This window comes from Ziziphus jujuba, chromosome 9, assembly GCF_031755915.1.
Source record: "Ziziphus jujuba cultivar Dongzao chromosome 9, ASM3175591v1".
In the NCBI taxonomy this organism is placed as follows: domain Eukaryota; kingdom Viridiplantae; phylum Streptophyta; class Magnoliopsida; order Rosales; family Rhamnaceae; genus Ziziphus; species Ziziphus jujuba.
The window spans coordinates 27,703,161-27,775,249 of record NC_083387.1 but is presented as its reverse complement, the minus strand read 5'-3'; the positions used below and the strand labels follow the sequence as shown (position 1 = coordinate 27,775,249).

Below are 72,089 nucleotides of genomic sequence, written 5' to 3'. Positions count from 1 at the left end.
ACCATACACGTACTGGTGTTCTTTATACATGGATATGATTAGCGCGCATGTGGATGTGATGAGTGCGCAGGTAGGTGTGAGTAGCGCACAGGTGATTATGGGGTTGTCCTATGGTTGCCATCGGATGAGGGTAAGCTGCCCCTCCATGGCTGGGACACCTGTTAGCAGCAGTACAATAGGACGCCATGACATCGTATGCCGGTTTCTCTCTTTAACCTCCTGTCTGGCGGTACCTTGGGACGCTAGGTACAGTTGGCGCCACTGGTATATAGTGCGTGCATCAAGTGGTTTTCAGAACATGATTTTCAAAATAAATATTTTGAAATTATATTTAAATTAGAATGTATTTAATGTTATTTTTATTATTTATTTCAATTGGAGATTTTAATACAAATTTTATGGGATTTTATTATGTTTTTAATTACCTATTTATATTAATGTTTTAAACATGCATTTTATCTTGATTTTACTATTTATATTGATTTGATGATTTTAAAGAGATCTTACTATGTTCTTCCCATTTATTTTGAATAGAGGTTTTAATTTGATTTAATTTTTCCTTTGCTTAATTGTTCAATAAATTGATTTATTTTAATTACTTAATTATTCTATGAATTGGTTTAATGCGAGCTTTATTAATATTTCAGTATTAATTGTTATGACATGCATTAATTATTTAATAATTGCTATAAGTCAATTTATTTTAATTTATTGCATTATAAATTTGGATTATTAAAATTTTTATTAAATTAATTATTCCTTGATTTTTGGGGCATAAAAGATTGGGTTTGCGAAAAGGTTTTAAAAGGGGAACCTTTCCAATGGAGTGAATGGTGAGGGTTTTGAGAGAAAATATTATTTTCAATTAATTATTATTTATTTACTTATTTATTCTTAATTAATCAAATGCGCTATAATTATCGTTACTATTATAATGGTACAATAGATAGGGTAACTCACTGAGATGATTAGCATCTCATATTTCTAAATTCCGTTCCCCTAGGTACAAGGATTGGGAGACGTTGATCGTCCGGGGCAAGCCCGACGTCTCAGTTCATTGCCGAAAATCCAAGAAGCATTTCCTTCTTTTTTCCTCTCCATCTTGTATTGGTTTATCTGACATTGTATTAATTTCATATTTATTTATATAATGCTCTGTATACTGTATTGGATACATTTTATTAAATACTGCATTAATTCCCTGTTATTATTTTGGAGTGCTGCAAATTTGTGGAATTAAATTGTAGTAATGTGGGAGGAATAAGGTGGTGTATATAGAAGTGTGTTTTCAGTGTAGCAAAAATTTTGGTAAGTCCAACCCTTAGGGGAGGTTCTGCCAAATTTTCCCTTGAAGGATCCGGTAAGGTTTCCTTGGGATCAGGGTTTGTCTAGGGTTCCAGTGAGGAATTTTGGATAGGTTCTGACACATTGATATGAGTTCATAGACTAGCGGCATGCCTAATTTGGACATTTCGTTGAAAAGTTATGCACCTGCAAAGTTTTTCTAACACTATAATTTTTATATTATTTTATGCTTGTGTAAAATGTGTGCACAGTACGTGCCACGTGTCAAAATCTCAGCCACTCTTGTGAGTGCACAGTGGCACCCATGATATGGTTTCTTATTGGCCAGATCGCATGTGAAGGAGGAGGGGAGAGATAGAAAGAGAGGAGGAGAGAGTGGGAGAGACCACCACCACTAGCCACGGTTGATTTTCCATTGTCTGGCCACCATTTCTGTACACATGCCACCCCACCACTTACGCCTCCTCATTTTCGGCCAGCCCACCAACTCCCACTACCAATCGACCGCCGACGAGCCTGGATCGAGGCTTTTTCCGGTGGCAGCGCCGATCGCTTCAAACCTAGATTTCTCCCTATCCCGACATTTGTTTGCCTCACTGCTGGTCCCATCCGTTCACCCGTCCTCCGATCTAAATTTTTTCCAAAAATCACGGCTAGTGGCCGCCGGATGCACTATAACACCCCGTCCTGAAATACATCAGAAATTTTCACGTTGATCAAGGGTTGACCAAGTAGGTCAAAATGTTGACTTTTCTATTCAAAGGGAATTTTGCATTGACCAAGGTACCATTGCATAGTATGCATCAACCTGAGTCCGTAGACTAGTAGCACGTTGAAAACGGAGTTGCGGTTTGAAAGTTATGAGTGAAACAAAATACTATCTAGATTGGTCAACGAGCTCAGAGTTGACTTTTTATTTACATGGATTTCGATGTTGGCCCATAGATTATATGAAAGTGCTCGTCAATACAAGTCTGTGGACTGGTAGCACGCTTAAATCGAACCTACGGTTGGAAAGTTATGGGTCTGTAAAGTTGTGATTGTGTTTTCCAAGACTAGTTTTACTGGGTAGCAAAATACTTGAAGGAGTCCTTAAAGTTGCACCATGTGTCACCATTTGAAAGTTGCCATGTATCATAGTTAAAGAGAACCACGTGGCACGATGAAAAACTGCCACATGTCGTATTAATTAAATATTATATTATATTATTTTGTTATTATTTATATTATTATATTATTATTTTACTTATTTATTTATTTTTCTATTCTTTTCTTTTTCTTTTCTTCTCCCCATGTGGGGAAAACACACCCACGGGCCTTCTTCCTTCTTCTTCCTTTCCTTCCCTTCTTCCTCCTTTCTTCTCTCCCTCGGGTCCATTAACTTTCATCATGTCTAGCCACCCATTGCTCAGACGCGCTGGCCATTGGCACAGCTCAGTCGCTAACGAGCTTGGTTGCCAAATTTTGTGGCCGGTGGGCTGGCGATGCATCCAGATCGGGCGGTGGAAGAGGAGGCAGATGTCTCTCTCTGGGGCCGAATCCGCCGTGTTCCAACGCACCTAAGCTGCACCGACCACACCACCTGATAGCCCATCATGTGAGCTTCATCGAAGTGTGCTCTGATCCCCGGGGAAGCCGTTGATGCGTCGGGAAATAGCCATGGAAGCTGGCAGCAGCACACCATCTGGTCACTGGATTCCTGTCGTTTTGGACTGTGTTCTCAGCCCCTTCCCCTTAATTTGGATCCTCTGAAGCTAATGGTGACCTTCGTTTGCTCCAATTCGAGCTCCTTCATGGCATACAAAGGGGGGGCAAGTTGGCAGCGGCTTCCAACGAAATTTCTGGCCACCGCCGATAGTTTCAAGCCAATCGAAGGTTAGAACTGTATTCTCCGTATCTTTAGCTTCGCATTGATATCTTGTTTGTAAATTATGAATGTGTATTTGAGAGGTTGTTATTTTTTATTAAATTATAAATTAAATGTGAAAAATGGATATTTAAATTAAATTGTATATTATATATATATATATATGTGTGTGTTTTTCTGTATGGGAATATTGGTAAATACATGCATTATATATATATATATACATGTGCGGTAATGTATATAAATACATGGTGATATGTGAATATGTGTTGTGATGTGTGAATGGGTGTATATATATATATACGTATATATATGTATAAATATGTATTGTCGAAGCCTTTGTTTATGCATATCAAAATGTATGTATATATATGTATCTGGACATTGTGCTTGTTAAATTGTTTGTTAAAAGTTTTACCGTGTATATATATTTAAATGTGTGAAAATATATATATATATATATATATATGAATATATACATAGATATCTATGAATGACTTATAATAAACTGTATTGCTATATCTTTAATGTATTTCTGTATCTTTACTTATATGTGAAATTGTATGTGGCATTGATTATAATTTTGGTATAAATTGAATTGAAGGTTTGAGAAAAGATAATTATATTAAATTATTGTGATCAATAATATCCGTATATTTAATTATTTATTATTTATTATTATTGTTTATGTATTTGGTAAAAGCATATGAATTCGATTATATTTTATCTAAATTTAATATTTTATAATATTACAAAATTTATAGGTTTTTTTTTAAGATGCACCCATACACGTACCGGTGTTCTATACTGTATATGTGATTATGATAAGCTTGCAAGTTGTAATGTCTCCCGTGAGTTGCTATGGACTTGAGGGCAGGTAAGTTTGATATAGTGGCCACAGGCCGCCCCCTTCCATGACCGGAATGACGGTTATAAGCAACAACGCTGTCGGGACGCCGAAGCGACCGTATGCAAGTTTCTCTCTTTAACCTCTCGTCAGTCGGTGCTCGGGATGCTGGGTACCTTCGGACACCACTAGTATATAGTATGGTGCATCAAATATCTTTTAGATGTACGTATATATATTTCTATGCTATATTATTTGACATTATATTGTATATACCGTACCATACGGAGGTGGCAAACCAATGTGGTCCATGTATAGCTAGCCTTATAGCTATGTTGCCTACGAGTCCAGGGGATCGGACAGCCAATATGGGCAACCACCATGGTCTGTATTGGTAGCAGAGTGTCAGTGACAGCTGGAATCGTCGATCACGTAGCATGTTAGGGGGTATCGTATGTACTTCCGTTACGAGCGTACATATTTCATTATATGCTATGGATTTTAAGATATTATTTTATGTATTTATGTTATGTTATCTATTTGTGATTTAATTTCTTACTAATATTCTTAATTGATGTTATTATTTTCTTATTACTATTAATTGTATTTAACTATTTATTTAATCATTATTGTAACTGTTATCGAGATTGTTGTTATTATTTATTATGATTATTTATAATTGTCGATCCCTTTATTTATTATTATTATTATTATTATCATATGGTACCTTCGGACAAGTATCACAGCCTACGGGCAAGAAAAATAGCCATCGGGCAAGTATAATAGTCCTCAGGCAAGTGGCAGCTTTTGGACAGGTGAGATAGCCCTTGAGCAGGTGTAGTTATGTGATAATCCTTGGATAGGCGATCGCCTTCAGATGAGTATGATAGCCTTCGGGCATATATGGTAATATGGTAGCCCTCAGGCAAGTTACAGTAATACTATCATCATTAAAATGATTGTTATTGTTTATTATTGTTAATGTGATGTTCTTTTCCCCTTTCTTTCTATATTACGCATTGGTATGTTGGTAAAACGATATTTAAAGTGCATTTAGAAATGTATCATTAAGTGGGTGGTGTAGGCGGACGTGAATATTTAAAAGGTATATTTTGGTTATTTAGTAAATTATTTCTATTGTATATATGTGTGTGTGTGTTTCATATGATTTGTTATCGAAGTGTTGTCATTTGTGAAATTTAATTGTAGTAATGTGGGAGGGATAAGGTGGTACAATATAGGAGTGTGTTTTTGTGCAAATAAATTTTTGGGCATGCTTTAACCTTAGGGGAGATGCTGTCAGATTTTCCTCAGGACGGTCCGGTAGGGTTTTCCTTGGGATCAGGGCTTATCTAGGATTCTAGGGAAGGATCCTAGATGGGTCTTGACATGCATCGTCGGTAGTGACGGTTTTCAGTGACCATAGCGTCTCGTTAGGAAATCTTCTTCCAGTCACACCACCTATCTTCTTCCACTAATTCCAACCCCTTGAACTCAAATCCGGTGTCCTTTTTCCCCAATTCTTAATAGATTGTGAGAATCGAGGGCCTAAAACCTGAGAGGTTTTCGGTGAGATTCCAGCCACCACAAATCCGATCTCCGGAAAGTAAGATCAGGTCCGTAATCCTCGCTTCATAAGCTTTGATTTGGTATATCATTCATAAATTTTGGTTTTCGTTTGTGTCCACTCTCCCGGGTATCTATTGTGAGCTACCCGATTAAAATATTATATTTAATCGATTTTGTGTAATGTTGATATTTTAGGTGCATGTGTGGGTAGCAGAGTTGATCCTATAGAGGATCTCGATTGATACACGTGCTTGAGATGAGTGACCCACCTTTAAAACTATTTTTGGGTGATTAGTTACATTTATTTTGTGTTAATTTAATATTTAGAAAATATGTTCATGCGGTGGAATTTATATATAGTTTTAGTTAATTTGCATTCTTAATTTTGGTGATTTATATATATATATACACACACACATATTGATGCTAAATTAAGGTTTGGATTATTAAAGAAATTCTTGATTTATATTATTGTTATTTAATTGAATTTATTATGCTTAATCAAGGTGTTTCATTAAATTAATTGTACTTGAATTTTAATATTATTTTTGACATAGTGGTTTTAATGATTTCAAAAAAAATATTTGTTCAAGTTGGTGCTTCTAAAATATATGTATTTATGTGCTTAAATTATTAATTGATTGATTTTATAGTATTGGAAAATTTTATAATTGTATTGATGGATTTATGATGAGGATTTAAGAGAATGTGGGTTTGAAAAATGGTATAATTCCCACGGTGAATTTTGGAAAACTTGGTATTTTAATAATAAATTTAGTAATTGATTTTAGACGCACTTATACAGTACTGGTGTTCAGTACTGTATATGTGGATGAGCACGCAAGTTGTAATGTCTTCCGTGAGTTGCCATCGCACCAAGGGCAGGCAAGTTTGATATTAGCCATAGTCGCCCCCCTCCATGGCCGGGATGACGGTTTAAGCAGTGGCGCTGTCAGGATGCCGAAATGACCATATGTAAGTTTCTCTCTTTAATCTCCCACCAAATGGTGCTCGGGACACTGGGTATCGTAGGACATCACTGGTATTGTAACACCCCATCCGGAAGTACATCGAAAATTTCTCAAGTTGATCAAAGTTGACCGGGTTTGACCATCATTGACCGAGAAGGGTCAAACTTTGACTTTTTGACTCTGCAAGAATTGTAGGTTGACCGAGGCACCATTGCGAAGTATGCATCAACCCGAGTTCTTAGACTAGTAGCACAACAAAAACGAAGTTACGGTTTGAAAGTTATGGGCAAAACAAGTTGAGCTCCGAATTGTCCAAGGGTGTCCGAGTTGACTTTTTATTTTTGTAAAATTAAGTTCTGACTTATGGATGATTGTGAAGTACCTGTCGATACGAGTTCATATACTAGCGGCAAACCTAATTTGGACATTTCGTTGAAAAGTTATGGACCTACAAATTTTTTCGAATACTGTAATATTTTAATATTATTTTTGAATATGTGAACAGTATGTGCACCACGTGTCAAAATCTGGCCAACTCGTGAGTGCACAGTGACACCCACAAGAGGCATTTTGATTGGGCAAATGGTTGTGTGGAGTGTGTGAGGAGTGAGGTGGAGGAGAGATAAAGAGGAGGGAGAAAGAGATGAAAGAGAGTCACCAACTGGCCATCGCCGTTTCTTCCATTCTGCCCACCATTTCCTTACACGCGCCACCCCACCACCTCTGCCTTCTCATTTCTGGCTAGCCGACCAAATTCCACGGCCAGCCTACAGGCGACGCGCTTAGATCGAGGTTTTTTCCGACGGCGGGTCCGATTGCTTCAAACCCAGATTTCTTCCTATCCCAGAATCCATTTGCCTCACTACCTGTCCCATCCATTCACTGTCTCCTGGTCTACCTTTCCTCCAAAAATCAGGGCCAATGGCCATCGAACGCACCGCTGGCATTGATGGTTTCCGATGACCACAGTGGCTGGTCGGAAAACTTAATTCCGGTGAGTTTTCAATCACACCGCCCACCTTTTCCCACAAATCCAAACCCCCTAAACCCAAATCCGAGGTTTGCTTCCTCCAATTCACTGCGGTTTGTGAGATCCAAGGACCTAAAGATCGAAACATTCCCAGCGAGATTCCGACCACCTCAGGTTTGATCTCTGGAAGGTAAGGATCAATCCTTAATCCTCGTGTTTTAAGCTTCATTTTGATATATTATTTGCAAATTTTGGTTAAGGTTTGTGTTAAATCCTCCGGGTAACCGTGTATAATTTATCTGATTAAAATATTAATTTAATGGGTTTTTGTATTGTCAATGTTCTAGGAATACATGTGAATTGTAGAATCAATCCTATGGAGGATCTTGGTTGAATTGCATGCTCGAGGTGAGTGACCCACTTTCAAAATTATTTTGGGTTGATAAATTGTGTAATATTTTGTGTTGATTATATATTTGAAAATTATATTTCATGTATTAAATATTTAGTAAATTTATATTTGGAATTTTGATGCCAAAATTGAAAGAATTATAATTATTTGTGCATTAAGAAATATTTTGATTTCAAGAATTTTATGGATATGGGATTTTTTTAATAATTGTTAAATTTTATTGTTGGAATATTGTGTATTTAGAAATGCTTTCATGTGAATTTTAATATATATGTTGTTGCCAAAAATGTATTTGGGATTTTAAAGGAATTATGGTTTAAGGTTTTTAATTAATTATTGCTGAGTGATGTTGATTTTGTGATGCATAATAAATGCATTTACATGATTTTAAGAATATATGAATTTCATGTGGTTTTAATATTATTTTTGGCATGATTTGATTTTAAAGATTTCAAGAAAAATATTGGTTTAAGTTATGGTGCTTTCAAAATATATATTTATGCACTTAAAATATTATCTGGTTGATTTTATGATATGGGAAAAATTATATATTATCGATGGATTTATGCTGGTGATATTAATGAAAAATGTGGGAATGTGAATTTGAAAAGTGGTATAATTCCCATAGTGAATTTTGGAAAACTTGGTATTTTAATAATAAATTTAGTTATTTGTTTTAGATGTACTCATACAGTATTGGTGTTCTATACTGTATATGTGGATGAGTGCGCAGGTTGTAATGCCTCCCGTGAGTTGCCATCGGACCAAGAGTAGGCAAGTTTGATATTGGTCATAGCCTCCCTCCTCCATGGCCGGGATGACGATTTAAGCAGCAGGGCTGTCAGGACACCGAAGCGACCGTATGCAAGTTTCTTTCTTTAATCTCCCGCCAGACGGTGCGCGGGACGCTGGATATCGTATCACTGGTATATAGTATGGTACGTTAAGTTATTTTCTCGATATGAATTTCAAACCAAAATACTTTAAAATTGTATTTAAAATTAAACGTATTTAATTTTGTTTTATTGTTTATTTCAAACTAATATTTTCTAAAATGTATTTATTCATGTTTTTATCAATTATTTTAAATTGGTGTTTTAGAATTTTGTTTTACCATGTTGATATTATTTATTTAAATTTTGAGATTTTAACATGAATTTTATTGTATTCTTTTATCTATTTTAAATTGAGGTTTAAAATCTATTAAAATGTTTCTTTGATTATTTTATTGATTTAAATAATAAATTTAATGATTTAAATAATAAATTTAATAATTTATATGTTGAGTTTATTTTTGTTTTATGCCAAATTTCTTTAATACAAGTTTATTTATAATTTTATTTTATTTCAACTTATAATATCTTATTCTAAATTTAATATTTGGTTTTTAAAGTGTTTCCAATGTAAACTTTTGAGTTCTAAATTAATATTTGTATTTTATGTGCATTCTAAATTATTTCATTCCATTTAATTTAATATTTCCTTGATTATTTTTAATGTAAATTTATTATGATTTTGCTTATTTTATTTATGACATTTTATGTAAAATTTAATAATTGTTATTAAAAATTATTCTTGTTTCTTATTATACATTCTAGATCTTTAATTTAATGTATTTTATTTATAATTTATTTAATTAATTATTCCTTGATTTTTGGGGTACAATTATTGGATTTTGTGAAAATGATTTAAAAAGGGGAACTTTTCCAACTGAGTGAATTCTGAGGGTTTTGAGAGAAAACAATATTTCAAGTACTTATTATTTATTTGATTATTTATTATTAATTAATAAAGTTCATCTTATTGTTATATTATTATTATTATTAGTATAACTATGTCGTAATTAGGGTCACTCACTGTAATGATTAGCATCTTATGTTTCTAAATTCTGTTTCCATAGACCCAGGTTCGTAGACGTTGATCGTTCGGAGATAAGTTCGATGTCTTGTTCGTTGCTGAAAGTTCAAGGAGCCTTACTTACTTTTCTTCGCTATCTTGTATTGTTTCTTTTATCCTTTGTTGTATTAAATTTCATATTTAATTGTATCTTGATAAAGCTCTATATACTGTTTTGGACGTTTATATATTTAATTATGCACTGATTCCCTATTATTCATTTAAAGTGCTGCAAATTTGTGAAATTAAATTGTAGTAAGATGGGAGGAATAAGGTAGTGTATATAGAAGTATGTTTTCAGTGTAGGAAATTTGTGGTAAGTCCAACCCTTAGGGGAGGTTTTACCGAATTTTCCATTGGAGGATCCAGTAGGGTTTCTCTGGAATCAGGGTTGTCTAAGGTTGTGGTGAGGGATCTTGGACGGGTCTTGACAAGTATATAGTGTGGTACGTCAAGTATTGTTTTCATATATAAATTTCAAATCCCAAAGTTTAAAAGTCGTATTTAAATAAAGTATATTTAATTTGTTTTATCACCTATTCCAATTAGTATTTTTCTAAAATGTGTTTATTCATATTTTATGTCAATTATTTTAAATCAATGTTTCTAAAATGCATTTTACCTTGATTTTTACTATTTAAATGGATTTGGTGCTTTAAAATAAATTCTTTTATATTTTTACCATTTACTTCAAATAGATGATTAAATTGATTTAAGTATTTCCTTTATTAATTAAATGATTTATTCTACTTATTTTAGATTGATTGTTTAGATGTATTTTACCACGTTTTTATTATTTGTTTTAATTTGAGATTTTAACATAAATTTTATTTATATTTCATAATCTATTTCAAGTTGAAGTTTAAAATTAATTAAAAGTTTTCTTTGATTATCCCATGGATTTAACCAATAAATTTTATATTTTATATTTTGAGTTTATTTTTGTTTTATGCCAAATTCCTTCAATCCAAGTTTATTTATGATTTTATTTATTTTATCTAATGATATTTTATTCTAAATTTAATATTTGGTTTTTAAAGTGTTTCCAATGTAAACTTTTGAGTTCTAAATTAATATTTGTATTTTATGTGCATTCTAAATTATTTCATTCCATTTAATTTAGTATTTCCCTGATTATTTTTAATGTAAATTTATTATGAGTTTGCTTATTTTATTTATGACATTTTGTGTACAATTTAATAATTTTTATTAAAATTATTCTTGTTTCTTATTATATATTCTAGATCTTTAACTTAATGTATTTTATTTATAATTTATTTAATTAATTATTCCTTGATTTTTGGGATACAATTATTGGGTTTTGTGAAAATGTTTTAAAAGAGGAACTTTTCCAACTAAGTGAACTGTAAGAGTTTGAGAGAAAGCAATATTTCAACTACTTATTATTTATTTGATTATTTATTATTAATTAATAAAGTTCATCTTATCATTATATTATTATTATTATTATTATTATTATGATTGTGTCGTAATTAGGGTTAATCACTGAGGTGATTAGCATCTCATGTTTTTAAATTTTGTTTCCCTAGGCCCAAGTTAGTAGACATTGATCGTCTAAAGGCGAGCTCGACATCTTTGTTCGTTGCCGAAAGTCCAAGAAGCTTTCCCTTCTTTTGCTCCCTACCTTGTATTATTCATTTTATCTTTTGTTGTATTAAATTTCATATTTAATTGTATTTTGGTAAAGCTCTATATACTGTCTTGGACATTTATTTATTAATCATGCACTGATTTTCTGTTATTCATTTAAAGTGCTGCAAATTTATGGAATTAAATTGTACTAAGGTGGGAGGAATAAGGTGGTATATATAGAAACGTGTTTTCAGTGCAGGAAATCTGTGGTAAGTCCAACCCTTATAAGAGGTTCTGTCAGATTTTCTATTGGAGGGAAAGGTTATAGGCTTTATATAGTAAATATTTTTTTACGTAAATTTCAAAAAGGCCCCTTTATATAATACCTTTTTCTTTGTTTTTTTTTTTTTTCTCTTTTAGAATAATCATACATAACCAATGTGGTAGGAAAAAGTCTTTTTTTTTTAAATAAACAATTTTTTTTTATTAACAATGTGTATGTAAATAAAATGATATTACAAATCATTCATAATTAAATACTTAATAGTTATTTATGAAAAATATTATTTATCATTGTAAGTGACAATTTTAGGGAAGATCTATATACAATTTAACAATTTAAATACTTGCTCAAAATAGTTTACTTTTCTAAATTAAAGTTATAAAATACAAATTCAATATATAGTTAAACACTCCCAATTAATAATTTATCATATCATCATTCTTATTAATAATTGTTATTACTGTTAATAAATAATAAAATTCTAATTTTATATTGTCCACATGTTTTATTTAAAGTTAGTGCATAACTATCTGTTATTCAATTTATTGTTGTACATTATAATTAAAAATAATAAAAGATAATATAGTGTAAGATTAAATAATAAAAAGAAAAGACTACGCACGACATACGAAACAAAGGGGAAATGACCTCCTCAAATGTAACACTTGTCCGTACTTTTACCAGCTCAAATAATAATAATAATAATAATAATAAAAATGTGCCCAATGAAATCTAGGAATAATTACTCTACGCGCCTTAAACTCTGCATTGTCTTTACTTTGCCTCCCCACACTTTAAAACTCTCACATTGCATTCTAAATTATCATTTTTCTATCACTTTGTGCTTTATGTAGCCCATTATGGTCTCGTCCTGTGCCTCAGCCATTGGCCTCTTAACCATTACATGCTTGGCGCTTTACATGGCACGGTCTATATCATATTATAATTGTGTCATGTCCATGCTGTCCAATCTATTTTATGTGTCTATTCTCTCTGCGTTCTAAGATCTTATTTAGTATTAGTTTTGTTTTTATTTTCGCTTTTTCCAAAAGAAACTTCTTGAAAAACCCTTTTTTTTTTTTTTTTAAATTTGGTTAAAGGCTTTTCTTAAAATCTGAAGTACTTTCCAAAACTGTCCAAACAAAGAGAAGCAGCTTTTGAGCCTTTAGACTCCGTTTGGTATATATACGACACCATTTGGTATGGAAGACGGGGATTGGACTATAATTTTGGATAAGATTAGACCCTGATAGTATTGTTTTGAGTTTGATGTAGGTAGGATTGGACTAAAATGTTTGTTTGATAAAAACTATAGATTTAATTAGTATCTATTTAATTAGTATGAAAGTTTCTAAAGATTTCAAAACCAATTTTTTTTCAAATGCCATGGCAATTAGCATGGGTTATTAATGCTTTCATCGTCTATAATTCTTGTTTGATGTTTCTAACAATATATACAACAAGTTTCTTATAGGGTTAATGCTGCATCGTCTAGAATTTTTGTTTCTAACTTTATATACAACAAGTCAGTTATCTAATCTTTTGTGTAATGATGTTTTAGAAAAACTAATAACTATCCAAAGTGGTTGGTTGGATATATTTTTAAGCTTTTTTTTTTTTTTTTTTTTTTAAAAAAAAATAGTTTCCTATGTTGCAAATGGGATGACAAGTTTCTCGGCATCAGTTGCTCATAAAAGATGACCATATCTAAACTGATATTGAGGTGGGAATAAGAAGGTTAAGAAACAGAGAAAACAAAGATGGGAAAACAGGGCTACAAATTAAGAAACAGAAACAGACAGAGGTGGAAGCAAGCTGGATTCCTGTGAGTTTGTGGCACATTGAAGTATGCAAGAAAGCTGCTTCAGTTGATGAAAAATCTTTCCATGAAATCTGTTTTGGGAAAGATCAAGGGGATTGAAGCTCAGATATTTTCCATAATGCTGATGGCATATTTCCAATAAGAATGTTTTTGGAAAGTTTAAGAATTCAAAGCCCTTGTAAACTCTCAATACATTCTAGAATCTCTTCCTCTGAACCTGCTGCTTGAGAAATCAATCACTAAACCAAAAAAAAAAAAAAAAAAAAAAAAAAAAAAAAAAAAATCCTTGGATTTTGTAGAAAACCCTATCCATACCATTGGCTGTTAATTTGATTATGAGTGAATAAGGAATTGAGTTAATCAAGCTCGTGGCAATAAATTACAAATTTCAAAATCCAGTCTCATTTAAAATGAAGATAAACGAAGAGATGGGAAAACAGGGCACAATAAAGAAACAGAGATAGAGATAGAGATAGAGATCAAAAAAGGGTATTGCATGATAGAGCACTTGAAGAAGGGAATAGAAACTCATAATACTGTTCCAAGTCCGTTTAAAACAAAGAAATCTGCTAGAACTAAGCTGTGAATATGGTTTAGGTTAAAAAAAACGACAAAAAAAGAAGAAGACAAGATTGAAGATTATAGTATCGGTTATGTATACATAATAAATTTATCTTGATATATAAAATTTTGAACTGATCAAGAAAGGAAAATATAACTAAACATTATTGTTTTTAGTAATTAAAAGCAGCAGCAGAGACCCATTAAATAATCCTACTTTAGACATAAACATTAAATCTGTTATGTTGTAATGAACATGCGGAAGGAAAATCTTAGAAAGAATATAACAAAACAAAAACATAAAAAAAGAATAAAATAAACTAAAAAGGGGAAGAAAGTCACATAGCTGGTAATGCAATAAGGATTATACTGCAAGATTTGTTTAAACTCAAGTTTCAAACTCCCTGCTCATTCTAATAGTCCTTTTTAGCTTCCAAAGCCAGAAAATCATCAAAAACAAGTATTGATTTTTCTCAACAACAATATGACCAATAACAATTTCAATTACAAGTCCACTAGGATATCCTGGCAAAAATGTTAGCCAATCAACCGTGAATCTCTCCCTAAGGAGGAAGGAGGGATCTCTCCTTCTATTGGGAAGGATCAAAAGATTCAAGCTCCCAGATATATTAAACTTTTGAGGGTCATGTATGGTTTCATCGGCTATTTTCTTCGATATTGGTGATATTCATCGCAAGTTTACATGTTATCTGCTTGATATATATATATATATATATCAATGCAAAATACTAAACACTGCATAAAAGATACTTATTATAACCAAATGAAGATTACACAGTTTTGCCACAAACACAACAGTTACACATTAAACTTATTGCAAACTTGCCATAACCACAACTTTTACATATTAAAAGACAATTAATACATAAAAGACACTTAATAAAAGAAAAAGCTTATTGCAGTCTCAAGTGCATCCAACTATGCTCCAATTCATTTCAGTTTCTCCTCGGCAGTCTCACCCCAAAAACTTTGAAAAACAAATCTGGCCTCCTTGAGCTGATTACATGTCCAGCCACCATTCCAATCAGAAGTCCACATCCATATCCTATCACTACAGCTTTCCATCCAAAACCAGAAATGAAATCTGATTTCTCATTGTAGTGATCATTAGAAGATGGTATGGGAGTTTCACATTTTCTGGACAATGGAATACCACACAATCCCATATTACCCTCAAAAGAATCTGGAAATGTTTGAACTTGTCCTCCTTGTGGTATTGGACCCACAAGTTGATTCTGAGAGAAGTTTAAATACCCAAGAAAAGTGAGAGATGTCAATTGCTGAGGGATTTTACCAGAAAGCTCATTGTTAGATAGGTCCAATGATTCAAGCTCAATTAGATTCCCCAAAGATGATGGAATGTGTCCACTAAAATTGTTGCTTGACAAATTGAGCATAACTAGAGATCGAAGACACCATATCGAACTTTGTATTTCTCCATCAAATTTATTGTTGGAGAGATCAATAGATATGAACACCATCAAAGGGATCTTGACCAACTCCATTTCTGCTCCCTTATTTACAATGCTCACCGAATCATTATAAAGCCCTTGTTCTAACTCAAATGGATTTTCTGAAGCGTTATCACTTAAGGTCATGGACGTCCAATTTCTAAGATAATCCGATGGTAAGTTTCCAAAAAAACCATTATGAGAAAGATCAAGAATTTTCAATGTCATAAAGCCAACAAAATCATGAGCACAGCATATTGGACCGTGAAATTTGTTGGAGCATACAATGAGAACTTTCAGCTGTTGCAAATTCTGTAGCCAAAATGGGAATGTATCACTTATTTGATTGTGTCCAAGATTTAGAACTTGTAAATCTTGGCATTTGATTAATGACCGCGGAATATTCCCATATAATTGGTTGTGACTTAAATCCAATGTGCTTAACCGGTTTAAAGTGCTGCAGAATTGAGGAATATTCCCATGGAAGTTATTTCTCCGGAGATTGAGCACAGTAAGATGACCATCCAAATTATCCAAACATTTAGGAACGGTGCCTTTCAAATGATTATTTGACGCATCAAATACTTCAATACTTATATTACAGAACAACAGATCAATTGGTCCAGTCAAGTTATTATTTGAGATGAAGAAATACCTGGTGGACATTGGAGGAACAACAAGTGGTCCCTGTAACATGTTTGAACTAAGATCAAGAAGAACCAATTCTTTCCATGGAAGAACAGATGGAGTTTCTTGCCAACCGCTAATGAAGTTTTGAGAAAGACTCAACGAATTCAGGTTCATGATGGATATGTTCAAGAACCATTTAGGTATTGGACCGCCAATTATATTGTGAGAAAGATCTAATGTCACTAATTCATTTTGTGCTTTTAGGAAATCAGGAAATTCAGCTATGTCACATGAGGACAAAACTAAATACTGAAATTTGGGAAGAGAAGAAATATTCATACTTACATTTGTTGTTAGAGATAGTGCATTATGTGAGAGATCAAGATTCTTAAGCTCGCCTAGCTCTGAGAAGATGCCGAAATCAACTCTACCACTTAAATTGTTTGAACCAAGGAACAGTGATGTCAGGCTTTGCAGTTTGAAGATGGAACTTGGAATACTCCCTTTAATTTATTTCGATTTAAAGACAGATATTCCAATTGGGATGAAATAGAGGTGATACTCTCAAGGTCTATAAGCTGATTGTCATCCAAACATAGGGATTGCAAAGAAGCCGACGAAAGTAAAGATGAAGGGATGACTCCATTCAGCGAGTTGCTTGACAAATCAATAGTCGAAAGCAAGGTCAAGTTACTAAAAGTTTGGAATGGCACTGGACCTGTGAAACTATTGTTTTTGAAGTAGATATCTTCCAGAAGATATGGAAATGACATTGGCAAGCTTCCGTGGAAAAAGTTATTTGCAAGATCCAGATCGCTTAGCTGTGTTAGATTTCCAAGTGAAGAAGGAAATTCACCGATAAATTCATTGCTGCCCAGGAGAAGTTGACTGATATTTGCAAGGTTCCCAAGAGAATAAGGAACAGGCCCAGAAAACATACAATTCATGAGATCCAAAACATTCAAAGAGGTAAGGTTGCCAACTGAATTTGGCAATTTCCCTCCAAATTTTGTACTCGAAACTTCCAACAACAAAAGATTGCTGCCAGAATGAAATTCCGAAAGAGAACCGGTGAGATCATCATTATCCCGCAGTTTAACTGATTGTAGGTTAGGCAATCGGAATATTGTTTTTGGAAAATCACCATGTAAATTGCATCCATAAAGAGAGAGATGTGTTAGGGAAGATAAATTTCCTAACGATTCAGGTACTTTGGAAGAAAAGTTTAACCCACCAAGATCAAGTTCTCTTAAACTCGTAATGTTTTCAGCAAGCCTTCTCAGCAGTTCAGTCTTGCCACAGTCTTGCCACAAACTTGAACCTAAGCAAGGAAAGATAAGGAAGCATGGCCTTTGGCAGCTTGGCTGCGACCTCGATGAAATTTATATTAAAGGATTTGGACCTTGTCAAGTCAGGTTTACATAATCCCACCCATATTTGGGACATGGGAGATTCCAGTGATATTAAGACGAAAAAATTATTACAAATGGCCGAAAAAAAAAAAAAAATCTACATTGACTAGCTTTAAATTAGGAATGGCAAAAGTTCCCTAATATACGGACCCAAAAGAAATTTCCACGACAAGACCCTTGACATCAAGTATGTTTAATCACTAATCAGTATTGCCTAGAGAACAAATAATTTACCAAAGTTTATATAGAAAGGATCTGGATATTGTCTTTTTTTTTTTCCCCTTTATACGAGAATATATATATATATATAGTGTTTTTATTATCAGATCCGACCTAATGGGAATGGATTCAGTCCAAAAAGGTGGAAAAAATTATGGTCATTGGATTTAAGTTGCAAGGTATGGATGGTTCATATTTATGATTTCCTTATGTGAGAAAAATTGCCAAAATTCCCTTCCTGCTCGATAGTAGTTGAAGCACTTTTGACAGGGAGAACAAAATATATATATATATATATATGGAAATTCTATGGTGAGGACGGTCTGCATGAGGACCGCAGTATTAGCGACGGTTTTTTATAGTATTAACGACAGTTTTTTAAAAAATCGTCACCAATACTATGAAAAACCGTCACCAATACTGTGGTCCGCATGAGGACCGTCCGCACCATAGACGAACTATATATATCTATATAACAGCAAGGTTCATTTCTTGCTGTTGGGTTAAAAAGTACAGAGAGAGGGTGGCAAAGCAGTATGCAACTATGGTGGTGATGAAGGGAAAAAACCAAAATGAAAGGTATGATGTAAGCTGACTGAGAAACTCTCTATTTAAAGGATATTCATTAATCGTTGGTTAAATGACTTTCTTCGTATTTATAAAATGTACAAAAAATGTTTCAAAAGTTGGGTTTCATTTGCCAGAGTATACACCAATCAATTACCAGCAACTATTATTACTTTGGCCGTTTACAGGGGAAAATTTTTAATTAAAAGACATTGGGCATGCCAAAGGGAAGGTATAAAATTATGGATTAAACATCTTTTTGGGTTTTGGGAAAACTTCATTAAAGTTGTAGAAATAATATACTGAAGTCGATCAAACTCTGCGGGTCACAAAAGGGGTTTGCGTTTAGAGTTGTATATGAAGGAGAACCATGGCGGTTTAAGAGATAGAAAAAAGCTCACGATTGGAAAAGCCAACCATGATTGCAAGGAGGGAGCAGCTCCTTTGGAGAATTTCTAAAAAGAAAACCTTTGGGTAGTTCTAATTTTTGGAGGACTTAACTTCATGAGCTTATAATTGAACTTTTCATTCCTTGAAAGTGAATTTATTTCTTAAATCTTAGTAAAGGGTACTAAAATGAATATTGAAGTTGAAATTTTTCATGAGGCTTTAATGATGGAATTTTACATTATGGTTTGGACTAGTAAAACAAAAATAAAAATAAAAATAAAAAATAGGTTTTTAGTGACTGTTTTTTGAAAAACTGCAGCAAAAAATGAGAAAAGCCAATGCTTTTCTGTAAAAGCATTGGCTATTTTATAAGCTTTTAGTCATATTTTTTTTTTAAAAGTGTCACTAAAAACGTTTATAATAGCTGACGTTTTTACAGAAAAACATCGGCTTTTTTCCATTTTGACAACAATTTTTCAAAAAATTGTTGGTAAAAACCTATTTGTTATTTTTTTTATATATTTTAAAAATGGGGTTCTGAGGCTGGGGATAGAATTTTAATCATCCATAAATGATGGAAAAAATACATTTACAATATTTGGAGAGGTTAGGAATGTATGGAGGTGAAGAAAGAACGAGAAAGAAAGAGAAGGAATAAAACTGAAAAAAAAAAAAAAAATTCAGCACCAATGTTTTTTTGTAAACTTTTCATTTGGTGGTGCTTTTATCAATTCTATTGCTTCTTCATTTAATTGCATGGTTAGGAAATGTTAGGCACACATGAATAAATTTTATTAGGCTTTAACTCAACAGGTTTGAGCATGGATTAGGAGGGTGGGCATGCCTGGTTTGAAGTGTTGAAGTTGTTGCACAGTTGTTGGCTTGGACACACCAACCTTACTGCCAAAAATGATTCACTTTTTGTTTTTACTCCATCTATTTCTTTTTGAAAAAATGAAACCCAGTTTGTCAATGGAGAATTCCATGGTGTTGTTTTTGCCCAGAGCGCTGTTCTTTTTTTATTTTTTTATTCTTGCTACCAAAAATGCTTCAATTACTGTCGAATAGGAAGGGAATTTTGGCAATTTTTCTCGCATGAGGAAATTTTAAATTTGAGCTTTCCGTGCCTTGCAATTTAAATCCAATTGCCATAAATTGTTTTCCATGTTTTTGGACCGAATCCATTTCCATCAGGTCAGACTTGATAATAGAAACACTCTCTGTATACAATATAGAAATGTTGACCTATATATACATATATATATATATATATATAATAGAAATTTTGATAAGTCCAGATGGAGTAATTGGCAAAACCTAACATTTCTATATTATATATGTTATAACATATATAATATAAAAATGTTGGCAACTATTGAGAATACATTTTCAAATTTCAGTTTGACTAATATTTAGGTGAATTTCCTATTTAATTTAAAATATATTGTAATCCTTGACAAAGAAAAAATTAATTATAATTGAGTTGCATACGCAAGTTAATTAATTTGTTGGAGAAGGTCCCAAGGTTTTTTCTCTTCACTGCTTATCTTTCCTGGTTGGGTAGAAATTTTGTAGGTTAAATTAACTTTGGAACTATTTGATAATGTCTTGGAAATTTCTACTCTGTTGCCCTTAATGCTTAATGATAAACAGTAACGGGATCCATTTTTTTATTTTGATATAAATTTTATAGATTAAATTGACTTGGTAACTATTTAATTAGTCTGTAATGCTAAAGATTTCAAGACCAAATTCTTTCAAATGTCATGTTAGTTCCTATGTTGTGCCCGTAGTCATGAACACTAGTAGAATTCTTTGCTAAGATGACATACATTAATTTGATGTATTTTATTATGTTTTTGTATTTAATTATGGTCCAGTTTACCAACAAAAATTTTGAAGATCAAATCTCGCCTCCTTGAGGGGATCACATCATGTCCACACATCATTACAGTTAGTGGTCCACATCGATGAGCTATCACTACAGCTTTCCAACCAAAGCCAGATATCAATTCTGATTTCTCATTGTAGTATGCATGATCATTAGAAGCTGATAAAGGGAGTTTCACATTTTTCTGGGCATTGTGAAAACCACACAATCCAAGTAAATTACCCTCAAAAGAAAATTTTGGAAACCTGGAAACTTGTTCTTCTAGTAGTGTTGGACCCACAAGTGCGGTAGAATTTTTCTTTTTCTAATTTTAATAATCGATGCTAGTATAATATGGTATCACAAGTAACTTGCTATTAGACAGTCAAAAATTATTTTATATGGTACATATATTTGATTTGATTGTGCATGATTATAGGCTATTTCGTTTACAATGCACATAAAATAGGATAATATGATTTATCCGTTATATGTAATATCTTCTCCTATGTTAGGTAGGAGGACCGGTTGATCAGGGAAAAAAAAAAAAAAAAAAAAAAAAAAGGGGTTGGTTGGTAGGGATCTGGTATATTTAATTTAAGTGAAAGCTCCTTTCAAAAAGGGCTAAAAAAAGAAAAATTAAATTGAAAGTGATAGTTACTAATTACGAGGGACTATGAAAAACGGTAAGTTTAGAAAAGCAATGTGAACGACTTAAAAAAGAGGTCTTTCCAAGTTGAAGGGATGGAATAAATTTGATAGGAAAAGACGTAAAGAAAAGGGCAATGACCTCCTCAATTGTCACAAGTTTGTCTTTTTTGAAAGCACAAAGAAATAGAAGAATAAATAAATAAATTGTGCAAATAAAATTTAGCTAACAGACCTATTCCTCAATATTAAAGTCACTTTAAACAACTCAAACAATATTAAGAATAAGATGGGAAAAATAAACAACAACAATAAAAATCAAAGACCTAATAATTGCATGGCAGAGACGCCATGGACGATAATATTATATATGGAGCTTATAATACATAGCTGTTATTTAAGTTTGTGATTTTTTCTCTTTGATATTGGTGATGTTCATGATGAACTTCGTTTTTGTTTTTTTTTTTTTTTTTCCCCTCTAATATATATATATATATATGTGTGTGTGTGTGTGTGTGTGTGTGTCTCTGTAAAAGACACTAAAAATCATCAGATGAAGATTATATTTATTCATTCAACCAAAAAAAAAAAAAAGGTACATTTATTCCACAATGGATCAAAAAAGCTTATTACACTCTTTTGCTGCAATCACGGCAGTTACATATGCTCCAAATTCGTTATGGTAGCAATGTAGTCTCTCACCCCCAATCACGATCACATGTCGAGACATCATTCCTATTAGTAGTCCACCTCGATATGTTGTAGTGATCATTAGAAAGCTGACAAACATTTCATATTTTCTGGACATCGGAAAACCGCACATCACCAAGTCACCATCAATGAAGAATTTGGAAATTAATGTCGAAATTTTTCTCCCTTTAGCGTATTGGACCCACAATTGCAGTAGGAAAACAAAATTGTTTTTTAACCAGTACATAGGTAATGTGGCATCACAAATTACAAATTACTAATTTGTTAAGTAACTAACAATTATTTTATACAGTTCGCATGCTGTAATTGTGCATGATTATAGATCATTTTATCTTTTATCAAAAAAAGATTGTAGATCATATTGTATTTATAATGGGCATGATAATTAAAAATGATACACCATATTATAGGATCTACATGTTATATGCAATACCTGATTAGTAAATGAGATTTTTTTTTAAAAAAAAACCTTCAAAGTAATTTACAAAATTAAAATTTTGAAATTATTTTGACTTACTTTTTCATCTTGTGTTATTGTTAATTTTTTAACATCCATCATTTTGTTCAATACCATATTATATTTATAATGCGCATGATAATTAAAAATGACACAACGTAATATAGGGTCTAACTGTTATATGCAATACTTCTTATACGGCAGAGGGAAAGTTGATAAAATAAAATAATGAAAAAAATGAAAAAAGTTTGGCCTCATATATTTAATTGATTTAAGTGAAAGTTCCTATAAGAAAAAATAATAAAGTGAAAGTTACTTTAAAAAAACATAGTAATATAAGTGAAAGTTCCTATAAGAAAAAATAATAAAGTGAAATTTCATGGAGGATCCATGAAATGGAAAATTTACCAAAACAAACCAAAGACTTAAAAAAGATGTCTTTCCACACATTCCATGCACGTCAACTGTTACACACTTTGTCTCTTCTTTTACCAGCACCCGCATTTTTGAATGCTCAAAGAAAAGAAAAGAAAAAAAAGGCTTGTGCAAATAAATTTCAGCAAAACAAAATAATAAATAATAATAATAATAATAATAAAATAAAAATCTAACAGCTGTATGTCTCAATATATTAAAGTAATTAACTACTTTTTTTTTTTTTAATTTTGCTTTCCCTAGAATTTTACACAAAGGAGGATTGTGGATAATAAAGAACAATGAAGGAAAAATAAACCACTATAAAAATATAAATAAATAAAGAACAAACAATGAAAAAGAAACCCACATACTAAATTTCTTTCAATATTGATGGTAGAGGATTCGACTAAACAATGTTTAAAATTAGTTGCCATTTTAGTTTAACTTTCACATTCCTTTTAAATAACTCGTTTTTATTTTAAGTAATAAGCGTGCTTTCCATTTGAGAAAAACAACGTGTAAGCAGCAATATATTTGAGAAGGCAGTTCATTTACAATACCCAAAAAATGTAGGGATATTGTTTTCAAGGCACCTCTATTCTTAATTTCTAAATCAAAACAAATGAAGGAAAATAATAGTGTAAAAAGATATAGAATGCCCATGTGATGGTCACATATGTGGCACGTGATTTTTGTATGAAGGAGATGTGGAAAGTATAAAAGAGACCAACAGTGCATTGTTTATAAAAGTTTAGGGTGCAAAATACTAGGTGAAAAATTTGGGATGCAACTCTGATGTGATTTGGAGTGCAGTGGAGCCAATTTTCCTTTAAGATAAAAATTTTCAAGGTGTGAAAACAAAGATGGGAAAACAGGGCAGAAATTAAGAAACAGAGATAGAGTTGGAATGTAAACTCGGTCCTATGTTGTCAACTATTGTTGGCTTTTGATTATGTAATGAGAAACCAAATTTGGAAGACTTGTTGTTCCCAAAAAAAATAAAAATAAAAAGTTGAAAGACTTGAATTATCAATGGACTAGTCTTTGGTGCCTTTACATAAAGCAATTTGTGGAAAGCTTTGGGTCGTTAACAACCAATTAGTCTTGTTGAAGTTGATCATATTCCACACCTTCTAATTTGACAACGTGCTTATCTTGAGTGCATGAAAGTTTCACTTTTTTCTTTGAGAAGAAAATAATGTAGTTGAATTGACCCATAATGGAAAAAACAGAACTTCAGATTTAGAGCTACTAGAAAATTGTTACCATCAGATTTAGATGTGATAGTCCTGACCACCCGCATATGGATATTGTCCGCTTTGGACCCAGCCAGCACGGTTTTGTCAAAACGCGTCCTAATGGTTAGAGGTCCCATCCCTTCAGCGGCTAGTCCCACTGGCTTGTGCCTTCCAGGCCTAATCAGGATGTTGTCCGCTTTGGAAGCTAGGTGGTGAGCTCAATCCTACCCCTCACGGTTTTACTTTCCCTCATTGGGGCCCAGCATCCTCACTGGTATACCGATCAGGGTACTGGCTCTGATACCATCTGTGACAGCTTATACCAACCGCATGTGGATATTGTCCGCTTTGGGCCCAGCCCGGATGCGTTTTGACAAAACTGTGCGGGCTGGGCCCAAAGCGGACAATATCCACATGCAGGTGGTCTGGACTATCACAGATGGTATCAGAGACAGTACCCAGATCGGTGTGCCAATGAGGACGCATGTGGATATTGTCCGCTTTAGGAGCATCCCGCACGATTTTGTTAAGACGCGTTCCCATGAGGGAACGTAAAACCGTGCCGGATAGGTTTGGGCTTACCACCTAGCTCCCAAAGCTAACAATATCCACATATAGGTGGTCTGGGCTATCACAGATGGTAGCAGAGCCAGTATCCAGATTGGTGTGCCAGCGACGATGCTGGGCCCCAAGGAGGGAGAATTGTAAAATTCTACATCGGTTGGAAAGAGAAACGAAGCATGGCTTATAAGTGTGCGGATACCTTTCCCTTGTAGACGCATTTTAAACCCGTGAGGGCTGGGTTGGAAAAGGATTCTCCAGGCCCAAAGCAGACAATATCTACATGTGGATGGTCTGGGTTGGGCTGTCACAGATCATGGTTGGGTCTGGGAGGCTTGGGCCAGTAGGACTGGCAGGGAGGGGTTGTAAGAGGATTCCCCCTCACCACTAAGATGCATTTTAAACCCATGAGGGCTGGGTTGGAAGAGGATTTGATGTGATTCCGCCCGAGCCCGCTCCACCGATAACCCGCTGGGGTGCTGACTCGACACGGATGAAGACTAGGCCAATCACAAGAGCTCAAATTAAGAGATTTAAGGGCAACCTGGGAGTATTTATACAGAGGGTAATCAATCTCAACAGAGCTTGTCCATACTTGAAGATACAAAGTCTATTCGAAGCATCCAAGTGGTGGAAGCCGATACGGACCCGGGTGACGGTTTTGGTACATTTTTTGGAGTCCGGGAAGCATGAAATGGTTCCAATGCTTTATGGGTTCAATACATATGCCTAAGAGGTCATGGAATCAAGTTAAAGCAGCCTCAAATGCAATCAAAAAGGGCTTGTACGGACAGCCTCAACAATTTGGCCGAATTTGCTGTATTGCTTGCTGGCTTTACTGTATTAGCCTTTTCTTATTTTTCCAAGCATGGGCAACGTGTGGGACTTCATATTCAGATTATTTGGCATCCTACAAATCATCTAGAAGCTGATTTGAAGCTCAAAGAGGTCAAAGATTGATCAAAGTCAATGTAGTCAAAAAGCTAGTATTTTAGTTTCCTAATTTTATTCTACTTTTTGTTTTAGGAAACTACCATTATTTTTAGTTTCTATTTATTTATTTTCTGGACAAATAAGATTAGGAAAGTTATTATTTTATTATTTTCTTTGTAAATTAATTAATTCCTAATTCAAAATAAAGGAATTAATTAATCCAAATTAGATTAGGAAAAGGAAAGTTTCGGCCAAGGTAGAATTCTTCATTGAGTGGCCGGTTTTTCCTAGGGTTTTTAGGGTTTATTTTGTTTCTCTCAAAGCCTATTTAAAGGCTTATTTTTCATTAATAAGATAGCTTTGAAAACTTTGATTTGATTAAGAAAATACATGTGAGATTAATTATCTCTTTGTTCTTTGAGAACACCTAAAACACCATTAGAGAATTGGTTGTTTTAGCTTGACTTATCAATAGGTTTTCCATCCCCTATTGTGGCGTCTACATTATACCAAAGTTTCTAACCACAGGTTGGTTAGGGGTTGAGGTCCATTCCATTAGAACTTGACTTAATTAAAGATCCGGGCTAATATAATACGGGTTTAGGAGCAGGTCGTCCTAGGTTCGTATCATTGGTATCAGAGCTAAATTTTGTTCAGGTTTGATCTATCTTTATTTGCTTTATTTGTTTTTGTGTTATTCTGCAATTTTAGCATTAGGTTAAGGTTGCATCCATCCTATACACGTTCAGCATCTTAAAAAAAAAAAAAAAAAAATTCATTCCTAGTTGAATTAGGTTTCCTAGTTTTATCGTATTTTTGTTTCCTAATTTGTTGGTTGTCTCTTATCATTGTTCTTGATAATTTTGGTTTTTTGTTGATTTTACTTTGCTGTTTTAGTCTTAAATATTTGCATTCATATATTAAAAAAAAAAAAAGAAAAAAAAAAAGAAGAAGTTTGCGGCAACATTTAAAAAAAAAAAAAAAAAAACTGCACATTTTGTTTATTTGGAGGTCACGGGTTTGGTGTTTCTTTTGGAGTTGGAATTGCAATTTTGGTAATTATTCTTGCTACTGCAGTTGTTTGTGTTCTGTGAGTGAAAAAAAAAAAAAAAAGGAAGAAAGAAGAGGTAAAGCCGAATAAAAAAATATATATATATATATTTCAGTTTGTTGGAGTTTGATTTGTTTGCTGGAAATTTGTTGGAGCTGCTGGTTTTTTATTATTTATTCAATATTTGAGTTGCTGGGAAATTATATTTGCTGCTGGATATTTGGATTTTGGGTGTTTAAATTTTTTTGGATTAAAGGAATTGATACAAAACTTGAATTACAAGAAAAACAACCAACACTTTTCTATATTTTTGTTCTCTTTGATTCTTGTTCTTATTTGAATTTCTTTTTCTGGAATTTTATTCTTGAACTCATAATCTACTACCATCTGGTGCAGTTTTCAAAAATTCCAACATTTTCCCATTATTTTGTGATTTCTTGTCTAGAAAGCCGAAAAATTAGGATTTGTTGGATTCTTTCGGTATTGCTTATTTTTTTGCTACTGTCTTGTTGATAAGTTTAATTAAAACATACTAGTGATCTAATTTCTGTTTTGTGGGTGTTTAATTAGAACTTTGAGATAATTCATTGAGTGGAAAAAGGCAAGAGTGTGTGAGCTTAAAAGAGGGTAAAAGCCGAAACTAGTGTGCAAACACGAGTGTCGAGACCTTGTTTGAGTGAAACACGTCAGGGAGTGAATATTGTGAGGATTTATTTTATTTTTGCAGTATTTTACTAACATGGCAGATTCTAGAATAAGAAGAGGGGATCCACCCTTGAGGATCAATGAGGAAGAGTCCGTAGCATTCCATGGCGATGACCGAGCTACCGGAAGTGGAGACCAAGTGGACTTGAGAACTATTTTGGAATCAATACAGCGGATGAGTGCTCAATTTGAGCATGTAAACCAAAGAGTGGGAAGATTAGAAGCCTCGCAAGGAAGGCCGAATACAAGAAATAGGCAAGAATTCCATGGAGGACGAGGCCGAGGACGAGGAGGTCGCGAGAGGCCGAGAGAGGAATTTGATGAGGAGCCATTGGACGGTGACTTTGAGGAAGGTATGGACGAAACCTTTGCTGTCCAAGATAGAGCTGGCCGTGGGAGATATAGGAGGGAGGATACAGATGAAGATTTGGGAAATATCAAGGTTAATATCCCACCTTTTATGGGTAAAAGTGATCCTGAAGCTTATTTGGAGTGGGAAGAGAAAATGGAGATGATTTTTGACTGCCACAACTATTCGGAAGGTAAGAAGGTGAAGATGGCAGCAATGGAGTTTGGCCATTATGCACTCCAATGGTGGATAAATGAGCAAAGCACCCGAAGGAGGGTTGGTGAAGACTTAATTACAACATGGCGACAAATGAAAAGAGTCATGAGGAAGCGGTTTGTGCCATCCCATTACCAAAGGTTGCTGCATCAAAGGCTTCAATCTTTGTCTCAAGGAAGTAGGTCCGTGGAGGATTATTACAAAGAGATGGAGATGTTAATGATGAGGTTAAACATGAGGGAGGATAGAGAGGCAACAATGGCAAGATTTCTTGGAGGGTTAAACCGTGACATTGCCAACCAACTTGAATTACAAAAATACTTGGAATTGGAGGAGATGTTGCATGTAGCCATTAAACTTGAGAACCAATTCAAGAGGAGGGGTGTTAGTACACGGTTTGGAGGAGTTTCTAGCAGTGGAAGGACAAGTTCAAGTGGCTGGAAAAACAATTCCACTTATGAAAACAAGTTGAGGCCGAAATTAGGAGAAGAATCAACCAACCGGCCAAGAAGGGAGGTCAAGACCGAATCTGTCCAAGCACTTAGAGGTGAGATAAAATCTGATCCTAAACCTCAAAAATCTAGAGAAATAATTTGTTTTAAGTGCCAAGGAAGAGGACACATATCCAGCCAATGCCCAAATAGAAGAATCATGGTATTAAAGGGTGATGGTGAGCTGGAATCCGCAAGTGAAGAAAGTGGCGCTGAAACCGAGCAAGAGGAGGATTGCAATGAGGATGAAGCCAAACCTGTAGATACATCTAATGTCGAGTTGAGCTTGGTTTCAAGGAGAGTACTTGCTATCTACAAAGATGAAGAGCAGATACAAAGAGAAAACATCTTCCACACTCGCTGCGAAATACAAGGTAAAATTTGTAGCATGATTATAGATAGTGGGAGTTGTACTAATGTGATAAGTAATCTTGTAGTTGATAAATTAGGCTTGAAAACAATTAAACATCCAGAACCTTATAGATTACAATGGCTTAATGATAGTGGTGAGATGAAAGTAAACAAACAAGCCAAAGTAAAATTTAATATAGGTAGATATGAGGATGTAGTTTTATGTGATATTGTACCTATGATTGCTGGACATATACTATTAGGTAGGCCATGGCAATTTGATAAAGATGCTACTCATTTTGGTTGAGAAAATAGTATTGTTTTCAGGTTTAAAGGGAAGAAGATCAAGCTGGAACCATTATCTCCTAAAGAGGTTTACAAGGACCAATTACAAATGCAACAAAGGAGAGAAGCTAAAAAGCTTAAGGAAAAAGCAAGTATGGCACCAACGGCTTCACCATCCTTTCAAGAAGGTAAGAATGAGGTTGCTGGTCAAGGTAAGGTTTCTAAGGCTCATATTGAGTGGAAAGATCAAGGAAAAGCCGAAAGAGAGGGGAAAGAAAGTGGCAAACCCGAGAGCTTGGAGAAGGAAGGGAAATCTGAAGGTTTGCGCCAATCCAAGGGGGAAAAAGAAAAAGAAAGAAAAGAAAGGTCAAGTAGCAACTTTTATTTGAGTTTAGGGGATATTAATAAGGTTATTGAGTGTAAGAAACCTTTGCTGGTCATGATTTATAAAGAAAATTATTTTAATGATCAAACTAACTTTGAAGAACTTGAATTGCCAAGTTCAATGATTTTTCTTTTGAAGGAATTTGGAGATGTCTTCCCAAATGAAATTCCAAGTGGACTACCATCCAATCAAGAGGGAAAAGGTGAGCTTGCTGTCCAAGGTAAGTCTTCTAATACTCAGGTTGTGTGGAAAAATTTTAATAAAACCAAGAGTGAAAAATTTGGTGCAAAAGCCGAGAGTGAGGAAGGTGAGATGGCCGTGAGTGAGAAAGGAAAAGGAAGACAAGAAAGGAAAAATATAAATTTTTATCTTAGTTTTGGTGATGTTAATAAAGTAATTATGACTAAGAAATCATTGCTGACCATGAATTTTAAAGGTACTTATTTAATGATGTCTTTATTGCATAGAACTTTATCTGCATTGTTGAGAGCTTTACTTAGTGGCAATTTGAAAATTTGGGAAATATTGTTTGCTAACTTTAAAAAGTGTAATTTTTACCATAATGAGCATGTATTTCTAGATTTTGTTGTAATAGTGTTTGACCTAGGAGAATTGGTTTGGTTACACTTACGAAAGGAAAGGTTTCCTAAACAAAGAAAGTCAAAGCTCATGCCGCTTATGGATGGACTTTTTCAAGTTTTGGAGCCCAATAACAAGAATGCCTACGAGCTTGATTTACTAGGTGAGTATAATATGAGTGCTGCATTTAGTGTTGCTGATTTAACTCCTTTTACTGCAGGTGATGATCTTGATTTGAGGACAAATCCTTTTCAAGAGGAGGGGAATGATGTGATTCCGCCCGAGCCCGCTCCACCGATAACCCGCTGGGGTGCTGACTCGACACGGATGAAGACTAGGCCAATCACAAGAGCTCAAATTAAGAGATTTAAGGGCAACCTGGGAGTATTTATACAGAGGGTAATCAATCTCAACAGAGCTTGTCCATACTTGAAGATACAAAGTCTATTCGAAGCATCCAAGTGGTGGAAGCCGATACGGACCCGGGTGACGGTTTTGGTACATTTTTTGGAGTCCGGGAAGCATGAAATGGTTCCAATGCTTTATGGGTTCAATAAATATGCCTAAGAGGTCATGGAATCAAGTTAAAGCAGCCTCAAATACAATCAAAAAGGGCTTGTACGGACAGCCTCAACAATTTGGCCGAATTTGCTGTATTGCTTACTGGCTTTACTGTATTTTACTGTATTAGCCTTTTCTGTATTTTACTGTATTTTACTGTATTAGCCCTCAAAAAGGGCTTGTACGGACAGCCTCATGGGCAACGTGTGGGACTTCATATTCAGCTTATTTGGCATCCTACAAATCATCTAGAAGCTGATTTGAAGCTCAAAGAGGTCAAAGATTGATCAAAGTCAATGTAGTCAAAAAGCTAGTATTTTAGTTTCCTAATTTTATTCCACTTTTTGTTTTAGGAAACTACCATTATTTTTAGTTTCTATTTATTTATTTTCTGGACAAATAAGATTAGGAAAGTTATTATTTTATTATTTTCTTTGTAAATTAATTAATTCCTAATTCAAAATAAAGGAATTAATTAATCCAAATTAGATTAGGAAAAGGAAAGTTTCGGCCAAGGTAGAATTCTTCATTGAGTGGCCGGTTTTTCCTAGGGTTTTTAGGGTTTATTTTGTTTCTCTCAAAGCCTATTTAAAGGCTTATTTTTCATTAATAAGATAGCTTTGAAAACTTTGATTTGATTAAGAAAATACATGTGAGATTAATTATCTCTTTGTTCTTTGAGAACACCTAAAACACCATTAGAGAATTGGTTGTTTTAGCTTGACTTATCAATAGGTTTTCCATCCCCTATTGTGGCGTCTACATTATACCAAAGTTTCTAACCACAGGTTGGTTAGGGGTTGAGGTCCATTCCATTAGAACTTGAACTTAATTAAAGATCCGGACTAATATAATACGGGTTTAGGAGCAGGTCGTCCTAGGTTCATATCAGGATTTTCCAGGCCCAAAGCGGACAATATCTACATGCGGGTGGTCTGGGCTGGGCTGTTACATAGAGCTAATAGAGCATTGATGATATTTTAAAACAATCTGGAAGCATATGTACTGTTTCAACCATATAATAAATTTACCAATTTAATATTTGATTTATTCAATAATATTATGGAAATTGAAAATTGTTACCATCAGATTTAGAGATAATAGAGAATTGACGATATTTTAAAACAATCTGGAAGCATATATATTGTTTCAACCATATTATAACTTCACCAATTTAATGTTTGATTTATTCAATAATTATTATGGAAATTGTGTAAAATGATAACTAACCCATGTTCATTGGAGATGAGAAATGATTGAGTATTTTACAAGTATAAAAAAACAATACTGAAAAGATTTATTTTGTATTGGTCCTATAACAACCAATTAGTCTTTCATTCTTTTTCATTAACAATTAATTAATGTTACAGACTCGCCAGAAAGAGAGAAAAAAAAATATCTTGCATCAAGAACTTGAAGGGAATAGAAACTCATAAACCCGCTATGTGAAGTTCTACATCAGTTGAAAAGGAGAACGAAGCATGCCTTATAAGGTGGTGTGGATACCTTTCCCTTGCGATGCGTTTTGACAAAACCTTGAGGGTTGGTGTAACACCCCGTCCCGAACCATGTCGAAATTTTTGCACGTTGACCGAGGTTGACTGTTGACCGTTGACCAAGGGGTCAAAGTTGACTTTTTGTTCCGGTTGGAATTCTAGATTGACTGAGGTACCGTTACGAAGTACACGTTGGCACGAGTTTGTAGACTAGTAGCACGTTCAAAACGGAGCTACGGTTTGAAAGTTATGAGCAAAACAAGTTGAGGTCCAAACTGTCCAAGGGGTGCCAGAGTTGACTTTTTATTCATGAAAGGTTGAGCTTTAACTCATGCATGGTTTAAGTGCTCGTTGATACGAGTCCGTAGACTAGCGGCACGTCCGATTTGGACATGTGGTTTGAAAGTTATGGACCTGTAGAGTTTTTCAAATACCGTATTATTTTAATATTATTTTTAAACGCGTAACGATGTGGCACGTGTGACTTAATGAAGGTGACCATGTGTCACCATATTGAGAAGCCACATGTCAACCATGTGTAAAAATCAAATTGTTTTATTATTATTTTAAATAATAATATTATTATTAATATTATTTAATTAATTTTAAATCATTTCTTTTTATTTTCCTTTTTCTTTTTCTTTTCTTTTTTTTTTCTTTCCCCCCACGTGGGAAAAAAGGGGACCCAGCCCCGTCCTGTTCTTCTTCTTCCTCTTCTTCTTCTTTCTTTCTTTCTTTCTTTCTCTCCCGCCCGTTTCTCTCTCTCTCTCCCTGCTGCACATTTTCCGGCCACCGGAACCACTCACACGCCGGCCAGTGATGAGCGGAGGGAGGAGACGAGCTCAGCCGCCAATTTTCACAGTCACTGGCCGCCGGACGCGCGCCAATCGGGCCGGAGAACCCGCCCCATGGAAAAATTTCTCTCTCCTCTTTTCTTGTGTTTTCTGGCCAGCCCAGTCCAAATTAAGCCTCCTCTCCCTCTATTTTGGGTCCTCTGAGTCCAAATATGGCCTCCAATCTCAAAAATGTGAAGCGGTTTGTGAGATACGAGGAATTGAAAACCGATCGAAGCTTTCCGGCCAAATTCCGGCCACCTCCGGCGGAATTGGGGTCGATGGAGACCGGTAATGCGCTCCTCGTTCCACGAGCTTCGATTCGGTATATTATTCGACAATTTTGGTTAAAGTTTGTGTTTGACCCCTCGGGTAACGGATATTATTTACCCGATTAAAATATTAATTTATTTGGCTGTGTGTGAATTGTGTTCTAGGAGCACCGGTGAGACGTGGAATTAATCCCATGGTGGATCATGGTTTAATTGCGTGCTCTAGGTGAGTGACCCACCTTTAAAAATATTTTTGGGGTAATTAATTATATTTATGTGGTGTTAAATTGATATCTGTAAATTGTGCTCATGTGGCGTATTTTAAATACAATCGGAAAAAATATTATTTTATATATATATTTACCCATTGTTGCTGAATGAAATTTTGGGGTCATTAGAAATTTTCGATTATTATTTTATTGTGATTAAATGGTATTTATTACATATGAGCAAGTATTTTCAGTAATTGATTGTGTCTGGATTTTATATTATTTTTGGGCAATTAATTATGTTTATTTGGTATTTAAATTATGCTCATGTGGTACAATTTGGTTATGGTTTTATTGTGGTTTAATTTATTTATTATGCATGAGCAAAGTATGTTTCGATATTAATTGTACGTGGTTTTAAGTAATATTGTTCGGGCATAGTTAGGTTAAATATTTTGCGAAAATATTTGTTTAAATTTTATAAATTATGCCCGCGGTATTTTTATGGTTGTATCTCGTATTTCGAGAAAATTATGGTTTGTTGTTATCGCTGGTTTGTACCGATGTGTTAAATAAAAATACGTGGGATGGTAAGTGTGAGAATTTAATATATTTCCCACGGTAATTTTGGAAAACGGTACGGTTGGTTATTAATGTTTATTTTTAGACGCACTCATACAGTATTGGTGTTCTGATGTATGGACACGTGGTAGCGCGCAAGTATTATGTGGTTTAGCGCGCAGGTATTATTTCTCCCGTTGTTTCCATTGGACCGTGGGCAGGCAAGTTTGTTATTGGCCACAGCCGCCCCTCCCTTGGCCGGGATGATGGTTTCAGCAGCGGTACTCTCGGGACGCCGAAGTGCCGTTTGCAAGTTTCTCTCTTTAACCCCCCCGCCAGTCGGTGCTCGGGACGCTGGGTATCGGAGGGCATCACCGATATATGGTGTGGTGCGTCAGGTGTAATTGTCAAGTGTAATTTTCAAATAAAGTATCAAACCCCAAAGAGTACAAAATTATTTATTATAATTTATTACAGAATATTTATATTTGGGGTATTTATTCGTTTATTTGTTATTTATTAATTTATTTGGTTCCTTGGTTTTCGGGAAGTACGAATATCGGATTTTGTGAAAATGTTTTTGTGAATAGTGAGGGTTTTGAGAGAAAGTATTACTTCAATTGTTTATTTATTTATTTATTTAATTATTCGATATTGATTAATTAAATTCCTTTATTTTTATATTATTAATATTAAAGGTGTACAGTAGATAGGGTCACTCACTGAGATGATTAGCATCTCACACTCTTAAATTCTGTTCCCCTAGGTCCAGGTTGGAGACGTTGATTGTCCGGGGCAAGCCCAACGTCTCAGTTCGTTGCCGAAGGTTCAAGAAGTTTTTCTTCCCTTTTTCCTCTCGAACTTGTATTGCTTCTTTATCTGTCATTTTATAAATTCCACATTTATCTGTATAATGCTCTGTATACTGTATTGGACGTGTAGTTTTTATTTATGCACTGGGTTGCTGCTGTTGTTTTTTTTTTGAAATGCTGAAATTTGTGGAATCAATTTGTAGTAATGTGGGAGGAATAAGGGGATGAACATAGAAGTGTGTTTTCAATGCAGGTAATTTTTGGTTAGTCCTACCCTTAGGGGAGGTGCTACCGGATTTTCCGTTGGAAGGTTCGGTGGTATTTCCCCTGGGATCAGGGCTTGTCTAGGGTTCCGGGGAGGAATTCTGGACGGGTCCTGACAGTTGGGTTGTAAGAGGATTCGCAAGACCCAAAGAAGACAATATCACATGCGAGTGGTCTGGGCTATTAGAGTTGATATAAGAACCAATATCCTGATCAGTGTACCAGTGAGGACGGTGGGCATCCAGGGGGAGGATTGTGAAGTCCCACATCGGTTGGAAAGGGGAACGAAGCACGCCTTATAAGATGGTGTGGATACCTTTCTCTTGCAACGCGTTTTGACAAAACCTTGAGGGCTAGATTGTAAGAGGATTCTCCACGTCCAAAGAGAACAATATCGCATGGAGGTGGTCTGGACTGTTACACACTAAGTCTGGGCTGTTACACGCTAAGTCCAGATAAAGTAATTAGCAAAAGCTGAGCTATTAATATAGTTTAGGGGAAACAAAATTGACAAAATAAAACACGTTTGAAAACCTTTAAATATGTGTAAATTTGTGGACCATGCTTCCCCTGTAGTCCTTTATCACTTCAATGAGGTTGTGCCTCAATGAGGTTGTGCCCTGGGTAAGTAAATTTCTAGTAACGATATACAAAAGGCAATGGTTTCCCCCCGTTCCCCTTTTTTTTTTTTTTTCAAAGACATATATTCAATATTACCAAATTACAACAGCACTTGGCACTTTGGCCAATTTTTTAATAGAAACATAAATTAGTTACCCATCCAAGAGGATTGAGATTTTCTTTCTTACTTTTATTTGACTAGTGACAAAAATTTACCTCATCTTAAAAAGCAATTATTAGTTATCGATATAAGACAAAATTGGAAGGTCTAAATGAAATTTTCAAATTACAAATATATAAAAGAAAGAAAAAGAATTACTGCTTGCAAAGATGAAGATCCCATTTGATGATTACAACCGTTGAAGCGATGAAATTTGTTAACTATCATGAAAGAACATACTTTTGTCGATTTATGGTGATCGGTTTTAGCATCAAATATTGGTGATATAAGAAGAATCCCTCCTATTCCAATTTCACCGAGGGGCAAATATTTCTCACGCACATTATAGATGAGGATATATCTCAATGGAATTTGAGAAATCTGAGCATTTCAAAATGTAATAGAGGTCCCTTTGGAGGCGTTCAATTGGTGATAATGGATGATATACAAATTCTGATCTCTTCTTTGAAGGAATTTGAGAATTCCAAAATTCTGGTTGGCCAATACAACCTATATGTATGTAATGAAAACTTGACCCGTCAATTATGATATAAAAAACAAAATTATAATTGTAAAATAATGGACATGAGGAAATTTTTCTCCATACCAGTTTCTAAAATACTCTGGTTTATAAGTCAAAACTCTTGATGCTCAATGCTATAAAATACTCTTTTCATCCCTTTGGGTTGGATCTCAACATTCTTCCCTAATTTTATAATTTTCCAGTATTGTCCCCTTGCCAGAAAATCTCTGTAAACAACAAAATTTAGAATGCAGCTTTCACATGATAAACAGAAGATTTATCACTAGATTGTCATTTAATATGTAGTCCAATCATAATTAGTGCTCAAATTTTCAATTTAAATCATAATTTATATCAATTTGTTAAAATTTTATATGATTATGTTGATTATCTGAGATTTATTGATCAGAAAAAGAAAAAGAAAAATAAAAGAAAGAAAGAAGAGGGTAAAACCTGAAAGTTGATCATCTTCCACTTCTAATTTGGCAACATGCTCATGATGATCGGTGCGTGATATATCAGAATCAGAGCTAAATGAATGAGGCACGGAGGTTGATACAGTATCTTCCATGTCTAAATTATTATTATTGCTTCGTCCAATAGGAACTGCATTATTAATATTGGAAATATTTTGTTGCTTCTTGGTTGGAAGAGATTGTAGTGAATGCTTTGGAATATAGTTTCCAAGAGTTCCTCTTAACCGATACCTTGATCCACAGGCATTGCACAATACTGGCTTCTCAGGTGGCCCATTTATCCATCATATCAAATTCAAATCCAATTAAATATAATATGATTTACAAGAAAAAAAATTATATAAGTAATAAAGGTAAAGTGTTCAGTATGTAAACTCAATCCGGTGTCATATAATAATTACTTTTTTTTTTTTTTGGTAGAAAAGGAAATTATAGAATTCAATCCTATATACTACTATTTAAAAAGTGCGAAAATAAGATTTGAATAAGAGAGGAAATGAGCACAGAAATTTAAAAAAAAAAAAAAAGTGTTAATTGAATACAAAAGAGAGATTCATCTGTCCAAGGGGAAAAGAACAAAACAAATTGTTGATGAGTTACTGAAGGAATTTACACTCGATTCCACAATGAAAACAAGGTCCTCGTTTTCCCATTCTTCACTATATTCTCTTTGACCTTATCCAAAGTATATATCCCTTAAACTAATAAGCAGGAGCTCTGCAGAAAATACCAACAAATAAAGTTAAAACGTATATAAAAAAATAATAATAAAAAAATATAAAAAAAACAAGTGAAAAGAAAAGCAAAAAGCAAACTAAATAAAGTAAAACTATCAAGTACGTACTCAATCAGCACGTAATTAATATTTCAATAGGAAAAAAACATGTTGACCTTCAACAAACAGAGTTAAAAAAAAATATATCTATATATATATATATATATATATGTATGTGTTTATAATTTATTTTCATTAATTGATATTACAACTGATTTTCAAAAACCAATAAAATAAAAAATAATTTTTTTTTGGGGGGGGTAACATTGTCAAACTGCAAAATTATAAATTTTCTTGAGTCTAATTTGAATCTTTATCAAATATTTACATACAGATAACAATTGAACCAGTTACAATAAATAATAATGTAAATAATAATGAATTTGTATCTTCTTACCTTCTCTATAGCATTAGGATATTCTTGAACATACTAATTAACTAAGACCAAGAAAAAGGAGGAGAAGAAAGCTGTTTGCTTTTTTGATCTGTAAATTGGGGCTTCTCTTTGATGTCGAAAGTTATGAAATTAAGAATGTATCTACATATCTCAAAGTAAAATATACTGTTCCAGTGACAACTTAAAAACAAAAAAAAAAAAAAAAAAAATGAAAGTGACAGGAAAAGGAGAGTCAGACTCAGTGAGAGTGAGAAAGCCATGGCAAAGAAATGGATGTGGGAAAGAGACTAATTACATCCAAAATGGGGAAAAAAATTAATTATAAAGGTTTTGTTGGATATTGGCTTTTGGCTTGCTACGGAACACTTGTGGGAATGGATTAATTGATTTTTAAAACTTTAAGGCCTTTTGCTTCTTTTCCGACTTGGAGCCTCTTCATAACATAAGTTTCTTTCCCAAGTTGGTAGAAAATCTGGCAAATTATGAATTTGGAAGACAAGGAAAATAAATAAATTAATGACACTGAAGGGTGAGTACATTTGATATTATCAGAAACATTTATTTTAGTTTAAATTATTTTCTTCTTTATCGAAATCTGTGCAGTACTTCATTTCAAAACATGTTGGAAAAACAGAACTTTACTTGACCCATCATTCTGTTTCTCTACTTCCTCTGTTTCCTCTGCTTCCACTTCTCTGTTTGCTTATTTATATTAATTTCTACATAAACTAGTAATTTGATACAAAAATGGCTTCAGAACAATTTTTGTATTTAATTTTTAAAGTAATTTTTTATTACAATATGCTTCTGCTATAGTAGTTTTGATCATTTGCTCGATTACCATATATTGACCCCAATCAGGTCTCTTATAAAATTGTAATAATGTTTTTGGTCATCAATTTTAATTACCTTAATTACGAAATCAATTTATCATTCATTCACGAACAAACGTTTTTATTCACTCTCTCACTAAACACAAACAAAGGGAACAATCCTACATAAATTCATTAAACGCAACAGCATAACTGCTTATTACACTGAACATGTATCGAAAAGCAAACCACATCAAATAAAACATACAGACCATGCATTGGAAAGCAAACTACATTTAAAAAAGCATACAAACCATGAAAAAACAAAAACATTAACATGTACATAAAACTTAAACAAAGATAAATAGCGGCTAACACAATTAAGATTCAGCAGGTGAAGGACCCCAATTATGTTCATCCTTGTAGCCTGGCTTCAAGTTCTTCGGGCTCTCCTTTTCATTTCCCTCATTTTAAAATGAAGACTGAGATAGTTCCATGCCTCCTTTGTAAAATGAAGGGAGGGTGGGGAAGTGAATACTATCTTTTTATAGGGTGAATCAAGGAACAAAAGTCTTGAGTATAAAAATTAGTCTAAAATCGTGTAATGAATCAAGGAACAAAAGTCTTGAGTATAATATTGGTCTAAAATTGTGTAGTCAATCAATTAATTTGTTGATTATAGAAGTTAAGGTATGTAACATGGTCCACGATAGACTAGGCAAGTATAACCACAAAGACAGAGACAGTTCCATATCTCTTTTATAAAAATAATGGCAGGGTGGGAGAGAAGTGTTGGAGGGTCATCTTTTTTTGTAGAGAGTTGAGTGAAAAGTCTTGAGAGCATATTAGTCGTGTTAAATGTCAGGACTCGTCCAAAATTCTTCACTAGAACCCTGGACAAGCCTTGATCCCAAAGAAACCCTACCAGTGTAACATCCCATCCCAAAGTACAACGGAAATTTCCAACTTTGACCGTTGACCGTTGACTTTGACTTTGATCGTTGACCAAGGGGTCAAAAGTTGACTTTTTCACTCAGATGGAATTCTAGGTTGACTGAGGTACCGTTACGAAGTACACATTGACACAAGTTCGTAGACTAGTAGCACGTTGAAAACAGAGCTACGGTTTGAAAGTTATGAGCAAAACAAGTTGAGGTCCAAACTGTCCAAGGATTGTCGAAGTTGACTTTTTATTCATGCAATGTTAAGCTTTGACTCATGCATGGTTGTGAAGTGCTCGTTGATACGAGTTCGTAGACTAGTGGTATGTCCAATTTGGACATGTGGTTTGAAAGTTATGGACTTGTAGAGTTTTTCAAATACTGTATTATTTTAATATTATTTTTAAACGTGTAACGATGTGCCATGTGTGACTTAATAAATGTGACCATGTGTCACCATGTTGAGATGCCACATGTCAACCATGCTTAATACCAAATTATTTTTATTGTTATTTTATATAATAATATTATTTTTAATATTATTTAATTATTTAATTTTATTTTCTTTTTATTTTCTTTCTCTTTCTTTTTCTTTTCCTTTTTCTTTTTTTTTTCTTTTCCCCCACGTGGGAAAAAAGGGCCACGGCCCGTTCTTCTTCTTCTTCTTTCTTCTTCTTCTTCCTCCTTCTTCTTCCTTTCCTTTCCTTCTTCCTCTTGGGCCGTCGCCGTTTCTTCATTTCTGGCCACCACCTTGCAACACGCGCCGGCCAGTGATGAGCGCAAGGAGGAGGCTAGCTCGGCCGTAAAATTTCACGGTCACCGGCTGCCGGACTCGCCAGGTTCTCCGGCCGAAAATTTTCTCTCTCCTCTTTTCTTGTGTTTTTCGGCCAGCCCAGTCCAAATTGCCACCCTTCTCCCCCTATTTTGGGTCCTCTGAGTTCAAATATGGCTTCCAATTTCCAAAATTCGAAGCGGTTTGCGAAATACGAGGAGATCAAAACCGGCCGAAGCTTCCGGCCAAATTCCGGCCACCACCGGCGGAATTGGGGTCAATGGAGACCGGTAATGCGATCCTCGTTCCACAAGCTTTGATTCGGTATATTATTCGACAATTTTGGTTAACGTTTGTGTTTAACCCCCGGGTACCGGGTATTATTTACCCGAATAAAATATTAATTTATTTGACTGTGTGTAAATTGTGTTCTAGGAGCACGGGTGAGTTGTGGAATCGATCCTATGGTGGATCGTGGTTTAATTGCGTGCTCCAGGTGAGTGACCCACCTTCGAATTAATTTCGGGAATTAAATTTGTGAATATTATGTGTGATTTGATTTGAAATTTATATTCTATGTGTCAAATATTTAATTGATTTATTGTGGAAATTATTGGTGAATTTATTTTGATTAAAGAAAATATGCATTATATAAATTTATGCCATGTGAAAATATTTTTATGGTATTGAGAATTGTGAAATTTAATTATATATGAAATTCTTGTGGTTTTAACATTATTTTAGGCATGATTTGATTTTCAAATATTTTAAGGAAAATATTTGTTTATGTTGGTGACTTCAATTTTTATAAGTATGCCCCTGGAATATTATGCGATTTAATTTATTATATTTCAGAAATATTTATGCCATTGGAAAAATTGAATATTTAAATTGGTGGATTTGAGAGCTGTTGGATTTGAAAATTATGAAATTTATGCGATGAATTTATGACGATGATTATAAAGGAATTGTGGAAAATTGGTGACGGCCTCCGTTTGCCTCACCGACGGTTGTTGGTGACCGCGGCGGCTCACAGGAAGTTACTGTTCCGGCGAGTACCCAGTCGCATCGCTGGTCCTTGTCCACTGTGTTCGACCTCCTGAACCCGAATCCGGCATCCTTTTCCGCCAATTCGCGACGGTTTGGGAGAATTGAGGAGTCGAAACCCAAAAGCTTTCCGGTGAGATTCCGGCCACCTCGGGTCCGATCACCGGAAAGTAAGACCGAATCCGTGATCCTCATCACCCGAGCTTCGATTCGGTATATAACTCGTAACTTTTAGTTGTCGTTGTGTTCGCTTCCCGGGTACCCATTTGGGAATTACCCGAATAAAATATTAATATATTTGGTTGGTATAGTGTGGATGTTTTAGGTGCACGTACGAGTAGTGGAGTTAATCCTGCGGAGGATCTTAGCTGATTTACGCACTTAAGGTGAGTGACCCACCTTCAAAAATATTTTGGGCAATTAATTGGTGTTTAATTGGTATTTAAATTATGCTCATGTGGTACGATTTAATTATTATTTATTGTGGTTTAATTTATTTGTTATGCATGAGCAAGGTATATTTCGGTAAAAATCGTACGAGGTTTCAAGCACTATTTTCGAGCATAATTGGGTTAATTATTTTATGAAATATTTGTTTAAATTGTATAAATTATGCCCGCGGTATTTTAATTGTTGAACCTCGTATTACGCAAAAATTATGGTTTATTTGTTATTGATGTTTTCATACCGGATTGTGAAAAGGAAATATGTGGGATGGTATTTTGTGAAAATTTGGAATATTTCCCACGGTAAATTTTGGAAAACGGTACAGTTGGTTTAATAATTATTTTAGACGCATTCATACAGTATTGGTGTTCTGGTATATGTATATGTGGTTCAGCACGCAAGTATTATTATTTCACCCGTGAGTTGCCATTGGACCGTGGGTAGGCAAGTTTGTTATTAGCCACAGCCGCCCCCCTCCTTGGCCGGGATGATGGTTCAGCAGCGGTACTGTCGGGACGCCGAAGTGCTGTTTGCAAGTTTCTCTCTTTAATCTCCCTACCAGTCGGTGCTCAGGACGCTGGGTATCGGAGAGCATCACTGGTATATGGTGTGGTGCGTCAAGTGTAATTTTCAAATAAAGTTTCAAACCCCAAAGGTGTTCAAAAATTGTTTATTATAATTTATTACATTTTAAATATATATCAGGGTATTTATTTATTTATTGTTTATCAAATGTTTGATCCCTTGGTTTTCGGGAAGTACGAATATCGGGTTTTGTGAAATTGTTTTAAAAAGGGAACATTTCCAACGGAGTGATTGGTGAGAGTTTTGAGGGAAAATTTCATTTCCAACTGTTATTATTTATTTATTAATTGTTGGTATTAATTCGGTTCCTTTATTTGTTATATTATTACTATTTTATTATTAAAAGTGTTCAGTAGTTAGGGTCACTCATTGAGATGATTAGCATCTCACGTTTTTAAGTTCCGTTCCTTTAGGTGCAAGGGGTGGTAGACGTTCTTCCGGAGCGAACCAATTTTCCGCTGCTATCGTGTTTCGAGAAGTACCTTTGTACTCATTCATTTCAGTTGTATTATTTCTTTCATCTTTGTTGTATTTCTGTTGATTAGCACTTCATAAAGCTCTGTATACTATTTGGACACTTATGTTTTATTTATGCATTGGTTTACTGCTATTGTTGTGAAGTGCTGTGAATTGTGGAATCAATTTGTAGTTTTGCGGGAGGAATAAGGGGATGAGTATAGAAGTGTATTTTCAGTGCAGGTAATTTTTTGTAAGTCCTACCCTTAGGGGAGGTGCTGCCGGATTTTCCGTTGGAAGGTTCGGTGGTATTTCCCTAGGATCAGGGCTTGTCTAGGGTTTCGGTGAGGAATTCTGGACGGGTCATGACACTGATCCCAGTGCGTTCGTCGGCCAACCGGCCGGAGAATCAATGGCTGAGCTTGCCTGGCCGTGGGCCGTCCCGTTGCCTGGCACATGTGGCCGTCCGATGGCCGAAAAAAAAATGCAGACCGAGAGAGAGGGACCGTCAGGAGGAAGAAGAAGAAGAAGAAGGAGGAGGAGAAGTCCCGTGCCTCCCTTTTTTCCCACATGGGGAGAAGAAAAGGAAAAAGAAAAAGAAAAAGAAAATAAATAAGCAATTATATAAAATAATATTATTGTATAGAATAATAATAAAATAATATGGTATTTAATCATGGTTGACATGTGGCATCTCACCATTGTGACACATGGCACCCTTTAATAGGTCATACGTGGCACACTATTCACATATTTAAAAATAATATTAAAATAATACTGTATTTGAAAAATTTTGCAGGTTCATAACTTTTTAACCAGATGTCCAGTTTAAGCGTGCCGCTAGTCTATGAACTCGTATCGACGAGTACTTCACAACCATGTATGAGTCAAAACTCAACTTTGCATGAACAAAAAGTCAACTTGGCACCCCTTGGACAGTTTGGACCTCAGCTTGTTTTGCTCATAACTTTTAAACCTTAGCTCCGTTTTCGACGTGCTACTAGTCTATGAACTCATGACAACGTGTACTTTTTAATGGTACCTTGGTCAATGTGAAATTTCATCAGGAGCAAAAAGTCAACATTTGACCCCTTTTCGGTCAACGACGGTCAAACCCACTCAACCTTGGTCAAATTTGAGAAATTTTCGGTGTACTTCGGGATGGGGTGTTACATTAAATGGGTAAGCTAACCAATTATAACATTAATATGGCACAAGCATACAATACAATAAACTGTAGGTGTGGTAAAAGACAATCAAATATGTTGTTATAAAATCATCAAAAATAATAACTTGGCGGAAAGAAGCTGACCAACCATCACATCTATGGAAACCTGTTTGGCCATATTTTCTATTTTCAGTTTTTAAAATATTATTTTAAAAATAAAAAATAGAAAACTGTTTTTAGTTGTTTCATGAAAAAGAGTGGTGTTTGAAAACAATTTTTAAAACTAAAAAACAGAAAAAAGAAAACATCATTTTAATGTTTTCTAATTTTATTTTTATTTTTTTTCTAAAACTGTTTTTGAAATTTGATGGCCAAACAGATTTATTTTTTTTTTGAAAAGAGTTTTCTATTTTGTAGAATAGAAAACTATTTTAAAACCAATTGGCCAAACATGCCCTAAGTTTTTAAAGACAAATGTTTTGGATTTGTAAAAAATAAGATGGGATTATATATGAAACTTGTTTTCCCTCTCCGTCTCCAATCTCATTTTAAGCCAAGTTGAAAACAGAGATGGGAAAAACAGGAAACAATTAACAAACAGAGATAAGATGCAAAATCAATCCCATCATATGATAGTTGGTTTGTGATTATAAAAAAAGCTTTGAATTTGACTTGATTCTTCGTTTTGTTACTCTGCTTACATTTGTTCTCTGTTTTCTTATTTATATTGAATTCTATACTATGAAAGCAACACAACAAAAGGGCTTCATAGCATTACATATTCAATTTTTTTCTTAGAAAGTTTTTAGTTACTTTCTCCTTGTGCTATAGTTTTCTATGAACATACCTTTCTTTTTTACATTACCATAAAATTGTAACTAATTAGGCCCCTTACCAAATTGTAACAATTTTTTTTTTTTGGGTAATCAATTGGCAATTACCTTCTTTACCAAACCAATAAACATCCATTGCCTACAATCAGTGACAAGACATTTAACGGGCAAATTTTATACAAACCCTTTTAGTTTTGTTATAATTACACTTATGATTTTTAACTGTAAAAATAAACTTAAAAAAATTGATTTTGAATATGATTTTTCATGAGTATGGCTCTAACCATAATTAAGATAAAACTGGAGGGGTTCGAATGAAATTTTCTTGATAATTCATGCACTCTATCACTAACACAAAGAAAGTGAACAATCCTACATTAAACATGACATTATAACTCACTCTACTCTTTATTGCATTGAGCATGTATTGCAAGGAAAACCATTACAAAAAACATAGAAACAATAACATAACAAAGAAAACCAAAACATAAACATTAATAAAACTAATAAAATAGAAATAGCTGCTAATACAATCAAGATTCAGCAGGTGAAGACACCGAATTATTTTCATACTTGTAGCCTAGCTTCCACATCATGATGTGATCATTTCTCCAAAACTTCAACCTAAATCCCTTCCTCCTTCTAAATTTCCTTTTTCATTCCCCACAGATGCAAAATCTCATAAACCAAAATTGCTTCTTCACAAGAACTATATCGCAACAGCAATACCAATTACCAGCCCCATAACATCTCCTGGCAAAAATGCAATCCAATCAATTTCAAAATGAAACCCTGAATCTTCAGAAGCTGATGGTGATAATTTTAGGGGCCTTGGAATCCCACATTTTGTTGCTAATGGATAATCACATAACCCCATGTTCCCTTCGTATGAACATTTTTCAAATGTAGCAAACTGGTTTCTTTGTGATATAGGTACTGTTACATTGTTATGAGATACATTGAAGAAGGCTAGAAATGTGAGCTACTTCAGTTTAGGGATCTCTCCATGAAGCACTGTTATGTTCTCCAAGGCTGATGGTATCCTGCCACTAAGAATGTTGTTGGAGAGGTTAAGGACTTGAATCCCTTGTAAACTCCTTATACTTTCTGGATTCTCCCCTACTTGTTGCTTGAGAAATCAATCACTTTTAAGTCATCTAATGTTGTTGAAATGTTAAGCACCTCTTAAAGTACCAATGCATTCTGGAATCTCTCCTTCAAACCTATTGCTTGAGAAATGAATCACTATAAAAACATCTTGGATCTTTTCATACATTATATTCACACCTTCGTTTTTAGTTTGATTGAGAATTCATAAGCTTGGGTCCATGAAGCAATCGGGTTCCCTTTGCTCAAAAGACTGAAACTTGAGTTCACATTCATATAAAATGAATTAGTAGCATCCAAAGCTTTCATAGAGTTCCATTTTTGGATATATTTCGATGGCATAGTCCCTATAAAACCGTTGTAGGATTGATCAATAACTCTAATACTGGGGGAGAAAAATTGGAATTGCAAATAGGTTTTCCCATGATTCCAAGGAAGTAGTTAGACATAAGCATGGCGTTTTTAGATCAGAAAATGTCCCTAACCAGGAAGGGAACACATTTCCTAGATGAATGTTAGCATGACCATATACTGAAAATAATATATAAGAATTGGCCTAGGTTGACACCAACTTGCAAAGAAAGAGAAACAAAATTTTAGTTATTTATAGAATTAGTTTTTTAAATACGTATATATGTATATAAATCATTTACAGATTAATTTTATAGATTTTCATATTGAATAAAAGGTATAAATTTTTGTTAGTGAAGGAGAAAACCAAATTTTTTAAAATTTTATACTCAAATTTTATAGCTTCTCTCCTGTGTTGTTGAAACTTAAAAGCATGGAACTGAGACTGTGAAATCTCACAATAATATCAGCTTCTGTAGTGACAACATGACAATAATTAAAGAGAAAGAGAGAGAAACAGAGAGAACCAAACTATATGATGAAGAAGTGAAAAAACAGAAAGTTTGTTGCCTCCAACATGGGGTAAAACTTGATGGTGGTGTGCTGTGCATGGAAAAATCATATCAATAAGAGTTTTGTTGGATGGTAGGTGAATAAGGCATTTTTTGGCTTGTTATGGAACACTTGGTGATACGAACCTAGGACGACCTGCTCCTAAACCCGTATTATATTAGCCCGGATCTTTAATTAAGTTCAAGTTCTAATGGAATGGACCTCAACCCCTAACCAACCTGTGGTTAAAAACCTTGGTATAATGTAGACGCCACAATAGGGAATGGAAAACCTATTGATAAGTCAAGCTAAAACAACCAATTCTCTAATGGTGTTTTAGGTGTTCTCAAAGAACAAAGAGATAATTAATCTCACAAGTATTTTCTCAATCAAATCAAAGTTGTTTTCTTATTGATAACTAAGCCTTTAAATAGGCTACAAAGCCACGAAATAAAACCCTAGAACATAAAGAAAACCAGCCACCACACATAAAGAAACCTAGTTGGCTGAAACTATACTTCCTTTCCTAATCTAAGTTTGATTAATTAATTCCTTTATATTAAATTAGGAATTAATTAATTTACAGTGGAAAGAATAAAATAAAAACCTTCCTAAATTTATTTTTCCAGAAAATAAATAAACAAAATCTAAAAAGTAATGGTAGTTTCCTAAAACAAAAAGTAAAAACAAATTAGGAAACTAAAAATTCTAGCCTTTTTGATCAAGTTGACTTTGATCAATCTTTGACCTCTTTGAGCTTCAAATCAGCTTCTAGATGCTTTGTAGGATGCCAAATAAGCTTAATATGAAGTCCCACACGTTGCCCATGCTTGGAAAAATAAGAAAAGGCTAATACAGTAAAATACAGTAAAGCCAGCAAGCAATACAGCAAATTCGGCCAAATTGTTGATGCTGTCCGTACAAGCCCTTTTTGATTGTATTTGAGGCTGCTTTAACTTGATTCCATGACCTCTTAGGCATATTTATTGAACCCATAAATCATTGGAACCATTTCATGCTTCCCGGACTCCAAAAATGTACCAAAACCGTCACCCGGGTCCGTATCGGCTTCTACCACTTGGATGCTTAGAATAGGCTTTGTATCTTCAAGTATGGACAAGCTCTGTTGAGCTTGATTACCCCCTGTATAAATACTCCCAGGTTGTCCTTAAATCTCTTAATTTGAGCTCTTGTGATTGGCCTAGTCTTCATCCGTGTTGAGTCAGCACCCCAGCAGGTTATCGGTTGAGCGGGCTCGGGCGGAATCACATCACTTGGTGCAATGGTTTAATAGATTGTTACCACTCCAAATTCATAAAATAAATTGCCTTCTTAATTCGGCATAAACCCTGTCAAATTATGAATTTGGAAGGCAAGGATAAGAAATAATTAAAAAAAAAAAAAACTACACTTTTCTTAAAAACAAACAAAAAGAAAGAAAAGAAAAGTAAACATCAAAATATTATCTTAACATTTTATTATCCTTTAACTTTGTATTCTCTATGAAGAAAGCATATACAAAAAGACTACAATTTTTAAAAACCATCATCAATACTATATACAAAAATGATGGTTTGTTCAAAAACTGTCGTCTTTGATGACGTCCACATGATAACAAAATGCAGATATCTACACTATAGAATTTATATATATATAAATATATAATTGAAGTCCAAGCACATGCAGTACTTATTGTGGAAAAACAGAACATTTTGTTCATCTGCTTATTCTGCTTCCTTCTCGTCTCTGGTTTCCTAGTTATGTTGATTTCTATGTAATGTTCTATAATGCCTACTAACACAATAAAGATTCAGCAGGTAAAGACACCTAATTATTCATATCCTTGTAGCCCAGCTTTCATGTCATGTTACGATGATTTCTCCTTTCAACTTCTCTGCTTCTTCTAACTCTTCTTTCCATTTGCCTCCGGTGAAAAATCTTCATAAACCAAAATTGCTCCTTCAAAAAACCAATATCCCCATAAACTCAACACCGAATACAATTTTTTTTTAAAATAAAAAAATGTTAGATATAATCAGAACATTGTAGAATAGTTTTAACTTATTTTCTTAAGAAAAAAAATGTATATATATTATGTATTATTCTAAATTGAAATCCATGCAGTATTTAATTTAAAAAGATAGTGGAAAAACTAAACTTGAGTTGACCCATCATTCATTACTCTGCTTTCTTTGTTTATTCTGCTTCCATTTCTTCTCTGTTTTCATTTTTAGATGGATTTCTGTATGAGCTACAAAAGTGATGCAAACAAATGGCTTCAAAGAAATTTGAAAATTCAAATTTTTAAAATAATTTTTAGTACTTTCTCCTTGTGCTATATTTGGTTTGAAGTTTGAACATGCCACATTTGTTACATATTACCACATATGGGACCTAATTAGGTACTTCACCAAATTGTAATATTTATTTTTCGGCTCATCAATTGGTAATTACCTTTATTACTAAACCAATTAGCATCCATTCTGCTGTGCATGCACTCAATGACAGGATGTTTAATTCATTCACTCTCTTACTAACACTAAGAAAGGGAATGGTCATACATTAACCATAATAGTTTAGCCGCTATAGCATTAAACATGTATTGGAAGGAAAACCAATGAAAAAAGGGAAAAAAAATAGAAAACATAACATTACAAAACAAAACAAAATTATATAAACATAAACATTTGCATAATAATAAAACTAATGAAAGAAGAAATAGCTGCTAGCACAAAAATCAAGATGCATCAGGTGAAGAGACCTCATTATTTCATCCATGTAGTAAGCTTCCACGTCATGAAATGAAGATTTCTCTAAACTTCAACCTCTATATCTCCTCCTCCTCCTTCCAACTCTCCTTTTCATTTCCAATTGGTACAAAAATTTTCATAAACCAAGCTTGCTTTTTCGTAAAAAATATATTACCAACAGCAATAGCAACTACTAGCCCACTAACACACCCTGGAAAAAATGTTATCCAATCAAATTCAAAATGACACCATGAATCTTCAAAAGCTTATGGTAGTGCTTTAGGGGGGGGGGGGGGGGGGGGGCTCAAAGTTCCCACATTTTGTTGCTAATGGATAGTCACATAACCCCATGTTCCCATCATATGAACTTGTTTCAAATGTATCAAACTGGTTCCCCTGTGGTATAGGTCCTGTAAGATGGTTATGAGAACATTGAAGAAGGCAAGCAATGTGAGCTATTTCAGTTGAGGAGGGATCTCTCCATGGAGATTGTTTTGAGAAAGATAAAGCGAATCGAGTACTGTTACGTTCCCCAAGGTAGAAGGTATGCTGCCACTAAGGATGTTGTTGGAAAGGTTAAAAACTCGAATCCCTTGTAAACTCCCAATGCTTTCTGGAATCTCTCCTTGGAACCTGTTGCTTGAGAAATCAATCACTTTCAAGTCATCTTGGATCATTAAAAGCCTATCCACTCCTTTGACTGTTATTATGATTCTGAACTCAAACAACTAGGTCCCTAGAACAGGGTTCGCCAAATTAGTGGCAGTGAAATTTGAGTTTACATTTAGATAAGATGAACTGGTAGCAACAGAAAATTTCATGGAGTTCCATGTTTGGAAGTATTCAGATGGAAACATACCTGAAAAATTATTGTAGGATAGATCAACAGCTGTAATAGTGGGAAACTCAGAATTGGAAATAGGTTTACCTATGACTCCATGGAGGTGGTTAGATCTTAGCATGAGCTCTCTTGGATCAGAAAGTGTCCCTAACCAGAAAGGGAAAGTATCTCTTAATTGATTGTTCCCAAGATTGAGAAATTGCAGCTTCAAACAACTATGCAATGATTGTGGTAAGCGACCTTCGAACTTGTTGTAGCTTAGATCTATCATCTTTAGCTGGCTTCCATTTTGGCAAATTTCAAGAATTCTACCATGGAAAGAGTTGTTTGCTAGACTCAGAGCTAAAAGAGAATTGCTAAGATTTTTTAAACATTCAGGAAGCATGCCACTCAATTTGTTATAACCCAAACTTATATATTGAACGGAACTTAAATTACAAAACAATGGTGAAACTTCTCCACTCACTTTGTTGTTTAGAAGATCATAGTTTAGAATGGATGGTGGAGGAAATGGAACTGTGTGACAGTCCAGACCACCCGCATGCGATATGCTCTTTGGGCCTGGAAAATCCACTTACAACCCAGCCCTCAAGGTTTTAAAAGGCCTTGCAAGGAAAAGGTATCCACACCCACTTATATGGCATGCTTTGTTCCCCATTCCAACCGATGTGGGGCTTGACAAAGTGACCTTTGTAGCATGTTACTGCTAAGAAAAAGTAGCTTTAGAAGAACCCATGGGAGAACAGCCGGAGGTTGGTCAAAACTTGTCAAGAAATTTTTAAAAAGATCCAAAACTTCCAAGGTTTCTGTGCCGACGTTCAATACCCACTTGGGTATTTGATCATGCATTTGGTTTACAGCAAGTGACAAAACTATTAGATTGTTTTGGTACCTTAAGAAACTAGGGAAGGTGGTTAAATCGCATGAATCCATTTCTAAATAATATAACTGACGAACAGTAGCACCATTTGTAATATTGGTTTCGGTATTCAACAATGACAAATTGTTATATGATAAATTGAGTGCAAAGAGATCCTTCATGCCAAGAAGCATGTTAAGATCCACAATTCCACTCAACTGATTCCCAAGAAGACAAAGAATTAGAAGATTATTAAGCTTGGAAAATGACTTTGGCACGGTACCATGCAAGTTATTGTCTCCAAGGTCTAGTAAAAATAATTGGGTGAAGTTTCCAACCCAAGGTGGAAGCTGACCAGTTAATTGATTATTGTCAAGTGCTAATTGGGTAAGTTGGGTGAGATTTTGAAGGGAAGATGGAATATGGCCATTAAAAAAATAATCCTTTGAAAGGTCCAAATCAGTAGGCCTAGTTAGCTTACAAGGTGATGTATCAGAATTCATACAACCCATAAGGTGGAGTTCTCTTAATCTTGAAAGATTTTCGAATTCATATGGGATTTGACCTCTCAACTTATTTTGTGAAAGGGATAAAAGAGCAAGCATAGTTAGCTTACCGATTGATGAAGGAATGGAACCAGCAAACCCACAATGCTCAAGGTTGAGATATCTTAATTGTGATAGATTGCCAAAAGCAGAAGGGACTTGAGAATGATTAAAATCATTATAAGCGAGGTCAAGGATTTGAAGTTGAGAAAGCTAGAAAAGAGTGCTGGTGGAGTTGATAGAACCATAAAGACAACTACTGTTGAGATGAAGTGCGATTATACGCCCGGTTCCCTTATCACACTGGACTCCACCCTGGAAGCAACAATCATGGTTTTTATCTGGTGTCCATGATGCAACCTTCGGATATGCAAAAGGAAGCAAAGAAGCATTCTTGTCTATAACAAAGCTGCCCTTGAACCGCAATAATGCTATTCTCTCACTGTCGTGGCAAAGTGGTTGAGCGCATGTTAAAAAGAAAATGATTTGTGCAAGGTGAAGCAATGGGAGTTTTAAAGAAAATTGCAAGAATATAAACAAAGAGAAATATAGTTCTATTTTGTTGAGAAAAGAATGGAAGGGGTGGGGAGAGAAGTATTAGAGTTGTCGAAAAGTCTTGAGCATGCAATCGTGGAAAGTGGATAGGCCAATTATAGCAACAACATGGCATAAGCACAACATGTCTGATAAAGACAAGCAAAAAAAAAAAAAAGATAAGTTAATTTGTTGTTCTAAAAATAAAGTATGAAAGGGTCTCAGCAGTCCATTATAGACTAATTAACCACAAGGGAGTACAAACTTTCTGCTCACTCCAAGACTTGGGAGTATTTTAGATTTCTTTGATGTGTAGAGGAAGAAGACTGATTCCTGCTTTAGTCGGCCTCTACATGTTTGAAAATAACATGCTTGAAAAAAGTCTAAGACAATGCCGGCCGGCAAGCCTGAAAAAAATTACAAGACAAGGCCAGTACACAAGTCAAATCAAGGCTGTTTGTATTCTTCCCACTGCATTCTATTGAAACCAAACCATATATACTCATCTTCAAGATTTCTAACTCTAATTGTATTTTATCTTAATGAGGTAGGCTAATATTGGAAAGAAATTAATAAAATAAATACCATGGAAGACCAAACTAGTACGCTCTTTAATATACAATAACTCCATCCACACTCTGTGTTGAAAACCAAAACTAGTATGCTTGAATGTACAATGCAATGATAGATGAAGCATAAACTACCCTAAATAGAATTTATTTATAGAACCCCAAAAAATTTATTTACTCTATATATTCTCAAGTTGAGCAATCCAAACACAAGATATTTAGAAGGCAGAGATTAAAGCTTTTTGCTTTCTTTCATACAAATATATAACTATAATCAAATATATATATATATATATATATTTTTAATTACATGAATTAATTCAAATGTTTTCGAGAGAAATGAAGAACAATAGCAAGATCAAGAAGTTTCTAGAGACAAATGCCATGATAATTAAAAAAATATATGAACTTGTTTTCCTGCTCCACCTCCAACGTCATTTAGAATGAAGACGAAAACAGAGATGGGAAAACAGGGCAGAAACTACGAAACAGAGATAGACATAGAGAGTACAAACTCTAGCATGTCAATAGAAGTTTGTGACTTTCATGATCAACTTTTTGTGTTCTCTGTTTAATATATATATATATATATATGTAAAACAAAAATCAAAAGCTACATAAAACACACTAAAAATATTCATCTAATGAATGATTACATCTTATTGAATAAAATAAAAAGCTTAGTTATTACAAACTTTAGCTACGGGCATACCGGTTCTTTATTAAACTTAAGTCCGACTGCACATTTTATAAGGCATGAAATTGGCGGAGGAGGGGGGTGGATAGAGTGAGCCATGGTGATTATGGTTTCGGCATGTTATGGAACACTTGGTAGAAATAGATTCCCTATTTTGTTGAAAATTTTGTAATCCATGAATTTTGATGACATAAAAAATTAATAAATTAAAAAAAATGATAATTGAATACATTTATATTTTACCATTCCATGTCATCAAAACATTGTATTGGGGTTTAATTTATTTTTCTTAAACTGAAACACATGCAGTACTTAATGTCAATACATGACTTAACCCATCATTCTGTTTCCTCTGCTTCTTCTATATAAACTAGTAATGTGATACCTACAACAAATGTCCTCAAAGCAATTTACAAAAATCTCTTTGTTTGTTTTTTTTTTTTTTTTTTTTTTCTCTCCATGCATTATGATTATTTTGAACATATCTATTCCATAACCATATATTGGAGTTAATTAGGTATCCTACCAAATTAAAATAGCTTTTTTTTTCTTGGTCATCAATTTTAATTATCTTAATTACTAAACCAATTAACATTCAGTCAACGAAAAGATGTTTAATTCATTCACTCTCTTACCAATACAAAACAAACGATATGATCCTATTTACAACTGTTTATTGCATTGAACACATGGAAAGAAAACCATTAAAAGTACACATACAAACCATTACAACTAGCATCATAGTGCACTGGAAGGGAATAATAACTTGTAAAACCATTAAGTCTATTTGAAACAGAGTATTGGCAAGAGTTGAGTTGTAAATATAATTTAATAGGGAAAAAAAATAGCAAGACTTGAAGATTAAAGGATAGTTATGCATACATAAATAATTTTACTTGAAATATAGAACTTTGAATTTAATATTATATCAAGAAAGGAAAATATAACATAACATTATTTCCAGTAATTAGGGGCTGCAACAGAGGCCAAAGCCAACAACACCGTGGAACTTTAGTGGGTTGTGCATCCTTTCATGGGAATTATATTATATATAAAACATCAAAAGGTGCATAAAAGACACTTAAAAAACCATTAAATGATGATTACAAACTTGAACTACAAAAGAAGAATTTAGGACAAACAAAACCATCAAACGAATATTACAACTTGTTCTACAAATGAAAAAGCTTACTACACGCTTTGGCTACAATCACACCAGTTCCATATTAAACATAAGTATATGCTTCAATTCATACAAGTTACCTCTGTAGTCTCACCCTAAAAACTCTGGAAATCAAATCCGGCCTCTTTGAGGTGATCACATGTCCAGCCACCATTCCAATTAGCAGTCCACATCCATATCCCACAACTACTGGTTTCCATCCAAAACCAAATATGGAATCTGATTTCTCATTATTGTAGTCATCATTAGAAGTTGGCAAGGAAGGATTTTCACATTTTCTGTACAATGGAATGCCACACAATCCCAAGTTACCCTCAAAAGAAGAATCTTGAAATGTTGAAACTTGTCCACCTTATGGTATTTGGCCCCCAAGTTGATTGTGAGACAAGTTTAAATATGCAAGAGAAGTGAGTGCTGTCAATTGCTGAGGGATTTTGCCAAAGAGCTTATTGTTAGATAGGTCCAGTGATTCGAGCTCATTTAGATTTCCAATAGCTGATGGGATGAACCCGTTAAAATTGTTGCTTGACAAAATGAGCATAATTAGAGACTGAAGGCACCATAATGTAGTTGGAATTTCTCCACCAAATTTATTGTTGGAGAGGTCAACGGACATGAAGATGGTTAAAGTCTTGACCAATTCCATTTCTTGTCCTTTATTTAGTATGCTCACCGAATCATTATAGTACATTTTTCCAGAGTAAGTCGAGTTTGTGACTCTTTTGGCTTTTGGGAAACTTTAGCACTCATGGATGTCCAATTTCTAAAATACTCTGATGGTATATTTCCGATAAAGTCATCATTAGAAAGATCAATGATTTTCAATGTCATAAAGCCAACAAAATCATGAGCACAACATATAAGACTGTGAAATTTGTTGGAGCCTAATACGAGAACTTGGAGCCTCTGCAGATTCTGTAGCCAAAATAGGAACGTATCACTTAATTGATTGTGGCCAAGATCCAAAACTTCTAAATCTTTGCAGTTGACAAGTGATCGTGGAATAGTCCTATATAACTGGTTGTGACTCAAGTCCAATGTCATTAATTTGTCCTTAAGTGTGCAGATATGAGGAATATTCCCATGGAAGTTGTTTCTTTGGAGATTGAGTACAACAAGGCCCCAGTTACCCAAACACTGAGGAATAGAACCTCCCAGATGATTACTTGATGCATCAAGTACTCTTAGATTCCATAAGTTACAGAACAATGGATCCATTGTTCCAGTCAAGCTATTATTTGAGATGGAGAAATAAAAGGTGGACATTGCAGGAACAACAAGTGGTCCATGAAGTAAGATCAAGATAAGTCAATTCCATCCATGGGAGAACTAATGGAACTTCTTCCCAACTGCTAATGAAATTGTGAGAAAGACTTAGCCATCTCAAGTTCATGGTGGCTATGCTCAAGAACCATTTAGGTATTGGGCCGCCAATAATATTGTGAGAAAAATCTAATCTCACTAATTCATTTTGTGCCTTCAGGAAATCAGGAAATTCACTTAAGTTGCACGACGACAATTGTAAATATTTAAACTTTGGAAGAGCAGAAACATTCATACTTACATCTTTTGTTAGAGATAGGCTATTGTATGAGAGATCAAGATTATTAAGCATGGTCAGCTCCGAGAAGATGATGCCCAAATTGACTCTGTCACTTAAATTGTTTGAATTAAGGTATAAATTAGTCAACCGATTCAATTTGAAGATGGAAGTTGGAAAATGTCCATTTAATTTATTTCCTCCTAAAGTCAGAGTAAACAATTGGGATGAATTAGAGATCAAGATACTCTTAAGGCCTATAAACTGATTGTCAACCCGAATTAGGACTTTCAAAGGAGGCAATGTAAGTAGAGACGAAGGGATGACTCCATTCAAAGAGTTGGTTGACAAATCAAGGAAACCAAGAAAGGTCAAGTTAGTAAAAGCACGGGATGGGATTGGACCTGTCAAACTAGTGTTATGAAATCCAATTTCTTCCAGAAGATATGGGAGTGATAATGGGAAGCTTCCATAGAAATAATTATCTGGAAGATCCGAAGAGGTTAGTTGTGTCAGATTTCCAATTGAAGATGGTATCTGACTTCTGAAATTATTGTCACTAACATCTAAAGATTTCAGGTGAGGAAGGTTGAGTGAAGAAGGAAATTCACCGTTAAATTCATTGTTTTCCAGGTGAAGTTGTGTGATCTTTGCAAGGTTAAGTGAAGATGGAGCTGGCCATTGAAATAATTGCTTGACAGGGAAAGATAAGATAGTTGAGAAAGGTTCAAAGAGAATGAGGAACTGGCCCTGAAAATTTACATTAAGAGAGATTCAAAACCTTCAAGGACTTAAGGTTGCCAACTGAATTTGGTATTGTCCCTTCAAATTTTGTTTGTTGAAGTTGAAAAGACATGAGGTTGCTGCCAGAATGAAATTCGGGAAGAGAACCGATGAGATCATCATTATAAGACAGATCAACGATTTGTAAGTTGGGCAATTGGAATATCTTCTTTGGAAATTCACCATGTAAACTGCAGCTATAAAGAGAGAGATGAGTGAGGGAAGATAAATTGGCCAAGGATGCAGGTACTTTTGAAAACGATTTAGATTGTCGAGATGAAGTTGTCTTAAACTTGTCAAGTTTTGGGCAAGCCTTCTCAGCAGCTCGAGATCTTGGTAAGGTGGACACAGAGAAAAAGGCCAATTAGAATGGGAAAAAAGATCAAGTGAAATCAAATTTGTTAGGTTTAATGTCAGGACCCATCCAAAATTTCTCATCGGAACCCTAGACAAGCCCTGATCCTAGGAAAACCCTACCGGATCCTCCAATGGAAAATCCGACAGAACCTCCCCTAAGGGTTGGACTTACTACAAACTTCCTGCACTGAAAACACACTTCTATATATATATATATACCGACTTATTCCTCCAACTTACTACAATTTAATTCCACAAATTTGCAGCATTTCAAATGAATAATAGGAAATCAGTGCATAATTAATAAATAAATATTCAAGACAGTATACAGAGCTTTATCAAGATACAATTAAATGTGAAATTTAATACAACAAAGGATAAAAGAAACAATACAAGATAGTAAAGAAAAGTAAGTAAGGCTCCTTGAACTTTCAGCAACGAACAAGACGTCGAACTCACCTCTGGACGATCAACATCTACTAACCTGCGTCTAGGGGAACGGAATTTAGAAACATGATATGCTAATCATCTCAGTGAGTGACCCTAACTACTACATAATCATAATAATAATAATAATAATAATAATATAACAATAAAATGAACTCGATTAATTAATAATAAATAATCAAATAAATAATAAGTAGTTGAAATATTGCTTTCTCTCAAAACCCTCACAGTTCACTCAGTTGGAAAAGTTCCCCTTTTAAAACATTTTCACAAAACCCAATAATTGCACCCCAAAAATCAAGGAATAATTAATTAAATAAATTATAAATAAAATACATTAAATTAAAGATCTAGAATGTATAATAAAAAACAAGAATAATTTTAATAACAATTATTAAATTGTACACAAAATCTCATAAATAAAATAAGCAAAATCACAATAAAATTTACATTAAAAATAATCAAGGAAATATCAAATTAAACAGAATGCAATAATTTAGAATGCACATAAATACAAATATTAATTTAGAACTCAATATATACATTGAAAATATTTTAAAAATCCAATAATTAAATTTAGAATAAAACATCACTAGATAAAATAAATAAAATTGTAAATAAACTTGTATTAAAGAAATTTGGCATAAACAAAAATAAACTCAGTATATAAATTATAAAATTTATTGTTTAAATCAATGAAATAATCAAGAAAACATTTTAATAGATTTTAAACCTCATTTTAAAATAGATAAAAGAATACAATAAAATTCACGTTAAAATCTCAAAATTTAAATAAATAATATCAACATGGTAAAATAAAATTCTAAAATACTACTTTAAAATAATTGATAAAAACATGAATAAATACATTTTAGAAATATTAGTTTTGAAATAAACAATAGAACAAAATTAAATATGTTTAATTTTAAATACGATTTTAAAGCATCTTGGGTTGACATTCTTATCGAGAAAATAACCTGACACACCACACTATATACCAGTGATGCCCTATGATACCCAGCGTCCCGAGCACCATCTGGCGGAAGGTTAAAGATAAAAACTTGCATACAGTCGCTTCGGCATCCCGATACCGCCGCTGCTTAAACCGTCATCCTGGCCATGAAGGGGGGCGGCTTATGGCCAATATCAAACTTGCCTGCCTTCGGTCCGATGGCAGCTCACGGGAGACATTATAACTTGCGCGCTCACTCACATACATAGTACAGAACACCAGTACTGTATGCGTGCGTCCAAAACAAATAACCATATTATTTAAAAAATAATAATTTTTCCAAAACTCACCGTGGGAATCATACCATTTTTCAAATTCACAATCTCACATTTTTTTCTTTAATATCTCCAGCGTAAATCTATCAATATAAATTCCATCAATTTCAAATCCATCAATGAAATCAATAATAATTTAAAATAAATATTCCTTCAATTCCTCAAACTTCAAAATATAATTAAATCACATGATAAACAGAACAATGATAAAAGGAAATTGAAATCACAATTTCTTTTAATTCCCAAATATATTTTTGGTGCCTAGACATATAGTAAAACAACATGCATTAGCAATATAATTTAGATGGAAATTCTCTTAATATCAAATACATAAAACATATTTTTCAAATATCTAATTATAAAATATTCCAATAATAAAATCCAATAATTATTAAATTAAACCTCAAATTCGAGAAAATTCTTAAAACCCAAAATATTTATAATACACAAATAATTTAATTTCCTTCAGTTTGTGATAAAATTTTAATTAGAAATTTATTAAACAATTAACACATGAAATAAAATTTCCAAATATATAATCAATACAAAATATATACAATTTACCAATCCAAAATAATTTTGAAAGTGGGTCACTCACCTCAAGCACGTGTATCAATCGAGATCTTCTGCAGGATCAACTTCACTACCTACACGTGCACCTAAAATATCCACAATGCACAAAACTAATTATTTTAATATTTTAATCGAGTAACTCCCAAATGGGTACGCGGGGAGCGAACACAAACGACAACCAAAATTTACGAGTGATATACTGAATCGAAGCTTGTGAAAAGAGGATTACAAATCTGGTCTCACTTTGTGGAGATCGGACCCGAGGTGGTCGGAATCTCATCGGAAAGGTGTCGAGTTTTGGATCCTCGGATCTCACAAACCGCCGCGAGTTGGAGGAAACCGACCTCAGATCTGGGCGGTGCAACTGGAAACTCACTGGAAAGTCGATTTCCTGATGAGCCGCCATGGTCACTAGAACCCATCACCGCCGGCGGCGCGTCCGGTGGCCACTGGTCGTGATTTTTGGAGGAGATGTAGATCGGAGGATGGGCGAATGGATGGGACCAGTGGTGTGGCAAACGAAGGTCGGATCAGGGAGAAATTTGGGTTTGAAGCAATCGACGCCGCAGCCAGAAAAACCTCAGATCCGACTCGTCAACGGTCAGTTGGCCGTGATTTTTGGCTGGCCGGCCGGTTTTAAAGTGGGCGTTAAGGTGGGGTGGCACGTGTATGGGTGAAAGGGGCAGAGGATGGCAAACGGAGGGTGGCCATGGGTGGTGGCTTCTCTCTCTCTCTCTCTGATACGAACCTAGGACGACCTGCTCCTAAACCAGTATTATATTAGCCCGGATCTTTAATTAAGTTCAAGTTCTAATGGAATGGACCTCAACCCCTAACCAATCTGTGGTTAGAAACCTTGGTATAATGTAGACGCCACAATAGGGGATGGAAAACCTATTGATAAGTCAAGCTAAAACAACCAATTCTCTAATGGTGTTTTAGGTGTTCTCAAAGAACAAAGAGATAATTAATCTCACAAGTATTTTCTTTATCAAATCAAAGTTCCAAAGTTCCCTTATTAATGAAAAATAAGCCTTTAAATAGGCTTTGAAAGAAACAAAAAATAAACCCTAAAAACCCTAGGAAAAACCGGCCACTCAATGAAGAATTCTACCTTGGCCGAAACTTTCCTTTTCCTAATCTAATTTGGATTAATTAATTCCTTTATTTTGAATTAGGAATTAATTAATTTAAAAAGAAAATAATAAAATAATAACTTTCCTAATCTTATTTGTCCAGAAAATAAATAAATAGAAACTAAAAATAATGGTAGTTTCCTAAAACAAAAAGTAGAATAAAATTAGGAAACTAAAATACTAGCCTTTTGACTACATTGACTTTGACCAATTCTTTGACCCAAGTGAGCTCCAAATCAGCTTCAATATGCTTTGTAGGATGCCAAATAAGCTTATTGTGAAGTTCCTCACGTTGCCCTTGCTTGGAAGTAAGAGAAAAGGCTAATACAGTAAAATACAGTAAAGCCCGCGAAGAATACAGCAAATCCGACCTTTCTTTCTCCTTGTGCGTAAACCTCCTTGTTGGTCGGCTTTGAAGCTGCTTTGGCTGGTTTCTATGACTCATCCTCCATATAAATTAAACCCATAAAGATGGGGTTCCAATTCATACAACTCGGCCTCTTTATTGTTACCAAAAACGTCACCCGACCCCGTTTTGGCTTCTATTGCTTGTATGAGTAAAACAGGCCTTTGTTCTTTAGATATGGCCAACCCCTCTTGACTATGACTTATTCCTTGTATGAAGACAGCAAGATTGTCCTTGAACTTCTTGGCTTGGGCCCTAGTGATCGGCCCCACCTTCATTTGTAATGGGTCAGCACCCCAGCGGGTTGTTGGTCGAGCTGTCTCGGGTGGATTCGCATCAGAATCATACCATTTTTCAAATTCACCATCCCATATTTTTCTTTAATATCACCAGCATAAATCCATTGATAATATATAATTTTTATCATATCATAAAATCAACTAGATAATATTCAAGTGCATAAATATATATTTTGAGAGCACCATAACTTAAACCAATATATTTCTTGAAATCTTCAAAATCAAATCATGCCAAAAATATTATTAAAACCACATGAAATTCATATATTCTCAAAATAATGTAAACGCATTTGTTAGGTATTATAAAATCAACATCAAACTCAACAATAATTAATTAAAAACCTTAAACCATAATTCCTTTACAATCCCAAATACATTTTTTGCAACAACACATATATTAAAAACATTATAAATCGGCATTGTAAAATTAAATAGAAATTCCTTCAAATATTAAACATATATTAAAATTCACATGAAAACTTTCTAATTACACAATATTCCAACAATAAAATTTAACAATTATTAATAAAATTCCATATCCATAAAATTCTTGAAATCAAAATATTTTTTTGATGCACAAATAATTATAATTCCTTCAATTTTGGCATCAAGATTCCAAATATAAATTTACTAAATATTCAACACATAAAACATATTCTTCAAATAACCAATTAACACAAAATATATATATATTTAATAGTCTCCAAAATAGTTTTGAAGGTGGGTCACTCACCTCGAGCACGCAATCCAACCAAGATCCTCCATAGGATCCATTCCACGACCCACACATGCTCCTCCGGTTGGCTCAAGTCGATCGGAGGTGGCTGGAAAGTGGATGGAAGGTTTCGGCCGAATTTCCCCCTTCTTCTATCCCACAAACGGCTTGGAATTTGGGCAAATGGAGGTTATTTTCGGAACCAGGAGGTTGAAATCTAGGGGAAATGACCGGTCTCACGGTCGAAACTGTCGAAAAAGGGGTCAGCCGGAGGACCGCCGGTTGTCGGTTTTGGACGGTCGATCCTGGTGCGTCCGCCAGCCAAATGGCCTGAAAATTGACCGCCGACGTCACTTGACCATGGGCTCTCAAGCCCACTGGTTCATGTTGCCTTCCAACCATTGAAACCCGATCAAAGAGAGAGGAGGAGAGAGTCAAAGGAGAGAGAGAGAGAGAGAGAGAGAGAGAGAGAGAGGTCATTGTGTGTGTTTTGTTGGTGTTTGTCGGGCTCGGGGAAGAAGAAGGAGAAGGGAAAGAAAGGAAAAGAAAAGAAAAGAGAAGTGTTTTTCTCCACGTAAGGAAAGGGAAGGAAAGGAAGGAAAAAGACAAAAAGAAAAAGAATAAAAAATAAAATAATAATATATAAAATAAAGACAAAATAATATAATATAGTATTTTCTTATCGCTGACATGTGTCACTTCTAAAATATTACACATGGTGCATCCCACTTGGTGACACGTGGCACAATTATTCACCTTTTTAAAAATAATATTAAAATAATATTTAATTTGAAAAATTTTGTAGGTACATAATTTTTTAACGAAATGTCCAAACCAGACGTGCTGCTAGTCTATGGACTCGTATTGATGAGTACTTCACATCTGTACATGAGTCAAAGCTCATATCCTCAAAAATAAAAAGTCAACTCTAACACCCTTGGACAATTTGGACCTTAACTTGTTTTTGCCCATAACTTTCAAACCGTAGCTCCGTTTTCGACGTGCTACTAGTCTATGAACTCATGACAATGTGTATTTCGTAGTATTACTTCGGTCAACGTGAAATTCCACCGGAAGCAAAAAGTCAACATTTGACCCCTTCTAGGTCAACAACGGTCAAACTCGGTCAACCTCGATCAAATTTGAGAAATTTCCAGTGTACTTCGAGACGGGGTGTTACAACCTTATTTCGTCCTCGAAATTTTATACGTCACTAAAACGCATAAGAATATTGGTTGCGGATTTGTGCCTCGAGCTTCCACGTCGCTTTCTCGACTAGATTAATTCACCACGAGACCTTAACTCGAGAAAATAGTCTTATTGACCCATATGCATTCTTCATGATTTAAAAAATCTGCACTGGTCGCTCCTTACATGACAAGTCTTCGATGTCTTTTTGTAGCTCCGATGCGTGAAATACGTTACATACCTATGTTAACTCTTCTAAAAATGCTAACTCGTACGCTACAAAACCAATTTTTTTGCTAACCTCGTAGAAACCAAGATAACGAGAACTTAGCTCTCTCTGTCAACCAAAGCGTACGACTCTCTTCTACGAAGATAATTTCAAAAAACTCAATCTCAGACTTTGAATTCAAGATCTTTTCCTTGCACGTCAGGTTAACTCTTTTGTCGATCATGAGCTGTCTTCAAACTCTCTCGGATGACCTTCACCTTATTCATAGTCATCTGTAGGTGTTTGCATCCAATTCACATTGGTCGTCGTGTGATACTTCTCCTCACCCACTTCACTTCAACACTGTGGAGTTCTGCGTTGTCTCCTATATAGAGCTTTGTACGAAGACATTTTAATACTTGCTTGGTAGTTAATATTACAATGGACCTTATCAACGGCAATTGCTTATTCCCACTACTTTCGACACTACATAATGCACGGTCTCAGCATAACTTCCAAAGTATAAATTCTGCACTTCGCTTGTCCATTGGCCTATGGTGGAAGGCGATGCAGTAGTTAAGTCTCGCTCCAAATGTATCTGTTAACCTTCGTCATAGTCTTGAAGTAAAGCTCTAATCTCAATTAGACGTAATGGCGATTGATGCACCATGTAGACTCATAATACGCTTTACGAACAGCTTGGTCGACTTGTCTCAATGAGAACAACTCTCGTACCAATAAAAAATGCGCTAACATTTCTACTTCCCGCTTCCACTTGTCGACAACTTACGTACCTTGATTCTAATTCGGAAACTTCCTTTATCGTGCCAATCCACCAATAATACTTAGTGAGCATTCGATATATTTTTATACCTTTGGGATATATCACATACATCGAATCACGTGCTCCCTTTAGGATCTCTTTTTTGAACTCAACGATATCCTACTCTTGGATTTTCAATTGGCGATACTTAAACCTTAAGTCGCTCTTGGAAAAACCATAACATAAAACAAATAATAAATATATTTTTCAAATATCCCACCAACATAAAATATATACAATTCATCAACCCAAATTAAATTTTCAAATTTCCTCAACAATCAAAATATAATTTATAAAATTTACTAATTAAATCAATGAAATAATAAATAATAGGAGAATTATTTTAATTAGTTTAAAATACCTTAACTTAGTTGTTAAAATTCCATATCGAAACAAAAATAAAAACATGAATAAATGCATTTTATTAATCATTTTAAAATAAGTAAAATGAATCGATTAAATAATAAAAGAAATATCTAAATTCATTTGAAACATGTATTTAAAATAAGAGTAACAATATAATAAAATTTATTTTAAATCTTCCAATCAATTTAAATAATAAGGTCATAGTAAAATGCACTTTAAAACATTAATTGAATAAATGATAAAAACACCTTTTATGTAAACTCTCATAATCAAGGTAAATTATAAAAACATGTCAAAATACATTTTAAATCACAATTTTAAATAAATAATAAAATCAATGTAAATGAATTCATGCTAAAAAATCGATTTAAATAAATAATAAAAACATGAATAAAATACCTTTAATTTCAAATATCACTTTGAAAGGCATTTAATTTTCGATAATCGATCGGAAAAATATCTTGACACCTTGAGGTTGATCGACACACATCCATACTCGACAACAAGTATTGATTATGGGTGGTAACCTTGTTAAGTCGTTGGTAGCCGATACACACCGTTACGCAACCATCCTTCTTCTCTATCAACGAAATAGATGCCATTCACGATGATAGGATTGATCTACTGAAACCTTTATTCACCAAATCTTGCAGCTGAGCCTTTCAGTCCTTTAACTTTGATGGAGTCGCACGGTATGGTGATACTAAAGTAGATCGATGTCCAAAGCCAATTTAATGGTGATTTGATATCTTTTTACGATCGTAATCCAGGTAACTTGTTGAGAAAACGCTTTCAAATTGCTTCCCACCATGAGCACTTCCAACGCTCACCATCTACTCGGGCATCAACCACATGGATCAAATACCCTTGACAACTATTCTCCGATAACTCCTTGGAGACGAGGCTAGAAATTAACCGCGATAAAGGCCCCCTAACTCCTCCACGAAGCACCACTTCAAGTAAGCTGAAACACTTTAATTTTACTCCTTTATGGTAGTGGTCCATAAACATAAGATTCATAACTACTCAATCCATATCTAGGACCACTTCGGATCCCAAAAAGATTCACAGAATTGGATCTGCCCCCATTACTTGACCTTCGATAAAGAAAAGGCAATCCTCGACCATTGACTAGGCCATAGGAATTCCCCATTAGGATAGGTGATTCTAATTGACACCCTCGAAGATTAGAGTTATTTCAACTCGGGCAACGAATTTACTTCGAGATAAAGGGAAAGAGCACTTTAAGATGATTAAAACAAGGGAATAGATGCGGATGGGACGAACAACAATGCACAACCCCTTAGGAATACAAGAACCTAAAGCTCTGATACCAACTGTCAGGACCCGTTGAAGATCCCTGACCGAAACCCTAGACAAGCCCTGATCGCAGGGAAACCCTACCGAACCCTTCAATGGAAAATCCGGGAGAACCTCCCCTAAGAGTTGAACTTACCACAAAATTATCCTGCAAGAAAAATACTTTTATGTCAGGACCCGTCCAAGATCTCTCACCGGAACCCTAGACAAGCTCTGATCCCAGGGAAACCCTACCGGACCTTCTAATGGAAAATTCGGCAGAACCTCCCCTAAAGGTTGGACTTACCATAAATTTCCTGCACTGAAAACACACTTCTATATACATCACCTTATTCATCCCACATTACTACAATTTAATTCCACAAATTTACAGCATTCCAAAATAATAACAGGGAATCAATATATGATTCAATAAATATGTGTCCAATCAGCATACAGAGCATTATACAAATGATTGTGATTTAATATAATGACAGATGAAGCAATACAAGATGGAGAGGAAAAAGGGAGGAAAAGCTTCTCTTGGACTTTCGGCAATGAACTGAGTTGTCGGGCTCGCCCCGGACGATCAACGCGTCCCAACCTGGGCCTAGAGGAATGGAATTTAAAAATATGAGATGCTAATCATCTCAATGAGTAACCCAATCTACTATACAATAATACTAAAAATAAAAGGGTAAATAACCTAGTTAATTGATTAATAAGAAATAAGTAAATAAATAATAGGTGGTTAAAAATAATATTTTCCCTCAAAACCCTCACGATTCACTCAGTTGGAAAAGTTCCTTTTTTAAAACATTTTCGCAAAACCCAACATTTTATGCCCCAAAAATCAAGAAATAATTAATCAAATAATCTTCAAATAAAATACAAGAATTTAAGGATCCAAAATTATAATGGAAATATAGAATAAGACATCATTGGATACAATAAATAAAATCATAAATAAACTTGTATTAAAGAAATTTGGCATAAGAACAAAAATAAACCCAATATATAAATTATAACATTTATTAATTAAATCAATGAAATAATCAAAGAAACATTTTAAATCAACTTAAACATATATATAAAACAAATGATAAAAATATAAGAGAATTTATTTTAAAATACCAATCGATTTAAATGATAAAATTAAGGCAAATAACTTTTAAACATTAATAAGAATAGGTAATAAAATTTTTGTAAAGCTTTAAATTTAAATAAATAATAAAAACAACATTAAATATATTCTTAATTTAAATACAATTTCAAATATTTATTCTGAAATCCATGTTCTGAAAACCATTTGATGCACCCATTATATACCAGTGACGCCAATGGTACCTAACATCCCAAGGTACCGTCAGACAGGAGGTTAAAGAGAGAAACCGGCATACGGTCGCATGGTGTCCCATTGCGTCGCTGCAAACAGGCATCCCGGCATCCCGGCCATGGGGGGGCGGCCTACCCTCATCCGATGGCAACCACAATAACCCCATAATCACCTGTGCGAACCTCACACCCACCTGCGCACTCACCACATCCACCTGCGCACTAATCATATCCATGCATAAAGAACACCAGCACGTGTATGGTGCATCTCAAAATCTCATAAATACTACCGGGTTTATTCCATCCAATTAAACCGGTAAATTTTCCACATTCTCTTTTAAATCATCATTATAAATCCATCAAGTTCAAATCCATCAATTTGAATATACAAATTTTTCAATGGCATAAGGTCAAGCCATTAATATTTCAATGCATCAATATTTTTGAAACATAATAATTTAAAACCATATTTTTCTCAAATTCTCAAAAATCAATTTAAATCAATAATATGAAAACCATATAAATTCCATATATAATTAATTCACATAATTGTGCACAATAATTGAATAATAACCATAGCAATAATTAAAATAAATCAAAACTATAATTTCTTTAAATTCCCAAATATATTCTTTTGGCACCAAAACATATATTAAAAACATTTATGTGTTCGATATTAGAAATTCTCATAATATTTTCTCATAATATCGAGCACATAAACATATTTTGGAAATATTCAATTACGAAATATTCCAACAAATTAATTTAATAATTAATAATTTCAAGTTCAATTTCATAAAATTCTTTAGATCAAAATATTTCTTAATATATAAATATTTTGATTCACTCAATTGGGCATCAAATTTCCACATATAAATCCATTAAATATTTGACACATAAAATATAAATTTCAAATATTCAATTCACACAAAATATTCATAAATTTAATTCTCGAAATTAATTTGAAGGTGGGTCACTCACCTCAAGCACTCAATTAACCCAAGATCCTCCATGGGATCAATTCCACGACGCACACATGCTCCTAGAATAACAATATTACACAACTCAAATAAATTAATATTTTATTCGGATAAATAATACCGGGTACCCGGGGGGTTTAACACAAACGTTAACCAAAATTTATAAGTAATATACCAAATCGAAGATTGTGGAATGAGGATTATGAATCTGGTCTTATTTCCCGGAGATTGGACCCGAGGTGGCAGGATTCTCGCCGGAAAGCTCTCGGATTTCAAGTCCTCGATTCTCTCAATCCATCGCGAATTGGAGAAAAAAACCTCGGATTTGGGTTTAGGGAGGTCGAATTAGTGGGGAAGGATAGGTGGGGTGATTGAAAACTCACCGGAATTGGGTTTTCCAGTGAGTCGCTGTGGTCACCGGAATCCGCCACCGCCGACGACGTGTCCGGTGGCCACTGGTCGTGATTTTTTGTGGAAAGGTAGATCAGGGAGTGGGTGACTCAATGGGACCGACAGTGAGACAAACGGAGGTCGGAATAAGGAGAAATCTGGGTTTGAAGCAATCGGCGTCGCTATCGAAAAAAGTCTCCATTCAAGCGCGTCGGCGGTCGATTGGCCGTGATTTTTGGCTGGCCGGCCATTTTTTAGGTGAGCTTCAAGCTAGGGTGGTGCGTGCACTGTTCTGGTGGCCGGAAATGGGTGAATGGCGGTTGGCTGGTTGGGTTTCTCTCTCTAGCTTTCTCTCTCTCTCTCTCTCTTTCTTTCTCCTCCCCCGGCTGACGTGTTTTTCCAAATAAAAGCCACCCTTGGGTGACACTGTTCACTCACGGGATTGGCTGAAAATACGACACGTGGCACACACTGTTCACTCAAGTTAAAATATATTAAAATATTACGGTATTCGGAAAACTTTGCATGTCCATAATTTTTTAACCAAATGTCCAATTTATGCGTGCCGCTAGTCTATGAACTCATATCGACGAGTACTTCACAACCATGCATGAGTTAAAGCTTAACTTTACATTTACAAAAAGTCAACTCTGGCACCCCTTGGACAGTTTGGGCCTCAACTTGTTTTTCTCATAACTTTCAAACTGTAGCTCCGTTTTTAACGTGCTACTAGTCTATGGACTCGTGATAAGGTGTAATTTTTAACGGTACCTCGGTCAATGTGAAATTCCATCAGGAGTAAAAAGTCAACATTTGAGCAATTCTCGGTCAACGACGGTCAAACCCGGTCAACCTTGATCAAATTTTAGAAATTTCCGATGTACTTCAGGACGGGATGTTACACCTGCCCTCAGATCCATAGCAACTCACGGGAGACATTAAAACTTGCGCACTTATCATAATTACATATACAATACAGAACACCGGTATGTGTATGGGTGCATCTTAAAAACTATAAATTTGTAATATTATAAAATATTAAATTTAGATAAAATATAATCGAATTCATATACTTTTATCAAATACATAAACTATAATAATAAATAATAAATAATTAAATATACAGATATATCCTTGATCACAATAATTTGATATAATTATTTTTTTCAAACCTTCAATTCAATTTGTATAAAACATATCATTAAAACCAAGTAAAATTTACACATAATTAATCCCACAATTTTAAATATTATCCAATAATTCATATATTCTCAAGTATCAAAATCTCATAAATACCGCTGGATTAAATACTTCCTTTCAAATCCATATACATCACATTTTCTTTAGACCATCATCGTAATCCCATCAGCTTAAATTCATCATTGTGCATCCATTAATAGATAAATAAATAATAAACAAATGCATAAATACAATTTTTTGAGCTCAATAATTAATAGAAATATTTTCATAGATCTTCTTGAAATTTACTTGCACACAACCTCATTTAAATCGCATTATAAAATACGTGCATATATTCGAATTCATAGATAACATTCTAATTTGCATAACATTTGAACAATGATTTAACTATCTAAAGACAATGATTTAATATACGTGCATATATTAACAAAATTCCATATCCATGAATAAATAAATATCTAAAGACATAAATATATTTACAGCCATATAAATATACACTTTTTATTGAATCCATAGAATTTCATATTTTCTTTGAAACAATCATATAATTTAATATAACAAAAATTTTAATAATATATATATATATATATTTATATGTTCACTTACACTTATTCATATACACATACACATTATTTTAACAATTAAGTAAATATATACACATGCTCAAAAATTCCCAAATATATATATATATATATATATGTGCATACATATCAATCTAATGCACATCAACATTATATACCCACACTTTATGCACATGCACATATATATACATGAAACACATTTGTATTTACAAATATACACTTACACGTGTACATAAACAGGAATACACACAATACAACTATATTTTCAATTTTTCATATTTATTATACTAATTTATTCAAAAATGACATTTTTTAAAATACTACACTATAATTTGCAATTAACATTTCAATTGAAAGCTAAAGAGGTAAGGAATCCCTTACTAACGTCCATTGGCCTCAATGTCGCCGGTGGTGACCAAATTTTCCGTTGAAAGCCGCTGCCAAGCTTACCTTCTTCGTACGCCACAAATGAGCTCGAATCGAGGCAAACAAAGCCCACCATCAGCTTCAAGACGCTCGAATTTGGGGGATAGGATCAAAAATTTGGCCGGAAACGGCCAAAATCCTGCAAATTGAAATGGAGCTCACCGCCGGCTTTTATGGAGTTTTCCGGTGTGTCTCCGGTCGTTCCACTGATGGCGAGCACCATAACATTTCCGGTGTCATGGGTCGTTGGTTAAACATATCGGTGAGGCTCAGGCCGGCCGGATTTATGGCAATTTCCCAAGATGAGCAACGGCAACGCAATGAGAGCAAGGGAGAGTAACCACAGGGAGGAAGAGAGGGAGAGGAAGAAGAAGCTTCACGAGAGAGAGAGAGGGGGTATTTTCCCACATGAGGGAGAAGAAAAGAACCTCCCTTAAGGGTTGGACTTACCAAAATTTCTCACCGAAACCCTAAACAAGCCCTGATCCTAGGGAAATCCTACCGGATCCTCCAATGGAAAATCCGGCAGAACCTCCCCTAAGAGTTAGACTTACCACAATTTTCCTGCACTGAAAATACACTTCTATATACACCACCTTATTCCTCCCACATTACAACAATTTAAGTTCCACAACTAGCAGCACGTTGATAACAAATTATATAAAAGGCATATAATGGAATTAATTTAGTAAATAACCAATTAAGATA

The 72,089-nt window shown here is 34.3% G+C and overlaps 4 protein-coding genes across 4 annotated transcripts in view; all 4 read right to left on the bottom strand.

Moving 5' to 3' along the window:
* Positions 1-7,758, bottom strand: part of LOC112489706 (receptor-like protein 43) — a 23,038-nt gene extending 15,280 nt beyond the window's left edge. The window contains exon 1 of the mRNA XM_060811266.1: positions 7,386-7,758. Within this exon, the coding sequence (XP_060667249.1) occupies positions 7,386-7,758 (373 nt within the window). The remainder of the gene's footprint in view (positions 1-7,385) is intronic.
* Positions 7,759-14,865: 7,107 nt separating this feature from the next.
* On the bottom strand, positions 14,866-15,527 carry LOC125424278 (putative receptor like protein 25). The gene has a single exon (XM_048481123.2). It carries the CDS (start codon positions 15,512-15,514, stop codon positions 15,053-15,055), a length of 462 nt encoding a protein of 153 aa, XP_048337080.2. The 5' UTR covers positions 15,515-15,527; the 3' UTR covers positions 14,866-15,052.
* A 1,135-nt stretch (positions 15,528-16,662) lies between these two features.
* LOC132799441 (receptor-like protein 7) lies at positions 16,663-45,931 on the bottom strand. Its single transcript, XM_060811265.1, has 3 exons — positions 45,791-45,931; positions 45,163-45,193; positions 16,663-17,519 (listed from the first exon to the last, which is right to left on the bottom strand). Exons 1-3 carry the CDS (start codon positions 45,929-45,931, stop codon positions 16,663-16,665), a joined length of 1,029 nt encoding a protein of 342 aa, XP_060667248.1.
* A 3,960-nt stretch (positions 45,932-49,891) lies between these two features.
* LOC107427768 (receptor-like protein 36) lies at positions 49,892-56,260 on the bottom strand. Its single transcript, XM_048481122.2, has 7 exons — positions 55,716-56,260; positions 55,123-55,320; positions 52,320-52,501; positions 51,609-52,217; positions 50,674-50,997; positions 50,132-50,224; positions 49,892-50,025 (listed from the first exon to the last, which is right to left on the bottom strand). Exons 1-7 carry the CDS (start codon positions 56,258-56,260, stop codon positions 49,892-49,894), a joined length of 2,085 nt encoding a protein of 694 aa, XP_048337079.2.
* Positions 56,261-72,089: the final 15,829 nt, after the last annotated feature.

Coding starts and splice junctions, on each gene's coding strand:
- LOC125424278 (XM_048481123.2), bottom strand. CDS start 15,514: ATGCTCAATTTGTCAAGCAACAATTTTAGTGGACACATTCCATCATCT.
- LOC132799441 (XM_060811265.1), bottom strand. CDS start 45,931: ATGGGGTTATGTGATTATCCATTAGCAACAAAATGTGGGATTCCAAGG. Junction 45,194..45,790: donor CAGGAGATGTTATGGGGCTG/GTAATTGGTATT, acceptor CACTGATTGTAG/GCAATGGATGTTTATTGGTT. Junction 17,520..45,162: donor TTATTGGTTTGGTAAAGAAG/GTAATTGCCAAT, acceptor TTCCTTGCTTAG/GTTCAAGTTTGTGGCAAGAC.
- LOC107427768 (XM_048481122.2), bottom strand. CDS start 56,260: ATGGATCCATTGTTCTGTAACTTATGGAATCTAAGAGTACTTGATGCA. Junction 52,218..52,319: donor AATCGCACTTCATCTCAACA/GTAGTTGTCTTT, acceptor ATCATTCTCAAG/TCCCTTCTGCTTTTGGCAAT. Junction 50,225..50,673: donor ATCCTACAATAATTTTTCAG/GTATGTTTCCAT, acceptor ACCATCTTACAG/GACCTATACCACAGGGGAAC.